This window comes from Calypte anna, chromosome 3 (genome assembly GCF_003957555.1).
Source record: "Calypte anna isolate BGI_N300 chromosome 3, bCalAnn1_v1.p, whole genome shotgun sequence".
Taxonomy (NCBI): Eukaryota; Metazoa; Chordata; class Aves; order Apodiformes; family Trochilidae; genus Calypte; species Calypte anna.
In genome coordinates, this window is record NC_044246.1 from 76,498,097 (window position 1) to 76,570,185 (window position 72,089).

General features: G+C 37.3%; 1 protein-coding gene across 1 annotated transcript; it reads right to left on the reverse strand.

The window, feature by feature from the left end:
• Positions 1-15,994: 15,994 nt before the first annotated feature.
• On the reverse strand, positions 15,995-17,080 carry FUT9 (fucosyltransferase 9). The gene has a single exon (XM_008499696.2). It carries the CDS (start codon positions 17,072-17,074, stop codon positions 15,995-15,997), a length of 1,080 nt encoding a protein of 359 aa, XP_008497918.1. The 5' UTR covers positions 17,075-17,080.
• Positions 17,081-72,089: the final 55,009 nt, after the last annotated feature.

Genomic DNA, 72,089 nt, shown 5'->3' on the forward strand with positions numbered 1-72,089 from the left:
CTTACCTTTAACTGAATTTTACTAGTGAAATATGTCCATGACCATTCATTTGGGCCAGCAAGTGTCCATATTACTCAGGTCTATCCTCCAGAACAGAATAGTCTCATATTAAGCAGCTTTTGTCATGAGGTGAAATGTGCCAGGGAGGTACTGGGACTTCAGAATCTGTCCAAGTGTATAAATGCTACCAGGATTCATTCTAACAGTGTAATTATATAGGTCACTCTAACAGTATAATAGTAGATATCAGATTACAAAGATATGATGGAAAGAGTGACCTTATAGATCTAATTCCCATTGCCTGTATCTACCTTAGAAGATTTGGTTCACAATTTCACTAAAGGCAGTATTTTAGAGAGATTTGGGCATTCCCCAGTCACTTTAAAGGCAGACAAGGAAAGAATTTCAGTGTGGCTGAAAGCTGTGGAAATAAATGCATGCACCCAAGCAAGGACAAGTATTCTGATATTCATGAGAGAGGGCTGAGGGATCTCTATCTTCCACTCATCTGTGGCTTTAATAGGCTAATGCTGGCTCTGGAATTAGTTAACAGCAAACAATGTCTGTATTTTACAGAGCAATATAGTATCAAAAAAATCTACTTGTGATTCCACATACAATGTCATGATGCTGGCAATTAGTAGCTGTGAGATTGCTCTGTGCACACACTGCTGCCTCCAAGGTGTGTTGCTGGTTTGTGCATCCCTGGCAGCATGTTCTTTAGCACTTCCATGAGTTCCTGTAGGTACAGCCTGATAAGCTTTCAATTAACTCACACAACAGGCTTGCTTTGAGACAAACGATGCAGTCAGACAGTCTGCCACCTGCTGCCATATCTGAGGCTGATTGAAAGAGCTGTGTGCCACGGGGTTTGCCTGAAGAGTGCACACAGACTGTTCAGTATCTAAAGAAAAGGATTTTAGAAGCCAGCCAGTGAATGTTGTGCTGCCATTTGTCACCAGGAATGAAAAGCTCTGGCACATGTGGGTCAGTTTTCAGATGCTGTCACGCAAAGCTCAACATGGCACTCTTGTATGAGGACATAAAAAGGATCAAACTGGGCTGGACTAGGAGTCTGTCCAGCCCAGTCCTATGTCTCAAAGAGCAGACACAAGCAGTTGCCCAAATGTGCAGTTCTGTGGGCTGCCCAACCATTGATTTTTAATGGCTATTTGGCTGCATGCTTATTTTTGAGCAGTTTGTGTTTGAGTAAACTGTTGGGGAATGGTTTCTTCTTTAACAAAACCTCTTATCTACCATGGTCATGTTTAAAACATTTTACCTGGAGAACTGGAGAATAAAGTATTTGTAGGTGAGAGAAGAGGAAAAATACTGTGTTGAAGGAAACTAATGAGATTCTTATAAAATCAAGACAGTCATAAGAAGAGGGAAGCAGACTAAAATTAGGTTAAAAGTGAACCAGCAGTTGCTTCAGCACAGAGACTGGCTTTTTCTTTCATGTTTCTCCATGAACAGTGGAAGACTTAGCTCTTGTTTCTCTATGGGCTTGCTAGTGACTGGTATTTATACTGCTGAATGGTGGAGGTAGATATGTATCAAAATTAAATATTTAAAAAATTTCCTAAGGATATGAGGCTTCAGTGATTACTCTCTTTCCTTCTCTTCCTCACTCTACTTGTGTTTCCCATTATGGGTCTCTGCTTCACACTTTATAACTTACCAGCATATCAACCACAGAGTATTACTAGATGCAAAGATAATATTTTCACATAATGTTCATCAAAACAGGAAAATAGATAATTCAAATAGACCTTTAAGGTCTCTCTTCTGAAAGAAAAGCTAACATGAATGCAACCCTCCAGAGACATCAAAGAATTCAAAAGAGAGAGTCATTATGAGTGTCCTGATTGTGAGAAAATCTTTAATCAGACATCATACCTAATTATATGCTAGAGAATCCAACTGCAAGACCTGAATTCATAAAACTAAGCTTCATTGCTTCCTCAGATAGGAGAAAGGACAAAAAAAAGCTAAATGTCTTTTTAGAGGGTGGGGCTGGTGATGAAATCACCAAAAGATGGAGAGGCAAGTGGAAAATGAAGTGAGAAAGAGCACCATGTTGTCAGGGTAAAAATGATGGTAGAGAGGGATGTTTTGAGAAACTTTTAAAAAACAGAAAGCAGCGTGAAGCAAAACCCACAGAAGTAATTAGCTTCAGAGGAGATAACAAAGCTTACTAAGCACATATTCTTCTTGGGTGGTGCAGTGTCACACAATGGAGATATTACTGCAAGTATTAGAATAATGCAATCAACAATGACATGAAATGAATGTTTCTGGACTTCACAAGCAATTTCATATATATTATGCTAATATGTTTAATTAGAAAAACAAAGTAAGGCTTTTAGATAACATTAGGGTGCTGAGCTGGTAAATGAATAAAGGGAATTCTCTAGTAGTGGGAACAGGGGACTGAGCAACAGCTAAAGGGAGGTAATTAGGAAATTCTCTCAAACTGAAGGAGTCATCCATTGATCAAAAAATGAGAAATCACTGTAAGTCCAGAGACACCACCAAGAAAGGCATCTTTGGGGAGGAATATAGAAAAAGGATAAATCATTTAGAGAAGAATTATTGAATCTGCTGTTACCAAGCATCTCAAATACTATGGTACTGAGTCTAATCACTTGGACTCAGGAACGTTAAATTCCTCTTGACAGCTAAGAATATCAGGGCATGACAATCTCATGATGTGAGATTCCACTCTTCTACCCGTGGAAGAGTAAATAAAAGCGGACAAGGGATGGAACGTTATGAATACGCATCATGAGGCTAAGCAAAAGGTTTTCTTCCTTTGCAAGTTGAAGAGCAGTGCTGTTACAGGTTGAGCTGGACTTCTGTAGGAAGAAATAGTGTAACTCCTGCCACACTGAACTTCCAGAGCAGCAAAACAGCTTTGCAAGTAATTTTAAGCTTAACTGTGAAAAGTGTGCTCAGATTTGCTGAGAATTGCTAATTCTGTGTGTTCTGGAAAAGAAGGTGTCCTTTCCAGTCTAGTTTTAAATCCTAGATTCCAGGTTGGCAGTAAATGCAGAAAAAAGACAGATGCTACAGAATAGTAAAACTGTTGGTGCGGAGAAGGCAGCTACCTCTTCAGAAAGGATACTGGCATTAAGTGTTTTTCAAACCATCTAAATATTCAACTGAAAATATCTGACAAGTTGTATTTACCTTAAAACTATTGTGTTTAATAGTTTAAGAGATGAATCTCTGAAACATCTTCATTAATGATGTTGTCATCTGTAAAGTCAACTGTTTTATAAAGATGTGCATTAATATCCCCCACAGGCAGATGCTCCCAATGAACTTAGTCACAGGTTTCATTAAGGAATTAAGAAATTTAGAAACCCACCTAAGGCCTGCTTTCTGACTTATTTTAGGGAGGACTCTAGAGATTTTCTGAGTGGAAAGACTTAGCAGATACCTTGCAGAGGAGCAGTGTCTTGAAGAGCATGCTCAGATGCTGGGACAGTGCAAGCTGCTCTTTATACTGCTATCAGCTGAGCTGATTCTTTCTGGTCATGACTGTAGTGGCCTGTGCAGACAGCCCAGCTAGCTAAAATGTAGTAAGTCATTCACAAACTGCCTCAGTTCTTTTATGTGAAAGATGAAAACATGCACTCATGCAAGGCATCAGTTTGGAAAGTAAAGACCCTAATTCTGCAAACACTTGTTCAGATAGGTTACTTAAGTGCCGACGGAATCCCCAAACCATTTATGTCTACAGTTTGCAACATCAAAGAAAGACATTTTGATAGATGCTGAAGGGTCAGTTCTATTTTCCTAAATCTTTGATCTCCTTGGTTGAATGGGATTGGTAGCAGTGAGAATTGTTATGTTGCAAATCCCTGCTTATTTTTCTTGATATGATGCAGCTTATGAACTCTGCTTTCATTTGTAACTATATACTCGAGCCTTATAAAGAGGTAAATGAGCTTTATCTTGCTGTACAATATGTTTATTTGTGAAAAGCATTCATCTTGAACACAAACTAAAAGGTAATGCAACAGAAACATGTAAATTCACTACAAAGATAAAGGTTTTGGTTCTGTAATTTTTGTAAGAGGTTTTGAGTGTTAATATTAAGTACCATTGCTCTCAGAGCTAGTGTGAAAGAGGATGCTTTTTAGTATCAAAGAAATGGCAGATAAAAGGATTTTTCAGACATCCAACATGAAAGACATGAAAAAGAATGGAGACAAAGAAAGCTGCACTTCTGAACGCTCTCTCTTGTTGACCTAGATCTCGTGTGGCCTCTGGATGGCCTGCAGGCTCAATCCTCTTTGCCGGGCAGTGCTATCCAGCTCTCAGGAAGGCTTGGAGATATATTTGCACTTTATTATTGCTGGGCAGCTTGTCCTGGAGAGCTGGAGAGCTCTGCAGGTCCGCCTGGTGCTCTGCGCCAGCCAGAAGCCCGGAGGCTCGGTGCAGAGTCAAGGACTGTGCTGAGCCAGAGTTGATGGAGCCTGCGGGCTATGGGCTGAGCCTGTGCAGGCAGATATCACTGTAGCAAATTATATGGTCTCTCTGTATCTGTTTGGTTTTGGGGGGGTTCGTTTGTTTTTTCTGGGAACCAGGGAAATCTTGGATAATGACTGACTAAATGGTTATCCTGGTCTGTCCCCTCAGTACCACGTTCTGCCTTGGAGCTCAGGACTCAGTCTGGTGTAGTGGGACCACATGAGAGCTTGGAGCTCTATTAGGATAAAAAGTAAAATTGCCTTATATTCTGGATGTAATTGACACATCTGGTCAATTGCACTACAATAGATTTGGTTGACAAGAAGAATTAATTAAAAAGCACCTGATTGCTTATGTACCTTGTTACATTTCATTTCAGTGCACTTATCAGTGATTTAAATATAATTTAGTGACAATAAAGGGGCAGTAGTTTCAGGGTGTAGGGCTCACCAGTTCAAGATTACAGAGACTTGAGTAATTCTGGCTGGAAAAAGAATAATTTTTTTTCTTATGTCAAAATGTTGACAGAGATTGTAAAGAAACCAGCATTGGGTGTAGGAGAGAGCATGATATCACTTAGGAAACCAAGTGTACATAAGGTGGGGATAATGTCAGCAAGTGCCAGAAACTGCAGTGGTGCTAATAACAAGATTGAGCAGCTTAAAAACCTTCAGATTTCAGAATTTGAGATTATATGTCCAAAAACTGGCAATCAGCTGATTAGAACATTGTTTCAATTGCAGGAATAACACGATAGTGGCAAAGCAGCAAGTCTGAGACTATATAGAAATTATTTTGAAAACTTTCACAATGACTCAACATTTTGGTTAACAACATCCCATTGAGTATGTGTTCTTCACACATAAAAAAATATGTGTTCTTCACACAAGTGACAGAAGTCAAGAGAAGAGGGAAAATTTAGCTGATGACATTTTCCTCATTCAAGAATCCTGTCATTGAAAAATAGCCTCATTTGGGAAAAAGAAAATATACAAAAAATTTATTTAAATTAATATGCAATTTCCCAAATCAGTCCTAATATTATGTTACTTATTATTGAAATCTTAAGTTTTTGGTTAAAGACAAAAATATGGGGATATTGATCTAACATAAAAGGATCAATTAGAACATATCAAACACCTAATTTTGACTGCAAAAATGAAACATAATTTTTCACCTTTCAACACAAGCAACTTTGTTTTCTTGAATTTTTCTGATTTGTTGTACATCAAAATGAATTATAATAATTGTCATTGAACTGCTAGTTATGTTCTTTCAGATTGTGATCTTAGGCAGGATTGAAAAAGTCTGTACCAACCTCCTTATAGTTCAGCCTATTAACCTGGAGGTGAAAGGCTCTGTGCTCAAATAGATGAGCTGGGTTGCCCTCAGACTCTGTTTACTTTTTTAAACTCTTTTACATGTAGTGTGAGGCTAGAAGTTCATTGCATGTTTATACACCTATATGTAGACATATGCTCTGAGATACTTTAAACTACAGCTAGGTCTACTGCCTGAAGACTTGTTATCCCATCCAAAGACTTTATTGGAATTAGAAAGTACATTCAGACAATGTATTTCTTAAAAGGGAACTGTTGTTTTAATTAGTGTGAGAACTCACATGGGGCATTTTGTGATGTGGTGAGCCAGGATGCAACCAGCTGGGGGACCCAGAAGTAGCACAGCTGTTGGGCTGTCTTACCTTCTCTGTTAGCCTTGCTGAGACATGCTAACCTGCAGGTATACTTCTTCATTCAATGAAACTGTTTGGTGCTGAAGGACCAGCCTGTGTAAAATTTATGTGGGGCTTATTGGTCATTTCACTGCTTGAGAAAGTTGAGCCCATAGCAACCTTGTCACCTACAGATGTATTTTCAGCACCTCTAGTAGAGCCCTGTTGCTGGACCCTCACACCTTCTATGCATGATTGGCTTTTTTAAAGTTTCAATTCACTGCTGTGCTTTTAAGAACAGATCACTAGGTCAGATGCTTCTGAAACTTAAAGGCAGAGCCCTGGCTTTCAAAACACACAGAACTTTTTGTCAACTAAGTTGGTGTATCCAGAGGGAGTTTGTAAGTGAGAAGAAGAAATGGATCATTTAAGAAAAAAAACCATAAAAATTTTAAGACAGGAAGATGTATGTTCTGTGGCAGAATGACTTTCTGATGTGGTTTTTGAACGCAAGAAATATAAGTGAGAGGGAGAAAAATGAATGAAATGTGGCAGGGACTTTTTTCATATGCACTATGGAATCAGTCAATTTCTGTACTCTTCAAGGATGAGTTCAAGACGATGATGAGTTTGGTTTGAGTAAATGGCATAAATTAAACTTTTCACAGAGTCACAGAATCATCAGAGTTGGAAGGGACCTCTAGAGATCTTCTAGTCCAACTCTCCCACCTAAGCAGGATCACCCATAGCACATAATACAGGACAACATCCAGGTGGGTTTTGAGTATCTCTAGAGAAGGGGACTCTACAGCCTCCCTGGGCAGCCTGTTATACTGTCTTGTCACCTTCATAATAAAAAAAAAAATTCTTATGTTTAGATGGAACTGCCTTTTTTTCAGATTAAGCCTGTTGCCCCTTGTCCTGTAACTGGGAACTACTGAGAAGAGTCTGGCTCCATCTTCCATGCACCCACCATTTAGATACTTGTAGATATTAACAAGGTCTCTCATCAGCCTTGTCTTCTCCAGGCTAAAGAGTCACAGCTCTCTCAGCCTTTCCTCATGAAAATGATGCTCCAGGCCCCCGATCACCTTTGTTGCCTTCTCCTGGTCTCTCTCCATTAGTTCCCTGTTTCTCTTGAACTGGGGAGCCCAGAACTGAATGCAGTATTCCAGATGTAGCCTCACCAGGGCAGAGTAGAAGGGGAGAATGACCTCCCTCGACCTACTATCCACAATATTTTTAAGAAACCCAGGATTTCATTTGTCTTCCTGGCAGGAAGGGCACAGTGCCAGCTCACGGATAATTATCTATCTATCTATCTATCTATCTATCAGGACCCCAAATCCTTCTCCTCTGAACTGCAGCAGCATCTCCTCCTTTCCAGCAGGTGTACCCCAAACCTATGCTGGTGCTTGGGTTCTTCTTCCCCAAGCGCACGACTCTATGCTTGCTCTGACTTTTGAAGAACCTATCCGGATTAGCAAAGTTTTATTAGCTCAGGAGCAAATTTTCCTGTCTGATAAAAAAGGAAAAGGATTTTAGAAAATCTCAATCCATTCTTCAAGCTCCACAGCAGACAGAAATAATTATCTGCCTAAGCTAAACTTTACGATCACTGAGACCAAATGCTCTGTGCTACTGTGAACAGGGCATTATTTATGACATTTATTCCTGTGGCAGCTATTTCAATTTTTTGCATATATATTTAAAAATAAAACTGATAACATTGCATTAACATTTGTGATACAGTTAAGCTCTGCAAATATAGGCTCTTTGTACACTAGATAAAGCAATGAAATATGAGTATGTAAATTACTACTCTATTCCACTGAGAACTTTTAAAGATAGTTGTTTGGCTTTTTTGGTAAGATTTCCTAGACTTAATAAAGCCCATTTTCCAGTAGCAAATATATTCTAAAATCAGAAAAATAAAATGATTGCTCAGAGAGTGCTGCATAACAGCCTTGCTCAAAGCAAGGCAAAGTAACTTTAGCTGTAGCACCATTCTGATTCAGCTGTCTTGCTTACTGTACCCAGAAAACCCATGCAACAGTCCATGTGCACTCAGTCTGATCTGGAACATTTAAAAGATTTTGTTGCATAACAGCTTAAAAAAACCTAAAATTCTGCTGGTGAAACCTCAGCCAGAAGCCATAGCAATGGCTAGCAACAGTCTTTAGACCAGACTCACTGTAGGAGCTGCCACAATAAGAACAAGAATTACATTAGACCTCCGAAATAATGATCCAAGACTATAGTACACTTAGAATGATCTCTTTTTATTTTAAATATACCTATTACAATAATTTGTTAGGCGTATATAGAGCACTATTATTTACATAATTCAGTGTTTATCCTTTGGGGAGAATTCCAGTGCTCAATAAATACAAGTCAGTGAACTGCTTCTTAACCATCTTGGAATGAGATTTCTGAAATATTAATTTCACATAAATTATGAAAGTCCTCGAAATGGTTACAGTTACCTGTAGTTGCATAAAGTATGTGTCCTCTGACTGCAGTCAAATTGTGTTGAAAATTCTGAACATAGCTGCAGGTAATCAGAAGAAAGTTTAGCAACATCAAATTAAAAAAAAATACTGAAAATCATTAGTGTTTCAACCTCTACATTTTCCAGATGCATCTCAGAGTGATGATATTGTTCAAAGGGAACAAAGGAACAGTTTGGTAGAATACCTGTTATAAAATATCTAAATTATGGGGCAAAATATACAATCACAAATAAATAAAAATACAGCTTTTTACAAGATCTCCTTTTACCATGGCATCTTAAAATGTGCCTGCAGGTAAGAATGCTCTTCATTATTTTCATTAAAATTCAGTTTTTCATGGTTACTATTTCTTACACATGAATTAATGCATTGTAGATATACTCTGTCAAACAAAAGTTTAAGTTGTCAGTACAAGGAATGTCATTTGTTGGGAACATGAAGCAAGGGTTCGTATCAGATCCCACTAAATACTATGTGTGTGAGCTCAAATACACATGAAAGTGACTTTGGTCCTTATCTTGCACTAAGAGAGTAAATGTGGTCCCATGTTTCCACACGTACAGAAGTCACTATCTTTACTGAGATTGTACCAGTCCTACATATGTCAACCATTCCACTTTCATGTGATATACCACAGGAAGTGGGTTTAACAAGCAGCTTAAAGGTTTTGCTCCTAATTCTCATCAATACATGTCAGAGATCAAGTCCATGCATGGCACATTATGTCAGTGGCTGAACATCAATGACATTCAGCTATGGCACCCAGTTTTTATTCCCCAACATAGAAGGAGACAGCAGGGAAATGCAGCTCATAATTACCTGGCATTTATCCTAGTAAATGTAACATTATCATCATTCTCATGGAAGAGAAACTATTGTTTATTGACAGTGTGCCTGCTTGTTCAACAAAACATATTTGATTTAAATAGCATTACAGTTTGGCAAAGAATAGAGTCTGAATTATCTTTGTTACAGCTTTGAATCTCTGGCACATGTAAGACACCCACCCACGTAGTCAAACAATATTTTAAAGCAAAATTAATATTTGATATAAAATAACAGTTGTGTTGTAAATGTGGAAAAATATTGTACAAAAAATAAGTAGAAAAGTGATCTCAGATTTATGAATATGTTTCATATAAACAAATACAGGTGACTAATCAATGTGTGAGAAATGGCCCTTGATAGGGTATGTCACAAGAGTACCTCACATTTTTCACAGTTTACAATAACACAGTTAGATTCACAATGTGATGATACCTTACATAAGAAAAATAGTATTTTACAAACTATACATTTGGCATCTATTTTTAGATTTTTTTTCTGTTTCTTTATCAGATCCTTTTATCTTTTTCCTTTTTTCTTTTCATACAAAATAGTGCAAAATTACAGTGCGTTAATAGAAGATTTTGCAAATCTTAATAAAAAGTCAGCATATTTAACTGTTTTGTTCATTCACTGGAAAGGGTTTGGCACATTAGGACTTTGTGTAGATGGAAAAGCTTCTCACTTGCTTCTCTTCAGTATGTCCACTGAATCTTCAAAACTCTAAATTGCACCAAGGAATGAGCTTTCCAGACCTCTTATAACATATGTTAGAAAACAAAACAGCAAACAAAAATGTAGATTTTGCAGTTATTTCATTTGCCAAACAACATACAGCAGACTGATTTGGTTTACCATTTATCTTTAAAATTTTGCTACCATGCATGTCCTTGTGGTGGGATCCAAACAGGCTGTTATCTACACAGTAGGACGTGGTTTTATCAAAGCCTGTTTTCCACTGGTCTAATTAATTAATGTAAAGAATAGAAAACACTTATGCTGGCAATTTGCAATGATTAGATTATTTTCCTACTAACTTTTTACTTAGGAATGCTAATGTAGAGCTCATCCCACATAGCAATACTTCATTTGTACAGACTGGCACCATATTTAAAAAAAAAAAAGCCAAGACTCATTTGGAACAAAAAAATCTTCTGTGTAATCTTAAACAGGGATGATGCAGAATTTAGGACTGAGGGCATTCAAAGCCATCTCATGAGCATGCCAAGATGAGTCTTGGTTCAGTTCTTTGCCTCCTTGGGTGAAAGCAGGGATGAGAAAAATCTGATTGTGATCACTGAGTTATCTCCTGGAGCTTGCCAAAGAGCAGTCTGCACCAACCTCCTCATAGTTCAGCCTATTAACCTGGAGGTGAAAGGCTCTGTGCCACATGAGCAAATCACTGCACGGAGACTGTTGGTTTCAGTTAATTGCTTAGAGAATATGGTGACATAAAATATTCACAATTAATTACCTTTTCAATAGAGTTCTGAAGTGACTTTTTCCAATATGAAAACTGCAGGGTGATGTCTCTCATGAGTGATTACAGGGTGATTACTTCTCATGAGTTTATGGTTTTATCTACTGTATCACTCTGTGGCATTTGTGTCTTTAATTAAAAGTACTCCTGCATGGTGTATTTAGTCAATTTATTTGCATTTCTATACCATTTTGAATATACTAGTATGAATTTCACAGTGATCCTATGAAGGTAGAATTGGCTATAGCATTAGAACCAGTTATTCAAATATTAGAAGGAAAATATCCATAAATAAGAATGTTGTTTCTTACTCCAACCATTCCACCTTAGCCCTATTCCTATACTACTTGTATGGAAATCTTCCAAAAACAACTGCTGACTCCAATGGAAGATTTCCCTAAGCATGGAGTCAAAGATGAAGCTCAAAGAACTATTTCATATTAATCATATTGATTGGGTTCTAATATTTAAAATCACCTATATTGAAAACAAAGGAAACAGAACTCAGTCAATAATAATGAAATAGCCCACCAACAGATAGATAAAAATCTTGAGACTTCCTTCTTAATAATGTACTAGTTTTGACCAAGGAAATACTTCAGTATTTGATTAACTTTTGCTTTTAGGCCTAAATAGGTAAGAAGCTTCCTTGTCAGCCTGCACCAAGACACCTCTTCACCCCAATTTGCAAGCACAATTGATCACTCACAGAGTCCCATTTATACTGAACCAAATATTTTCCTCCAAGAGGAAAATCAGGTGTGGCTGAAACTGTCCCTCTCTAGGACACTCTCAGTGCAGATTAAAAGGATGTACACATGACCAGGTTTTATGCTTTCTCCCTAACGCAGTCTCCCTAAGACAGAACTATTAGCAAACCTCATCTCTTTTCACCTCTTTCTATGATATGTGGATTCATTCACCCTACAGAACACAGGGAAGCTATAAGGTGGAGTGCCAAGCTGAACAGGTAACATGAGGAGATGGTGGCACACTGAAGCAGAAGACTAGGGCCAAGGTATATTGGATAGACACTAGGCCAGAATTAGTCTAAACAGTTTTCAGTGTAGAGTAGCCATCTACTCACAGGATGGGCACACCTGGTGCAAAAAAAGTCACACAAATTTGCCTCTTTTGGCTACAGGCTACAGGCACAATTCCCATAGGCAGAAAAACATACTCTTTGAAGCCCCAGTGCCTTGAAGCATTCAATATGCTCTCAAATTTAAGCATGTGCTTGAGTCTCATGGTCATGTGCTATGGTCTGTCTTAGATCAAGTTCAAAATGTGTTGTTGCATGAAGACATGAAGATTCCTCCAGAATCTTATTTTTTATGTAGTAAAGGAGAGAAATCAAGACCAAAAGGGGTACCATTCTTGATTAATCAGCAACAGTTATTGATATTTAACTGAAGCTTGCTTGATTAGAGATGGGAGAAAATGATGCATTTTGTTTTTTGATTATTTTTCAAAAAAAACTGTTTGAGGAACAAACATGGGTCGCTAGAAACACTGAGCAGGTGTTTAGTGTGCCCAGTTAGTGCCAGGCTCCCATATTATGCACAGCTTGCATGAACTCTACAAATCCCCATATTTGTGCTTTTTCAGTCCACCTTTCATTTTATTTGATCTGTTTTTTAAAAGACAAATATTTTGCTGGATGTGTCTTGCTCATTCTGCAGGCCTTCCTCAGGCTGCTTGCTCACTGTGAGTACAGCCATCTCGGATAGCAAGAGGTATTCAAATAAACTGGAAATCAGGATTCACTAAGGAATGTAGATCTCACACAGAGCAAGAGCTGCTGTAGTCATCTAGTGTCTGCAAAATGAAAGGGAAATTGCTTTAGAAGGATCCGCTGTGAGTTTTTTCAGATGCCTGATCATATTCAGTGGGGTAGCAAAGCACCTGCAGTTAGTATTTTATTTGTTTTGGATCTCATTTTCCACATTGAGACAGGCAGTAATGTTGATAGCTCAGTGCATGACAAACAGCCTAAAAACATCCAGAAAAAACCATTGAAAAAGAAAGAATAATGATTACTCTCTGTCTTCGGCGACCGCTGCGTTAACTTGTGACAAGTGCATATGCAAGATTATTGTACGCTGGCAAATAAAATAAAACAAATACCTGAAACAAAATTGCTGAGAACATACTAAGAGCTGGTGTGACTTCTTATCTTCCATTTCTCTTTCCTTGTACAACTACCTACTTTTGCCAGTGGTAGGAAGGTATACCTTGATCTCTCTTTTAACTAATTCTGTGATTTAATCTTCCATCATTAATTGGTGTTGCCCATTCTCTTTCACAGTGATTTACTGTTTCTGTTTATTTTTGAAAGCTGTTCATGTAGAGTAGGTCACTGAAGGTGCACAGTTGTCACAATGCTTAATGTTACATACAGGCTAGAATCATTCTTCTCTGAGTTAGGTGTGTAGGTTTATTCAGACTGCATTTATGCATGCAGGGACTCCAGATGTTTTACATCTATTGCTTCACATCTTGTACCACCTAGGCTGGACATACCTGAAGATGCTTTGTTTTCTGTCAGATCCAGAACTTCTTAAGGTTTGATACTTGTTGATCACCTTAAAATCTTTATAAAATGCTTGTCTCACATTCCAGCCCACACTCTTCGGGAATATCAGCAAGGCATTAGGTTCATTCCTCTAATTTAGGATTTGGCAATGATTCTTGGTTAGTTCAGTCTGAATTAGATTGCTCTCCTGTTTTATTAATCTGGGACAATTTTAGCAATGCGTCCTGAATGCAAAGTATATAACCCTTATGCAGTTTCTGTGAAGTGAACAACTCTTTGCAGTTCCACCAGAAGACTGGCTTAAAATTCAGCCCAAGATTAGCCATGATGGCTGCATCCAGAGAGGCAATGACAATACTTAGAAGCTTAGAATTTCTCATAAATTTCAAATTTTTCCTGTGTATATGCTGATTGATGTTTATAGTGACAAATCATGTATCTTATTGTTGTACTTAGTTGTGTAAGTATTTATTGGCTGACTCTTGATGCCAAGAAACCACTCTGGTTTGACGTAAGCCCTATAACACAGGACAGTTCCCACTATCTCAAATGAGGAATGAAATAAGAGGCTCACCAAGACGTGAATGTACCTTCCACTGAGATCAGTGTAAAGGACTTCCAGATTCCAACATTGAGAGAGTCAGATGATCCAGCCAAAGCAGTGGCATAATGTTTCTATAACCTTTCTGTGGAGTTTCCTGTTTTAGGAACTGAAGTGCATTACTGTTATAACCTTCTGTGTTTCTATTCCAGCCTGGAGTAAAAAAAAATAAATCTGACATATCACTTTATATTTTCCTAAATGTTTATCATTGTTTACACCTTATTCTTTTAATTCAGCCACACTGTTTTCTGCAAGCTTAATCTTCAATACTTGATGAATTACTTTGCTTGATAAAGGCCTTATACTTTATCACATAAGCTGAAATGTTTTCCTATTTTTTTTCCAGTAGAAGGGGTGTTTTGTAACATTTTGACCTGAAAAAACAAGCTGATTTTCTTACACTTGAATGCCTAAATATACTCATACATTTATGTCATTAAACCAACCATGTACGTATGAATTTATATTACAATCAGATATTTAAGTCTTGGCTGAAAAAAAAGAAAATAATAAAATGAAATGAAACATGTTAAATGCAAACATCTTAAGCAATCATGACAATCACCACTTTTTCATGTTTGTTATCAGAGCAAATATAATACTTAAGAGCCTATTTATATATTCAAATTTTAATAGCAACTGCTGCTCTTAAGAGTGCATTTGTTGGTACCTGTCAGATAAAGTATTTTCAAAAATCAAAATTCCTCAGCTTAATGAGTTGAATGGTTTAATATGCCAGCCTTATGACTTAATGACTTTCCATGATTCTTTCAGAAAATAAACTGTTTTGTCATTTTCCACCACATTTTGAATCATAACAGAAAGTTGTCCATCTGCAGTTAAAGTTCAACAGATTTTTACAGAACTGAGGATGTGTTCACAGTTATTCAAGAAATTATATGAGAGAAATTACTAAAATTTCTCCAGAAGTTATTTCTAAAAATCCATTATTACCAGCTGAATTCAGTGTGTAAGGCTGATGTAATCAAATGCCTATGTTAAAATCTGTTTATATCTGTATCAGTATAACACTAATTACAGCCCTGGTTTGGGTAAACAATACTTGAGACATAATGAGACTTAGGGGCTTGCTGCATTTAAATACAGTCAAAAACTGGATGATTCTGAGCTTTGGTCAGTAAGGTTGTTTATCTTCTTTATATGTGACTTCTTTATTCTTCAGAGGGGAAGAACAGACATATTCCTAAAGTTAATTAATGGTGCTATTTGTTAGGAAACATCATCCTTTTAGAAAAAAAGACTGTCAACTACTGTAACACCTTTTAAAAACTACATTCCTAGCATCATCACCCTTAAAATGGGTGCAATTGTTCACACTGTATTAATGGTAGGTATTGAACTTTACTGTGTTCTTAAAATGTAAGATGAACCATAAAAACTTTACTGTCTTTTGAAATATTACACACATTTCAGACTGGAACAGCAAAGTGTGTTCTTAAAGTTCTCTCTGGCGTTAAAAGTTGTGTCCTCAGTTTTCAATCAGGTCAAACATCAAATGTAATGTTAAAAATAGTTAAAAAATGCATTAAAAACAACTATTTTGAGTGTAAGGCTGCAACATATCTAACAAAAAAATATGGAAAATTTTGATTAGAAATTATAGTAAACAATCAAATATTCTTCAGTGCACATAATTACTATATACGTTACAATTTAAAACTCAGTATTGATGACTGCTGATGATGATCTTTTAAAATCTTTTACAAAATATAAATAGGGTAGCCAAGAGAGGACAGCTGATAAACCATGACATACGGTTCTCTTTTCCTTCTATTTTTTGCCTTTTCCTTTCCTCTCCACTTGGACTGAAGTTTCTTCTGGCTTCTTTAAAAAAGTGCACACACACAAAAACATACACAAATTAGTTCCAAAACCATCTTTCTAAATTTCCAATGGACTTGTATTCCTGATGTCTTTTCACATGATCACAAGCAAGACATGCATGTGATTCCCAGAACCTAGGAAGATGCACTGAGAAATCCTTCTTCCAGTTGAAATAACTAAGGTACATCTTGTTATTTTTGTCGAGCATCAGAAGGTACTCTGCCAGCTCTCGGGGTGAGAGAAAATCTTCCACATGTATGAAAGAGTCTGCTGGAATATAATTCTCATAGTTTTCTCTGGAAGGGCCCAGAACAACTGGTACTGATCCAGCCAGAAGAGCATTGTAAAGTTTCTCAGTAATGTAATCTTTGTGGATGGAATTTTCAAAGGAAAGGTAGAATTTGCAAGAGGAGATAGTAGGAATCAAGTTCTTATCATTGACATAGTCTCCAAAGGCTTGTCCATACGTATGGATTTCAATGTATTTGCTAAGCTCATTGTAATACTTGACTCGAGCGTGCTCAGGGTTCCAGTTACTAACCACCCAACAGACCAAATTTTCCTTGCTTGGCATTTCAAATGTAAAGGAACTTGTCCCAACCATCATGAAGCCATAAGGCACCTGAATATCTGAATCACGCCGATAAGTCAGGGTCAGGTTAAAGAGGTGTTCAATGCCACTCTTCTGTGGAGTATGAGTTGGAGACTCCAAATTCATCCAAATCCACTTCTGGAATGGTGGCCTGGCTTGCTGAGGTAAATTTGTCAGATCCCAGCTGATGTCCCTGTGATGAATGAGAACAGCGTGGGATTTGTTGTATAGGGAGCGGTCAATAGTCAGATGGCACCCGTGGATATTGAACATTGTTTGGCAGGATGTTAGATCGAATGTCTGACCAAATGGCCAAACCCAGATCAAAATGGTAGTTTCATTAAGACTATCAGTTTTGGAAGAAAAAAAGCTCTTCATTTTCAGAACTGAACTGGCTGATTCTATAGGACCAGAGATCCAGCTATTTGTTGGTTTGATATAAATTAATATAAGTGCCATGAAACAACCAAGGATGATGAAGATAATAAAAAATGGCCGGAAAATTCCTTTAGATGTCGATGTCATAATTTGTTCTGAGAAAAGAGAGGAAGGAAGAAAGAGAAAAAAACATTAGGTGTTAAATTACATGTGTATGTCCTCTTAAAACAATCAGGAATCAGACATCAAAATGGATAGAACTGCAATACCACTGAGTTATAAACTCAGAAATTTCCTTTGGGTGGACAGGGTTTGGGTTCTTGCATGCTATTCATGACAAGGGGACAGTATTTCTCTTCTTCACATTAAATGCTAACTGGCAGAAATTAAAAGCAGGTTTTTAATACATCTCATACTTGACATAAATCAGTATATATCTTGAGAAAATTTTTGCTTAGAACCTAGGACAAGAGTTTAAGCGACACACAAGACAAAATTACCCTATGGTTCTGTTCTTATGTCTGTGTAAGGGATAACATAATACAGATTTGGTCAATTAATATTTATTTATATATTCATATATATATAATATATTTGTATATATATATTTTTATATATATATAGGTATGAAGGATATAGGATTCAAGCAGGAAAAAAAAAAAGGGGGAAAGGACTAGAATGATAATTCTGTAATCAATAAGACTGTTAGAAAAGTAGTTCATGCCTGATGGCTACAATGGGATGAAAATTCATGTCTTCTCCAGAGGATAACAAAAATAGCTAAGGAAGTAAAGCAGTAATAGAAGTTCTCAGCTCCTCTGTTCCCAAATGTAGCCTCACATAGTTCCCACATACAGAAAAATGAATAAAAAGGTGTCCTTAAATATTTAATATGTATTTTTGCTACAACCCTGAGTTAAAATTTAGGAAAAGTAAAGATATGCTGAATCTTTGTGAGGTACAATTTTTCTCATGGGGAAAAAGGGATGAGGAGTTCACATAGTGCTTCTTTTGTCCTCTTTGTGGTTGTCTCTTCCTGAGAGAAGTGATAAGTCTCTTTTGTGAACTTCTCTTCCATACGATTCTTGTGAAACCCAGCAAAGATAGGGGTTACATATTGCTAGTCTTTGGTCCTGAATATAGTCCTAGAACTCAGAGGTGTTCTAAAAATAAAAGGAGTTAACCATGTAAAGAGCACTATGACATACAAGGAAAAAGTAGTGGTAGTTAACGAAAAAGTTTTCTGAATATACTGTCCTGATGAAGAAAGATAATTCTACAGTACTTTTCAATGCCTACAAAAATTGTCTGACTTTCTTTTTCAATTATTGTGTTTTTGTTATCCTTACTATCAAGCTCCACAATCTAATTTTTTTTTAATCTCATCCCTAAATGCATACTGAAAAAAAATAAATTCAAAGTCTCAGAAAACAGAATTTCAGGTCTTACAAGCCAGTTTCATAGCTCATCTCCTCTAGCCTGTGAAATAAGTAGTTAAATTCAGAATGAAGACATGGTAGAATGTGATTTTTATGGTCCATTAATGCCACATAACTTTGCTGCATCTTGAATGTAAAAGTTCATGTGTGAGTGTAACATTACAGTTACAGCAAAAATGTTTTGACTTCCATTGTTGAAGAAAGGAAAAAGTGTCATTTTTAGCTTTACTCAATATCTTGAGGAAAAAGCAATTTGCCACAATGTCTCCCTTGTTTTGGGAAGGCCTTAATTCTTAATTTGGGAAGGTCTTAATTCTGGCTTTAGTTATTGTGATGGGTCAACTGAAACTGGCTGTCAGACACCCATCCAGCTGCTCGCTCCCTTTCTCTCAACAGGACAGGGAGACAAAACTAGAGGAAAATCTCATGGGTCCTTGGGTAAGGACAGGGAGATTACACACCAAGTCTGTCACAGGTAAAACAGACTCATTTTGGGGAAAATTAATGCAAATTATTGACAAGATTTAGGTGGTGAGAAACAAAGACAAAACCTAAAATAATACTTTCCCCTCTTAACTTTTTCCCAGGTTCAGCCCCCTCCTTCCTTCCCAAGTCCTCCTTGCCCCTAAGCAGTGTAGAGGGTTGGGGAATGAAGGTTTGCAGTCTAAAATTATTCCTCTTGGCTGCTCCTTCCTCCTCACACTTTTTCCCTGCTCCAAAATGAGTCCTTCCATGAAATACAATCCCTGCAGGAAAAAAAACTCAAAACAAAAACAACTCTCATGGGGTCCATGGGTTGCAGCTTCTTTGGGTCATATTTCCTTCCTCTGGCATGGTGTCCCCCCCTCCCAGGCTGCAGTGGGGATGCTGCTTCACTTTGATCCTTGGACTGCAGGGCAGTCTCTGCTTTAGTGCCTGGAGCACCTCCAGCATCCTCTTTCTCTGCCCTTGGTGGTCACAGAATTGTTTATCACATTTTTTTTCCCCCCTCATTCCTCACTGCTTGTCCATTTCTTAAACCTGCTTCCCCAGAGGTGCCACCTTCTTGGCTGCAGGGCTCAGCCATGCCCTGATGGGGGTTTGGTTGGAGCCAGCTGGAACCAGCTGTGACAGGTATGGGGCAGCTCTGGTGGCTTCTCACAGAGGCCACCTTGAAGCTCCCACCCCTTCTCCCACTGCCAATAGTTCCCACACCCAATACAGTTAAATAAAACATAGTGGCATGTTGAGTCAGACTCTTTTGTTTCACCCCCTTTCTTTAAAACATTGTTTAGCTGGTCCTCTCTGCTTTCAGCAAAATAATCCTGAATGAGTAAAGAAGAAGAACTGTTGTGCCCATGGCTTTTCCACTTATCCTCATCAGTTTAAATGCCTCTGAAAGAGATCTGTGGTTTTGCAGCATCATCACATTAGCTTTTTTTAGCCTATGTTGATTTTTGCTGGACAATATGACTAGAGGGGAGATTATGACCCACAAGAGCAGAAGGCTGCTTTCCTGTCTTACTATAGTGAAAGTCAGAATGGTGTCCCTGTGGAAGAAGGGATTTAGGTCGAGTAGCTTTAGGAGAGAAAGCTCAAGGAAAAAAACAAGAGTCTGAGATGATCTTCATGTAACTGTTCTCCATTTCTGCTACTGAAACCAAGACACAGACTATGTGTAGCTTTTCACTGAACAGATAACATGAGCTGCATTTCAACAATAGTTTGGGAATGCTGTCTATTCACAGAGACTGTTCATTTTCTAAGGATAGGAATGGATGAGAAATCAGAAAAAGACATTAACATCATGCATTGTAACTTATCCCCCCTCCAGTTAAAAGCTCTTTGACACAAGCCTCTTGGATAGGGATTATTTTCTACTAAGCTTTTCTGCTAGCTAATAAAAACCCCTGCATCATCACATGGAAATTCTTGCTGCATAGGAAATGATCAGTTACTATGTATTCTGTTCTCTGCTTGAAATTCCAGTGTGTCCACAACCTTGCAGTTTTGTAGGAAAATTTTGAATTGTAGTGCTAATGTGAGTATAAACACTTGCTGTTTGTGCTAGCCAGAGTAACTATATTAACATCTTGCAACAATAAATAGGTGAGTTTACCTATTTTATTCCTCCCAGATCTGTTTCCTTGCATTGCTTCACTGCTCTGTGAACTCATGTGCTCTCTTTGCTTCTGGTATCATGGTTCTTAGATTTTTGGCTTTTGCAGGAAAAATCAGGATACTCCTTTTTATTTTTCCATTCTTTGGATTCAAAGTACTAACTGTTCATTACTCTGACTCATGCATCCATTAGATGTATAGGCATCACTGGCATGCTTCTCTTGGGATCTGCTGCTAATGGGGTGGTTGAAAATGGTCATAAAAGCAAGACCCATTACAGTCTGAAATGAGTGGCTTGAAAGGAAGCAGAAGACCTTAGGAGGCTCTAAAAGTACCACTTACCAAGGAGTTGGACAGGATTTTGTCATGGCATTCTATTTTTCTATTTCATTTTATGTTAACTCCAGTAATAACTATTAACACGTGTGCTGGGAATAGCAGTAATTTTTCAGTATGAAGTGCTAACCTCAGATGGATGCAATAACTCCCATGCTTCATAAAGGGGACTGAGGAACTAATGGAATGGAGCAGTAAACTCTGCCTTCATGGCTTTGGGGGCTGAGCCCTGCACACTGTCAGCCAGCAGTACAGTGAAGGCACATAGTAAGTAATTATTGACAAATACTATTTGCTTGAGAAGTAGGTTGTCCATACTGTCAAGAAGTGTAAGTTGCAGGTTTTTGCTTGTCGACTAGAATTCAAGGAGTATTTTTTCCACAGTATTCTTCAAAATGTGGAGTCTTTTCAATATTTATTTATTTCCTCCTTTTGAGCCCAAGAAACCATTGAACTCCTGATCTAATTCTCACTATAAAGGTGATGCTAAGGAGACATTTCTTATAAGACAGCCAAGTAACCTTAGCTCACCCTTCCTCTTTAATAGTTTTCCTTCTACCACAGAATCACAAATTTCCTCTTTGCAGATCCCCTCCCCCATCAATCTCTGGCATGCCAGACTCAGAAGAGAAAATTTTGTTAAAGAATTGTGTTTACTGAGATTTTTGCCAGCTGGAAGAGTTGAATACTTTTGATAGTTTTGTTTTAAAGTGCATTTCAGAATGCTGTAGCATAGCAAGTATTTTCTAGGTGAGTGCTGCGGCATAGCAAGTATTTTCTAAGTGTTTTTCATCCTAGTTGCTAGTATAGTATTTCATCAGTACAAAACTTTTTCTCACAGGACTTAGCAAGCCTCCCTTTAAAGTGCACAACTTGGCACTCCATCACCAAGCAACTCCTTTAGTAGAAAGACAAACAGCGAGATCATAAGAGGGTACCAGCAACATTAACCCAAAGTATACCAGGCAAGGATTGCAAAAATATCTCTATTTTGTGAATGCACCATGTTCACTAAGGAATAAAATGTTTAATTATGGCTTTGCTGCAATAATGACTTCTAAATCATTTGTGAAGGGTTGTGTTTTGTGAAATGGTTGTGGCTTTTTTCTGGTTATGCAACACTGTAGGAGGGAGAAAATGCAGCCTTTTTGGTCAATAATATCAATGACCCTTCCTCTGGTTTTGCCAGTAGGCCAAACAAAAGGCATAACTTTAATTACCAATCTAGTACTGGGATATTTCAAAGGAAAAGTACTCCATTTCAAAATTAAGGTGGAGAAAAGATTTTCAAAATGAGGGACACTGAATAATGAATAAAAAAAATCACTTCTTACTTTTCTCATCTCAAACTTCAGGGCTAACTCTTACCTTCAACAGCACTTTTTCTTCGGAAAACTCAAGAAGAAATACATAACCACAGCATAGTCTCTGACAATCACTCCTGGGATGAGATTGGGCACTTCTGGCACACAGGACTTATTGAGATTGAAGAGCAGAAGGACAGGGAAGCAAAGAGAGGGGTCAGAGTTAGGCCCGTTTAGACACTGACAGCTAGCTAGGGAGATACTCTGGGACTATTAAGTGAACAATGGAATTCAGTGGGAAATTATAGGAACCACAAGCAAGAAATTGTTATTGTTAGAAAGAAGGTTCATTTGAAATAGCTTTTCTTGGTCTCCAACATGTTTCACTAGCTTTGGCCATGGCATATCTACATTTACACTCAGAGCTGTGTTTTCTTATACCCCACTTACAATTAGCTCGAGCTTTTTCACCTGCAGTATTAAAAGAAAAATGATTGCCTCAATATTGCCTAAGTATGACTTTTTATCTCCAAGTCACTGCTGTGAGGATGTGCCCCTAAGTGCTTTTACTTTAACTCTCAGAGACTGAAAAATGCTTCTTTATATTGGCACCAACTCTCACCTCTCCTACCTATGCCGTCTCTGTTACAGGAGGATTTTTTACCACCCTCTATGCAAACAACCACACCTTTCCACTCCTGTCCCACAGATTTCTGAAAGCAGACCAGTATGAAATGTTGCAACAGGGCTGGACAAAAGTAAAGGCTGAAAGATGAATAAGCTGATAATCCCAGACTGCTTTTTTTAATTCTTTGTTTGCAGCATTTCTTTTCTTCCTCTCTCTACCTCCTTTGTTTTCAGCTTACTTGTTCAATTTCTCGGATCGAGCTTTGTGTATTTGCACTTTGAGAAGAGTATAGAATCATTTTATTCAACGGTGTCGAAGTCTCTTTTGAACTGTTTTAGAAAATGATCTAAGAGCACCTATCATTAAGATAGATTGCTTAGGGATGGTGCTGAACCTATCACTGGAGATTGTTAAGAACAGGTTAGACAAGCACCACCAAGCAAGGAGAGATCAGATTCTGCCCCCAGGTCCTAGGACTGGGCTAGATGACCTCACTTGATTCCTTCCAGCCTTGTGCCCAGTGATAATATTAAAGACAGATTCTTGTAAAATGCACCTCCTAAGAACACAAGCTGGCAGTTTAAAACTATGAAGAATTGCTGAATAAATAAATAAATCCCCGATCTTGAAACTTGTCTTGCAAATTATGAAATATCCATACTGCACACAGTGAAAATATGAAGTAAACTGAAAAACTGCATGGACAACAGGAAAATCCCTATTTTCAAAGGCAAAACACAAAGCTTCCTGCCAATTGCTAGCTGGGGTACTGCTGTGTTTTTGAGAATCTCTAAATTGTGTCCCCTCAGGCCTTGCTGAGGAAAACCCCATTCTCATCTCTCTCCCTTCAATTGCTGTGCATCACACAGCATGCTCCTATGGCTCAGCAGCCCCCAGCCTTCACCTGTGACTGCCATCTCTCCTCTCCTTCTCCCTACAGCAGTCACACACTGTCACTCTCCAGCTGCTTAGGCAACAGCTCAGTGGCTGCTTTCTGTGATCTGACTGCACAGCAAAAGGCACTAGCCAGGGACAGAGTCTCTCAGAATAACTGAGGGCAATGGCTACAGCACTGCTGTCCATACTGGAATGACCCTATCTCCACCCCCACTGCCACATACAGGGGAAAAAACCCAAACCAAAACAAAAACACAACACCCCACAAACAATGAAAAACCAAACCAACAAAAAAATACCCCCAACAATCCGTGGAATTATCCAAAATCCTACCAGCAAGGAACTTTTCCAGACTATCTGGCATTAGTGTCAGGACACCTCACTTCACACTGCATCTGTGCCGCTTTTCTAATAACAAGCTGTTAGGTTTGTCTCCGATGGAAAATGAGTAATCTCCTTTCCCTCCCTGGCACAAGTGGATAATATATGCATGCAAAACTATCAGGAACCTCAGCAACATTGCCAGCCTTGGTAACATGCAGAGGCAGGACCTTTTTTACCTTTACTTCCACGTTGGCTTGTCCAAATCACAGCTACTTTAGGATCGATAACACTCTGTGAAAGGGTTGGTGGCTTTCCATGATGTACTAGCTAGAGAAAAGGGAGTTCTTCAGCACTGTAGCTTAGTAGCAAACTTTATCTGCCTTGCCAGGAAAGTGCTTTTTATCTTCCTGAAGATAAAGCTCATCTTAGCTTTGCAGCACAAGCCAGTCCATGCTTCTTTCAAAGCCCTGAAAAGACTCTGCACCAAAAGAAACTGATCAAAGAAAAGCTGTTCCAGAAGCAAGTGGTCTCTCTCTCCCTTCTTTCCATGTGGTTCAGGGATAGCAAACTGCTGTTCTCTCTGATTCTGCCAGAACTGCAGAAAGAGCTCTTCAGTAGCTTTGTGGCTGGCTTTTAAAACTGCAGCCTGCCAGCTGAAATGTGAATGACATACCTGCACAAGCTATGTATTTGTGATGGCAACCAGCCTACCAGAAAGCCCTAGTTAACTCACAGTAGCTGTGAAAATGGTGTGAACTAAGCCTAACAGAGAGAGCACAGAGTGGCAGAAGAATCATCACAACCTTTGATGTGCATGTGTTCTAAACTCCACATCCCAGAATCACAGTTGCTTCTGGCTGATAACCCAGCATTTAATTCCCTAACACAATGGAATAATACCTTCCCATGCAAAGACAAATCAGAATCAGGAAAGAGCAGAAGATGCTTAGAACAGAGAACACTTGCTGTAGAGGACATTGCTGCTGTGGCAAAGCAAGACTTCTGAAGCTCTAAGCACCAGCTCTTTGTGTAGCTATGATTGGAGGCTGTATACAGTAGTTACACTGCTGAATCTTCCTGCATAGGCAAGCTTGAAAATTTTAATTGGGATTTAATGTTGCTTTTTTTGCAGATACAACTGCACAGATCTAGAGGATTCTGCCAGTGGCACCATAACTCCTGAGACAGCTCTGTAGCATAGAAAGAAAACCCAAGAGGCCTCTATAAAGTACTATAAGATTCTCATAATCTGCTCTTTGCCTATCATTTCTCTGCCTTTCTAGCACCTTTTCCTTAAGGAACTCATTATACCTCTGGGTTCGGGATCTGTACTCACATAACTGGGTTTTTTTAGGATGCAGGACAATGTTTTTGCTTTTATTTGCAAAGTATTAAGCACTATGGATGCTAGTTGCCAGAGAGACAACAACTGCCCTAGGAAAAAAGAAAACAACTGATGTGCTCAAATCAGTTGCAACCTGCTATATGACTGAAAGGAACAATGGCATTTACTAATAGAAAAAAAAATGGAGAAAAGACATGATTATTTATAGATCTATTTTTAAAAGCTAGGTCCATATTCTTTGCAAATAGGACTTTTTTGGGGGGTTTTTTTGGTTGTTTTTTGTTTGTTTGTTAGTTTGTTTGTTTGTTTTTCCACACTGGGTGGAAGGATGGACATACGTTTTAGAAATGCAGCCAATCAAATAGATTCCCTGATCATTAAAGTGACTGTTGCACAACAGGACTCATAGTGGCCAAGAGTCCTTATTCAGATTCTACCAGTTGTTGTCTAAATGACTTGATCAGGGCTCCTCACTGCTCTGCCTTTCATAAAAGAGTATCAGTGACACAAAGCTTCAGGTTAGAATCTGTGGTTAGAGAACACAAATCCTTCATATCATATGATAGTGAGTGCCAAAAATGATGGTTACTTCTTTTCCATCTGGGAAAAGTACAATGTAAAGTGACTTAATATGGAAAGTGATGTATCATAATTGTGAGTGCAAGGACATCAAGAAATAAAATCGTGGACAACTGGAAAAATAGAAGAATAGCACTGATCATTTTCCTGTTGCACACCAGCAACTATGTATTCAAGGTGACTTGTGTTAGTAGTAGTAGACATTTTAAAGAAAGAGGCTGCTAGCTATAAGATAGAAAGTGATTAAAGAACAAGACTCTTAAATGAAGTGCTTTGTCTTACTGGAGCAAACAAATTGTAAATCACTATAAGCATTAGACAAGTTTGGACACTGAAAACAAGAACAGAAGATATTTAAGAGTCCAGTTTAATTGTCTTCTTACACACGTATAGAGAGAAGTGAGATTCCTATGAAGCAAATCCTGAATTATTGCTAATAATATTGTAAGAAGTTTAAAGATATGCACACAGAAACAAAAACATAATCCCCCAAACCCTAAAATATTAAATAGCAAGAATGAAAAATTATTTTAAACAGAATGTATCTTTTAGGTAGTATATATTGTAAAACCAGCAAAAAAACCGATTCTTAAAACTTTCAGACTGCACATGGTTCTAAGAAAACAGAATTGCACTTGAGAGAAACCAGTGGCTAATTTCTTGGAGGGTCCCTTTGTGAGCATAAAAAAAGGAAGAGCAGAGAGCTGGAACTATTAGTTTAACAAGCTGGGAAATACAAAGATTAAGAAAAAGTCACTGGAAAGATTTTCTTCTGTAGAAAAGGAAAAAAAAACATCCTCCAGTCAAGGAAATATGCAAAGGCATAACAGGAACAGTCTAAACAAATCTTCCAGCAGGTACAAACACCTACATGATCTAAGATGATGTTTCCTTGCTACTGCTTACTGTCCAGGTTAACATATGCACTGAAGTCTCTGAGAGGAACTCTCAAGGTTAGAATGGAAATGAAGAATATTTTGCATAGGCTGTTGACAGTACATTGTACAAAGCAGATCAGTAAATGCAGAGATCATACTTCATTTGAAAAGGCACACATTATTTTATCTTTCTTAGCTTATTGTCTTCATTTCATGCTTGTTAAAACATTAAATATTTACAGTGTAAGTTAAGGGAGTTGATTCTGCTGTTCAATTACTGGGTTTTACTGTACTATGTTATTCTCTACTTAGTAGATAAAAAATTCTATAATGAGTTAATAAATTTGTTACCGCTCCAGTAACAATTTGATGTAAAATTATTTACTATATATTGGAAATACAACTTGCCAACCAGTCTTTTTCCCATCTGAAGGTTTGAAGCACATTGTTTTACCCTGGTACAATGCTACTGTACATATTAAACCCAGATATTTAAGCAGAGGAAAGAAAGAGTTTCCATTTGTGCATTCCACATGAGGAAGACTTTAGATAACCATCTTAGCCAAAAAGTAACTTTCTAAAGAAATTCAGGAGACAGAGCTAGGAGGATATACGAGGAGAAAGAGAGAGATTAAGGGGATTAAATTTGAAAATGGTAAGAAAAAGAGCTAGAGATGAGGTCAGCAGCACTCTTATTTAATTCTGAATTCATCTCCTTTAGAAAATGGTACGAAGAAAATGGCTTAAGGGACATCACTGTAAATACAAAAGGCAGGGAATTGCCTTTGCAAAAAGCCTTTGAATGCCTTAGCAAATATGGGTAGGACTAATTTGATTACAAAAATAATATACAGAACCTAAACCCATAGCTGATGAGGCTACACCAAGTCATAAGGATCCCTGAACCAGAAACTGGAATTACTAGTTGGGATCAGGAAGAATGCTGGTGAAATGCTGGCTCTAGAAATGCAACCCTGAAAAAACTCTGTTCATTTGTCTCTGAATGTTGGACCTCTGTCTCTGAGACTCCTGTGCATTTAGCAGCCTGGTGCCAGCACATCTCCAGAAGGGGCTCATTCTTCACAGGCAAGGGCCATTCAGAATAGACAAACTAGCTATTCCTACAGCTCTCAGCCCTGAGGATGTAGATGTGCCTACAAGAACAGAGTCCATCTCAAATGCAGTGGCAGTAGCTGGTTTTAGTTTGATTTTAAAGAAACAGGAGTACAAGTAAGTCCCTTTATACAGCAATTGATCTCCTGGACATGAGTCCCACTTCAGCCTGAAGTGATTCTGACCTAGATATTTCACTTTCCTTAAAGATTTCCAAGCTCCTGGGTGACAATGGCTGTCGATTTTAAAATGTGTGAAGAGCTTTAGGATTAGAGGCAAATAATCCTTTCATCCTTATTGGTGCCCTAGCTGCTTATCGAAACACTACTCTTTTCCCTTGACCTCTTTCTGTCTCTTGCCTGTTTACTCCCTAATGATTTATGCCCAGTGACACATATGCAGAAGCAGAGGCTACAGTCTACTGTCCTTCCTTGTAAAGTTTACGACCTTATAAAGGGGAAGGTGGCAGAGGTGGTTTGAATCTCCCTTTCTGAAACGATGACAAAATCAATCTGTATTCTGGGTGAATCCTGCTCAGGCTGTGATTCAGAAGTTGCAATCCTCTCGCTTTGTCATAAAAACAAACAAAACAAAGAGGTTAGCTCCTGGATATCAAAGGACGAGTCCCACCTCTGAATCCCAAGAATGACCTCCTCCTTCAGAGCACTGTATGTGCCTTGGTGAGGGATGGAGGAAAACATATTCCAGTTCTCTTCTGGGCAGCCTCTTCCACTACTTAAGTTTCCATCTAGGTGTGTGCCTAACTAACTCGTGCATCAGGTAGGTGGTTTAGGCACCCCAAGAAGGTTGTTGGGCTAACAGCAAGCCATGCTAATGCTCAATGCACAAGTTGGTTTTTGAGTGCAGCCTTTGGTCTGAATGATCAGACCATCAGGTATCACACAAAACAAAAATGAAAATACCACAAAGTCTCCCCCGCAATGAAATTAAATGGGATTTCTACTAGAATATATGTATATATATATATATATATGATAAGAAGTGGTAAATCCTATCATGGCTGTCCTATCAGTTTAACTTCAGTTTAGTTGAATTTAATTGAATTTAATTTGTGATAATTTAGCTGTTAAGCACTTTTTAACTAATTCTCAAGACATGTAGCATGAGACTAATGACACTTTCTTTTCTTTAATAAAATATTATAAAATTTACAAATTAAAAGGATTAAAAAAAATGCTGCTATAGTAATAACAATGCTTCCACTTCTGAAATGCCTTCCTTTAAAGAGCCTTTGGACTTTTAAAAGCATTAATTAAGATTTCATCACAGCATAGTCAGAAAATTATTGCTGAAATTACTTTATGGAGAGTAAAGGATGACTAGAAATGAAATCCCAGAACAATAAAGTGATTTCCAGAATATCAAAAAGATTTTTACAGATATGTGATAATGATGACTTTAATTTACATCAAAACAGTGTGTGGGACAGGATATTTTCCTTCAAAAAATGTCAGCAGAAAGTGATCACATATAGTGTATTTAGATCAAATATCTCTAGAATGTATTTTTGTTTCAAATCTCTGAAAACACAACCTAATCTCCTTAAGTGTATTAAATTAGTAAAGGGAAATAGAAGATTTAATCAGATTTCAGTCATTGACCCTTTGGTCTGTACAATATGACGGACCACAACATTTTTCAGAACCATTGTTGAAATTGTGTCAGAAAAACTGGATTTGCTGAAGGACAAGAAATATCAGAAATGAAATCTTGTTCACAATTTCAGTATGGAAAGAGTACTGTTCTTTCAGTTGATTGCAGTAACATGCAAGAAGTGAGAAAAAGAACTCAAAAGCTATTCTTTGTGATTAAGGTTAATCTATAAATAAAAAACCTAAGGCAACTTAGGTGACAGCAAGACAAATTTGAATCAGAGCTCAGGCAATCTAACCACTGGAATAAGTTACAAATGATAAACACTCACCCATATGCATATATGCACACAGACACAAGAAATCTGCAACCTTAGGAAAGATGTGATCACCCACTGAAAGTGTATCAGTTTTCACACCTGCAACATTTTATAGGTATAAATATATATTTATATACACGCACATAACTGAAACATCATTTTTGTGGTATCTGTAGCACAATTTCTTAGATTCTCTGAAAAGTGTCTTACCAGTTCTGCTTTATATTTCATCTTATCTGTATGTGTGCAAGTATGCATGCATCTTCTTAAATCTTCGTTCACGAAGCCCAAACATGATGATGATATAAGCATATACACGTACGCTTAGGGATGTATAGGAAACTAGTGTCCAATCTGCTGGATGTGGGCAGAAGCAGTGATCCTAATGAGATGTGCTGCTGCTTCCCAATCTGACAGCCAGCAGGTGCAGAAGGATGGAGGGAAACAGAGCATTGAATTCACTGAGGCGCTGAACCAGAGAGGGGTGGATGGGAGGAGGAGGCAGAAAGTGGAGAAGGGAATTAATACTAGGTGAGAAATAAAAGCTTTGTCTTTCTTACATACCTTAATCCTTTTCTCAGAGGGGATATGAAAGAAAGCATTGCTCTCCGTCAGTTCCTTCAGCAAGAAGCACAGCAGCAGGCTGAATCCTGCAATCTTGAAGATGTTTACAGTGTGAGATGCAGGAGACCTCTGTATGTTTGTCTGGAGGTGGGAAAACTGCCTTTAGACTTTTGGAAAAACTCTTCCAAGGAAGAGAAGACAGTCACTCAGACCAGGATGATGATGAAATATGTCAGTGGGGAATGTGGAAGATTTACTCAGGAACTTTTCCTAATAAGTAAACAAACATGTTTGTTGACATTGTTGGTATGAATAAACAGCTTTAAAGATAAAGGATTCTTAAAATCCATTTTAGTTTTCATTCATATTCTGTCCATTTTTTGCATTTTTTTCTGTCAACAATGATTATCATCTTTATATTTATTACCAGGCAGTTTCTTTCAAGTTTTCTATTCTTTTAGGTTTTGAGTCATGATTATGACAAATACAATTGTTTTAAATCTGCTATTTCTAATGGATTACTTTTAACTCCCAAAGTTCTTAGATTTATGTGTGTGCTTTAAAAAATGAATAATTTTTCTAACTATATTTAAAAACAAATTCTTCCAAGGATTTTTTTTTCATATATGTTCTCTTTATTTCCTGAATTATTCTATTCAAGTTCCTATGTCATGCCTGACACCTTAGCATCTGTTTTTTATTTATTGTTCTGAAATTATGATTGAAATGTAAGTAGAATACATGGGATTTTTTTCCATTTAAACTATTCTGTACTCATAAAGTGTTTTTTTTTTTTTGCTCTGTTCTGTACATGAGCATGAGAGGAGGATGACCAGACTGCACACATCCCATTTGCTTCCTTAACACTGCTGGGACTGGCTGCCTGGCTGGGAAAACGTATCTTCAGCAGAACTCAGCTTTTGTGTAGGATCAGCCTCTTACTGATCTGGGGTTTATTTTTTCAGAGCTTTATTCATCCTGCAGTCTGATTTACTACTAGAGGAAGTTTGGCCAAGTGAGAACAAGGGAGGCATTGTATGAATTTATATGAAGACGGGAGGAGGTTTTGTAACTCAGTCTTTGGTGTTCAGTATGGGATAATCAGCAGGTGGCAGCTAATGTGTGCTTAAATAATAGATAAATACACTGTGTGTAATATATATTAACTGGATGCATTTTTTTCTCTTTAAGCATATATATAAAAACAAATTCTTGCTTCAAATTGTCAAAAGCTAGAAATATTCATTAGAAACCAGGGGTTGAAAACCTAGCTGTGAGTCATTTCTACATTATGTTAATCTGTTCAAGCACACATTTGAAGTGAATTCATGATTTTATTTCTCAGATGGTAAAGGAGTGGCAAAGAGAAAATTCAATTGCTGGTGGCAGCTGGAAGTGGAGAGGAAAACACACATAGTGTGTTATAAAGTGGAAGGCCCTTTATAAAGTGTGAGAACAATTTCAAGCTGTTGCAGGAGCTCTGGTTCTTTGGGGAGCCCTCTTGCTGAATGCATGTAAGGTTCCTGCACTAGAACTCCAGGGTGGTCCAGCCATCACCCTGGTTTGGTGCTGAATATCCCTATGAAGTTCTGGAGCAGTTTTGAAACAAAGCCTCTGATTACTTACTGGAAAGGATAATAGTTTGTGCACACCTAAATCTTCTTAACAAACAGTGAAGGGAAACAGTAAGGGAATCTCTTTCAGAGTTCTGATATGGATCCAAAGCAAGCCACTAACACAGGCAATGGCAATGGCAACAAGGTCAGAAGAAGAATTAGCCACGCTTCACGTGGCTATGTTTCATATGGGGGCTTTTTTGGTTTCTTTTTTTTTTCAGTCTCGGCAGTAAAATATGCCAAGACCTAGCATGTTTGCCAAAGGAATGGAAAGAACCTGATATAATAGCTGTATGCCTAATGGCATATTAGAAAAATTAGTGTACCTCTGAGCAATTTCTGTGCTTGTCTGTTGTCCTTACTGCACTCCAAATGATACCTGTTTTTAGCAATTGATACAGTCAATGAGAAGAAGGACTATGTTTAAAGATGGGAGAAGGAATATTCTTAAATTGAGTTACTTTGGATTTTAGAGGTGCAACTACATGTAGAATACTTTCTCTAGATTCCGAATAATGTAATATTAACTGGAAACCATATTTTTTTTGGGTGCTCATGAAATATTTAGAAAATTCCTTACAGTGTAGAAGAAGTCTTCTTGCTCTTTGTTTGAGTATCAAGCAAGTCTTTATTCAATGTTCATGTCATAAGCATTTAAACAGAAAGTAAAAGGTTACTTAGCAGAGCTTGTGTGCGATTGACAGATATTGGAATTTGACTGCACTTCTATGCTATTTAACATGATAACAAATGAAATTTGTGCATCCAGAAAAGCTGGTTTTGCATGGATGACTTTTACTTGCTGATGAAATTAAAAAGAAATAAATTACATTCCAGCCTCTGTGAAACTGGCTTATAATGCTGAACTGAACTGTAAGCGTTTCACTAGGAAACTTCTAATAGGTTCTCAAAGATTTTTACTTCATTTTTTCTAAATGGAGAATAAAGTATGATAATCTCCCAGGAGACTTCTGGAAAGATACTTTAAATTGTCAATTTGTGCAAGGAAGCAAGACAGAATTTTGCAGAGCTGATGTGTTGATAGTATGATTGCTCTAGCTAGATATATTTTTCCATTGGGATTTTACATCATTGTTTTATTTAACTGCTACTTGTAAGAGAAATTACATAAAAGGGATAGTGTGCAGACGGAATGGCATGGAATTTAGCTTTGGAATACCTTGATTTACAAAACCTAAGAACAATAGAAATGCTTCCACTGCTATTATTTGTTTGAAAAGCAGAGGAAAGATTTTTTAAATTTCTTTGGCAAATTCCAAAAGTGTGTAAGATGTTGTTCTCTGCTAGAGGAGGACAAACTCAGATTTACTGGATGGTAACTGTCAATTATGGTGGAAATTATTTTCCTATTTTCACTGGACAAGGTGAATTAAATGACCTTTTTTTCCTATTTTCTCTCTGTGCATTGATCCTCAAGTGATATTGGATTCTGATGCATTTGGTGTAAAGTATATATTTTGATCTATGAACATTCAAAAAGGCTTGATCACAAAATATTTAGATTCTTTTTATTTATTTTTTTTTCATTATCAGTTTGATGAAACAAAAAAATTATCTCAGGAATGTCAGTTTTTTTAACATTTTGTCATAGATAATTTTTGTCAGATTTTGAACCAGGGAATTTCATACAATTTTCAGGGAAGTTCATAGCTGCTTTAATGACAGTGGACCTTATTAAGGAGGAAAGAATTCTGCCCTGATAAAAATGAAAACATCATAAATATTTGCAGAGGACAAGATGTCATTCCAGCTATCAGTTTATGATGCTCTTGATGTCTGGAAGATTTTTCAACCTGTGTTCAATCTGATTGTTACTCCTTGTTACATGCTCTCAGGACGGGATATAATAGCAACATTACATCTTTTCCTGAGATTTATAACTGGGTTACTTTCTGAAGAAAAGCAAGAGTAGAAGAAATGTATCTCACTTTGATGCAAACAAAACCTGAGTAATAAGTAGTTTCCAGTTTTCTAGCACCAAGCACCCATAGGAGCTGCACGTTTCCCACTGTCCCTTAAGCTTTCAGGTAATGATATCTTGAAGGATCTGTGTCCTGGTTTGGGCCAGGATAACACTAACTTTCTGTCTTATAATTATGCTTTCAGCATAGTATCTTCTAAGTAGCTACACCTGCTGAAATTAAAAGCAAGTTTCTCAGTGTCTTCTTCTAGATAATGCTCAATATTTATAGTCACAGCTAGAGAATGGCATGCAGAACCAAGACCACTGCTTGGTTCTGAGGAACATCTTATGCTCTAGAAAGAGAAAGGGAGTAAAGGGGTCACATCTGCGACCCTCCTTTAGGGAAGAGAGGACAAGAGAGGTTACCAAATGCGTCATGCTCAATATATATATATGAGAGATCATAGAATCATCAAGGCTGGAAAATGCCTTTAAGATCATCAGATCTACCCATCCAACCTACAGCCCCTTACCACTAAACCATCCCCTGTAGCTCTCCATATACACATCTTTTGAACACCTCCAGGGATGGTGCCACCACCACTCCCTGGGCAGCCTGTTCCAATGCCTCACCACTCTTTCTGTGAAGAAGTTTCTCTTAATATCTATCCTGAACCTACTCTGTGGAACTTTACCCCATTTCCTCTTGTCCTTCTCTTGTCACCAGAGAGAAGAGGTCAGTGTTTGCCTCACTACCACCTCCTTTAAGGTAGTTGAACAGCCCCAGTTCCTTCAGTCTGTCCTCATAAGCCCTGTTCTCCAGACCCCTAATCAGCTTGGTTACCCTTCCCTGCACCCTCTCCAGCACCCTGAGGTCCTTCTTATACTGCGGTGCCCAAAACTGCACAGTACGTGAAGTGCAGCCTCACTAAGGCAGGATATAGGGGCAGAACCACCCTTCTGGTCCTGCTGGACACACTGTTTCTTATGGAGGCCAGGATGGAGTTGGCTCTCTTGGCTGCCTGGGTACACTGCTGGCTCATGTTCAGCTGGCTGTTGATCATCACCCCCAGTTCCCTCTCTGCTGGGCAGCTCTCCAGCCGCTGCTCTCCAAGCCTGTAGTGCTGCTGGGGGTTGTTGTGGCCAAAGTGCAAGACCCGATATTTGGCCTTATTGAAACTCATGCAGTTGGCCTCAGCCCAGGGACTGAGCCTGTCTAGATCCTTCTGCAGAGCCTCCCTACCCTCAGGCAGATGGACACTTCCACCCAACTTAGTGTTATCTGCAAATTTACTGAGGATGTAGTCTATCCCCTCACCCAAATCATCAATAAAGATGTTAAACAGGAGTGGCCCCAGCACTGAGCCCCTGGGCAACACTACTGGCGACCAGCCACCAGGTGGATTTAATGCCATGGATCATGAGGGACAAGTCCCTTCTTCCTGCTCCTTCACCCAAGGCTGGCATCCTGGGAGGTTTCTGTCCATTCATCTGCCTGTGGTCCCCATCTGTACTCTCCTGAATCCATGTGTTCCTGCCTTCAACTCCCAGCTGCTGCCAACTCCAGGAGCTCAGCCTGGAACTTTTCCAGGGCCTACCCTGTAGCCTTGGTGGTGATGTGAGCGTTACTGGGGGAAGGGATGTGATATCGCTTGTGTGTACATTTGTATACATTTAATAATTTTTGTTTTTCATCATTACTGTTTCATTAAAGCTGTGCAGTTTAGTTTCCAACCCATAATTGTCTCTCCCTTTTTCTTCCTCCTTTCTTTGTCAGGGAGGGGAGGGAGATTAATAGAGAGCATCTGTCATTTGGTTAATTGCCAGCCCAGTGTTAGACTGTGACAATCTGTCTCAAAGAGATTGTACCAGTAATATGCACATGTTAGATACCTTATGAAAATTTCAGTCTTTTCACTGGTCCTATACCAGCCGTCCCTATTAACAACATGACCAGGGTGAATTTCATGGTGTCAGGCTCAGACATCAGGATTCCTGCCAAGAACAGCCTCAACCCACTCTTTCAGTCACTTGGCTGCCTATCCTTTTTTTTTTTTCCTTCCACAGTTCATTTCTCTTCATCCTCTGACCTTGTTTCCACCTTTACTTTGTTCCTTTTTTGGGGCAATCACACCCCTTATTTTCTCAATATTAACAACCATTAGGGAAATTTGTCAACTTCAGCACCGTCCTAATGATTTACTGGACTAACCAAATAATATTGCCAGTGTTGCTTTTTCTGTCCTTTGTTCTCATTTAGAGTTTATTTTCTATGCATGTGTCTATTTTAAGGTAAGATCAATAGAGTTTCAAGTGTTCTTGATAGGGCCCAGCATGTTAACCCAACAATTATTACATAAATGGAAATTGCTGAATAAAAGCCCATGAGAAGATTGGGAGAAAAGCATCTGGAAGCAGTGCATTTTTTCTTCTTTTACTCAACTCCTCTGAGAGCAGAGAATGATTATCAATGCTCAGACAACTAACACTAGATAAAGAACTGGAACGCTTAGGACTTCGAGTGTGTTCCAGAAAGACAGCATTTCCAAACTTACCCAGAGTAAAGAGGTGGTTTTGTGATAGTGTTTATTTGTTAAAGACATTTTATATCATAAATATGTCCTGTAGTGCTATTTAAAATAGGTTCAGACTTGAAGAACCATGGCTTTACTGTGTTATTTGCTATGCAGAAATAATTTCCATGCCTAAAAGTGTATGTTTGACTGAAGATGCTAGTTACATTCATAGAGACATGGTAGAACACATATTACATATCTGACTTTTCTTGAAGACTTCTTTCTTAATCTTACATGCATTTCATACCAGCCTCTCACTGCTCATTATTCATTACGACTTCCCCCTCTTTACCCAACAGTAGACACTCCAAATTAAAAATGTTTGCAGGATCCAGATCACTGATGCTCTCTGGTGAAACCTTTGTCCAATTAATGAGCATGAATTAAAATCCCATGAATTTGATTATTGCACTGGTGTTTTGCATTCATTTTTTGGGCCTATGATTTCAGTCTTTGTGTAGCCTGCTATGTAAACACCCCTGTTGAAATAAGAGGTACTATGTTTTTCCAGCTGTGTTCAGCTCTCTCTACTTCCCATCATAGTTTCCTCCCTGTCTTTATTCTTAGGTCTAATGGAAAACACTGGATGCAGGAGACAGCACGGCCACCAAATGATGCTGTTTGGAGCTACCAAGTTTGGACTCAGTATGTCCATTGCACAGCCATGCTCTGGCCTGACATCCAGCTGACACACGTCCTGCTCCAATGTTTAGTGGGGCTCCATGCCAGGCCCCAGTTTAAACATATTTTTTATCTTACCAATGGAGAATCACTGTTCTTGTTGTTTCCCTAATGGTTGGACCTAGTATAAATATGATCACTCAGCTATCAAGATATCTATGCTCCAAACTGGTCATGCTATAACACCATAAAAAGCAGGATAATAAAGAAAATCATAGAATGATATATAGAATAACTAAGACCAAACTGAGTACAGTACACTAAAGTCATTCCTGACTGTCATTAGCTGCTGAGGAGGAAATTCACTTAGATAAGGCAAAACAAGGGAGGTTTGATAAATAGAGCAACAAAAGGACTTTCTTCTGAGGACGAAAGGCCATGGGCACACACCCCACACATGTGGGCTTTCTTCATCCTCAGTCAGCAACACTTTTTGCTTAGCAGCTTTGAAGGTTGTTGCTACTCCCTGAGCAATAAGCCCCACTTTCTGTGTAACAAGGGTGGCAGATGTTCACTACCATGCATTGTAAGTCTGAAGGTATGTTTCCATTGTAAATAGAGAGTATGAAACCTACTATTTGAATGTCATTCCCAAAGCTCAACTAACACTCTGTCACTGTCATTTTAGCATCCTAATTACATCAACATTGTCCTTTGTGACTCATACTGCAGATTTCCAATCAAAATGTCTCTGATGAGGAAAGTAACATTATGGCAATCAAGCAGCAGAGCAAGCTCTTTAAATAATCCTAGCTTGTTCAGCATCCCAACTGCACTGTAGAACACAGACCTGAACAGTTAAACATGGCAGGTAAGCACACATCACTGTGAACTGCTCTGGCTTAGTTAGCTATAAAGAAGCATTTAAACATGGATGAGACTTGGCAGTCATAGGTTACCAGTTGGCTTTGATGATCTTAAAGGTCATTTCCAACTAAAATGATTTTATGAATCTATGAGAATTAGCAGACTTCAATACACCTCACCCCTGGAGCCCGATGACACTAAATGATGATAAAGAAAAAGCAAAACAATGGAATTTATGCTCACTAGTATCTTCCATGTATGTTTCCATATGTGCATATGAATTTCATACAAAAAAAAATTTTTCATACTACAGACTCATTAGAAATGTTTTCACATGTTTTTATTCAAGTGTGTGGGAACCATATATCCAGGAGATTTTAGGTTCCTGGGTTCTAGAGCACTGTGAATGCACAGAGCTTCCTTTTTCCCAAGGAATCAGAGCTGTAAAATAAAGCATGAAAAAGTAAACTAGTGTATCCCAAGAACTACAAAATCCTATTATGAGACTGTGGGAAAGCAGGTCCTGAGTTTCACTGGCTGCTGCTTCTTATAGAGTTTACAGAACTCCTTCTCAAGGTAGAAGACTTTCAATCTGGAAGTTTAAAAAAAAAATGCTCTCTTTTTTGTGAGTGTGTGTGTGATACTCCATGAATAGAAAGTATGACTGCAGACTACTTGTTTGGAGAAAAATGATGCTAAATACACTTGGTTGAAATGCTTCATTAGGAACTGGTTTAGCAATTAAGTAGGCCCAGAGAAAAGATGTTTGGGTGATGTTCTCTGTATTTTGGAACTCATCAGAGATGTGGAATGGATATGATCTGAAATTCTCTAGCTCAACTACTGTCATGGGATGATTGCTGTAATTTAGAGAAATTTGCTGTTGATTAGATGCTCCTGTGTTGTAATACTGCATGTTAGGGCTCTGCTAGTTAGTTTGTGCTATGAGGTATTTTCTGCACAGCTGTAATTTTTGTTCTTTTTGTCCTAAAGTGATACATGAATATCCATAGTGGAGAGTCACATCCTCTCTTGACTACTCCAGGACTATGACACTGGTAAAACAGACTCCTGTCTAGGCTTGTCTCTTCCCTGAGACTGGTATGGCACTGCTGTCTCTACAGGATTGCCATGTGGTGAAGAAAGAGAGAAAGAGAGAAAGGGAGAAAGGGAAAAAGAAAGAGAGAAAAAGAGAGAAAGAGGGAAATAAATAAATAAAGAAAGAGAGAAAGATAGGGAGAAAGAAAGAGACAAAGAAGGAGAGAAAGAAAGAAAGGGAGAAATAAAGAGACAAAGAAGGAGAGAAAGAAAGAAAGGGAGAAATAAAGAGACAAAGAAGGAGAGAAAGAAAGAAAGAAAGAGAGAAAGAGAAAGAGAGGAGATAGAAAGAGAAAGAGCAAAAGAGTGAAAGAAAGAAAGAGAGAAAGAGAGAAAGAAAGAGAAAGATAGATGATGGTTATACTAGCAAGCCATAGCTTATGCCTGATTTAGTTTTCTTGAACTTAAAATTGACTTAAAAAGACTCACCTTCTTTGTATAGTATTCTGAAAGTACATACAGAAATTGTGTAACTAAGACTGGTTCCCCTGTACTGCATGAATCCTCTGTTTAATGACTAGTTGCAATCTATGAAGGCTTTGTGCCTTTAGAGAAATGTGTTCCATCAAATGGCTTCCAAATATCAGTGGCGGTGGTGGATTCTCCAGTATATCACGTGTATGAAGTACAGGTTGTACAGGTTGCAGAAGAAACTCTCATTTGCACCAGAGACAGGTCCATATCATCATATTTGTTTCTTGGAGTGTTTGTCTTCCAAATAAACCCTTTTTACCATGTAAACAGAAGCCATAATCTGTTTTCAGTGTATGTGTGCAGCCTTTTATCATGACTTCAGGAGGGCTGGCTGAACTGATGCTTTTAAACACAGGCCAGAACAGAGTTGGTTTGCTGCTTCAGAATGGCCAGACAAGTTATGCAGAATAGATCTTAAACACCATAGGCATTGTGATAGTCTTTCCAAACAGTACTTTGTTAGCATGTCTATCAACTTGTACAAAAGGACAATGAGGTCAGAACTTTGCTTGCAGAAGGCATGTGCAGGTAAATAATACACTGTATAGCACTTGTGTGTAAGGCTGTGCCATCTAAAAGATTTCCATGTATTTATTTTGATGTAAACGAAGATTTTTAGTTTGGTAAAAACTAATGTCTATTCTGGTACAATTTGGATGTGAGGAAGAATTAGTTTTTGGTCCCAAGATTATATAAAGAAGGGATGGATGGAACTGATGCATAGAGGGGAAGAGCTGGTATGGAGTAGAGCTATTATTTACACATTTCCTCTCATTTTGCATATTGCAAGTGAAAAACCAATCAATCTGCTACAGAAAATCAAATGTTAAATAAAGATGTATTCATCACTGGAAAGTGACCCAATCTTTCCATTTTCTGAAATACAGGAGTAGTATCAACACTCTCTGTTCAGCTGTTCGTTCTATTCAGAGATGTTTCAAGTGTTTCTTAGCTGACATGGATCTAACAAAAAAGACACCAAAAAAAAGATTATAACAATTATGCAGTAGTTAAAAAATATGTATTTATGGAGCTCAGTCCCATGTTAACTCCTTAATGCATGTTACTGTTGTATTATGCTATTGTGGCATGTTGCTATTAAAACACAAAAACAAATAAAAGGATTTTCTTTTGGGAAAGGATTATAAAGTGTCTGCTTGTAATGGACTTTGCTGTCCTCCAGGTAAAATTTTCCCTTCCTTCCTCCCTTAGTTCTCTCAGATACTGAAGATTATTTCCCCAAACCATAATTTTCAACTTAGAGCTTTTTTTCTAACGACATAAAAATTACAGCAGATACCACAGGGAAACACTTTTTCTGCTTACTAACTTTGAAATTATCCAATGCAAATCTCTAAGAACATGATCTTTGTAAAATTATAATATTGTGTTACAGACTTAGTCATAATGACAATGAGTGAAGCCCCTTATTCCTATTTTCTCCCAGAATCCCTTCTATGTTGGAGCTAAAAAAAAAAAAGAGCTAAGAAAAAAACCCAATGTTATGACAAACAGAAGATTAAGAGTTTAGTGTGTGTTTCTGTTCCTCTTTGCAGACTTAAAGATAAAATTAGCTTTAAAATCTTCTTATATAGTATTTTATAACTATGTTTTGCATAGTATTTTATAGATGTTTTACAGAGTCTATGCAAATCACTGAACTTCAGACAAGAAATTAAATAAATTATTAATTATAATGTAACTTTTTTCCGTAGGAAAAAAACCCAAAAACAACTTACAATATGCAACTCATAATGACGGCTACATTAAAATTCCTTGTTTAATACATTCTAATGGTTTTGAAAAAAAGTGTAATTCAAGCTATAAGAATGTATCTTAGTTTTCTCATATAATCTTTACTTGAAAAACAGAAAAGTCAAAAAAAAACAGCTCTGTGGAATGCGTTAAGGTCCTATTGTAGAAGTGCTAAGGACAAAATTTTCAAAAGTACTTGTCATCTATATGTTTTAAAATCCAGCACTGTTTTCAAAAACAAAGTAGGCATTTTAATTGGGACTTTAATTTAAAAGTTAGGTGTCTGTTCTAAGATGGTTGCATAATCTACTTCTCATATTAAAGAAGAGAGAGGTACCTGAGTAAATAGTTCCTCTCACCATAAGACAAATGTTTGAGAAGGAGAGTAGATGCTTATTTCTTACTTTCTCTTTTGATATAGTCATAAATCCTCTTTTGGACCCATAGAATCATAGAATGGTTTGGGTTGAAAGGGACCTGTGAAGATCAACAGCCCTGCAGTAAGCAGGGACACCTTCACCCAGATCAGGTTACTCAGAGCCCCATCCAACCTGGCCTTGAAAGTTTCCAGGGATGTAGCATCTACCACCTCTCTAGGCAATCTATCCCAGTGTCTAACCGCCATAATTGTAAAAATATTCTTACTTATATCTAGTCTAAATCTACTTCTTTTATTTTAAACCATTACCCCCCATTCTAACACTAAAGGCCCTGCCAAAATCTTTGTCCTCATCTTTCTTACAGGCTCCCTTTAAGTACTGAAAGGCAGCAGGAAGGTTTCCTGAGAGACTTCTCTACTCAGGCTGAACAACCCCAATTCTCCAGCCTATCCTTAGCCCCAGACCTACAATGATCTTCATGGCCCTCCTCTGGACTCACTCCAAGACTTCATGTCCTTCCTGTGTTGGGTGCTCCAGAATTGGACACAGTACTCAGGTGGAGTTCTCACCAGAACATCTCCTAACCTGTATTGGCTGAGCCAAGTGGATAAAGCAAGGTCAGTCCTTTCTGGGTTGACAGCTGGGGGACGTAAGGAGCAGCTGTCTGTAACTCTGTTCTGGAAAACAGGAGAGTGAAATCCACATCCCTTCTGTGATTCATCTGGTTTCCTATCTTCTAGGAAAGAGATGTAACAACTAAGCTGTCAGGAGACATTCATAAATAAAGATCTTTGTGTATCCAGGGTGAAATTTAAATTTAAACACTTGACAATTGGAGCAGAATATGAACCCGACCAAAATCACTGTGGCTGTGAAGACAAGTATCCTCTGTTGTGAGGCACCCTAAAAATATATCAGATTCACATGAAACCCTGCAGAATGTATAAATCCCTGTTTCTAAACATCAGAGAGAATCTATTGCAATGACATTGTGACAATGTAGGTGAGCATTTTCAGCTACATATGGAAAATACATCTCTGACCCCTTTCTCCATGCTGACTCATGTGAGGTTCAGGGATGCTCCAAATACAGCAATGGGGTCTAAGTGTGCAGTTAGCACAGGGACAAACTGCTTTGATTTGAGCAGGGATACCCTTGGGCTTTGGACATCTGAGTCATGGTAGAAAGCCTCTTGGTTTCCTCAGAGCTCATGAGACAATAAACTTTTATTCTCACTGACAAAAACTTGGATGCAAAGGTCTCCAGGCATGGAAAGCTTAAGTAGCAGCTGAGACGCTGCAGCATCTCACGAGTGACTAAATGGTTGCATTTAAGAACATGAAGTAGATGCCTAAGTCCTCATGTTGTTTTAGATTTGGAATTACTAGTTTTCAAGGAGACTTTGACATTTGAGGCTTTATATGAGAAAATTAATAAATGCCTAAAGGTCAAATGGTTTCATTTTGTGTCAGAGCCTAAAAATTCAGCTAATGTGCCAGGGGAATTTTCTAAAATTTCTGGGTATTGTTCAGTGATTAATATTCAAATTCTGCCCTCTCCATACCTCTACTTGCTCTTGGAAATGAGATTTTAGAAACTGTTGCATAAGACGCTTCCAAAAGCTACCCTCCCAATTTTCTAGAAAAAATGCAGAGGTTTCTTTTTTTCATTCAAATAGTACATTAATTTTCATAATAGAAGGTTTTCTTAAAATGTCATGGGGAAGAAATAAAGAGCAATAGTCTTTTAGGGCTCTGGTATGTTTGAAAATGGAATCTAATTAAACCCCCATATTTGCTAATCTTTGTCTTTAAAAAGTAGCTGTGGGTGTTATCAGCTGTTTATATCACAAAAAAATTGACAAACAGTGATTCTTCTCAGATTTTTTGTTTAGATTTTTTGTTATCAACATAATCACATGAGAAAATTGTTTGAATACATTCAATATTAAAATCAGCAAATAGTCTTTAAAGGAGAGAAGGCAATTAACTTGACTTCTTAATGGTGCTTCTAATTTAGACTATGCATGAGTTGTAACATGAGTGAGAGAGATATTGCAGAAAAAGACTGTTCTGTGGCTAAAGAATCAAACTGGGAATCAGCAGAGTTTGATTCCATTTTCACATCTTCAGCAGACTTACTGTGTGACCTTAACTAAAGTATTTAATTATGCTTCTCTGCAGTTTATCTATAAAATGGAAATAATGACAGTCAGCTTGATGAGAGGTTGTGGGGATTAATTATTTAATATTTATGTATTCAGATAGAACACAGCTAGAATTGCGGAGTATGATGAATGAGTAACATTATTTTGCTATTACCAATCTGAGATTATAGCCTGGCTATTTTACCATACAAAAATCTTCACTGCATAGTCCTGCATCTGACAACTACCTTGCCTGAAAGGTATTAGGCAACAAATCTTAAGTCTTTTTCTTAGTTCTTACATCTAATTAATGACCATATTGCTCTCAGAAGTAGCAGATAACCATAATGTGCAAGTCTACCTGTGTTACTTGTCCCTGCCAGTCTCACAGAAGAGTAAAGGGCATTTTCCAGATTATGTATACTTATTACAATCTAATGGTTTAAAAAAACCAAACAGAATAAACACAGAGCACATAGGTTTTAGGGTTACCATGCAAGTCCCAAAGGCTGAAAAAATATAAATACATTCTACTTCTGGTTGGAGTTGAAGAATAGACTCTTGGGCAACAGACAAGATCTGTTTTGAAGTAGATGGGGTCCTCGACCACACAGCTGCTGAATCTGGATACCTCAGGTAGCCTATTAAAAAAATCCTCACAAGCACTACTTAAAAGAAAAAGGCTGCATGGATGTCCCAGAGGTCTGCTAAATACACTCTTAATTGATGCTGATTAATTGTTCAGAGAAATTACAGAGTAATATTCATGATGTACAAGTACTGACATTTTGAATCAACAAGTAATTACCAACAAATGTCTTTAAAAATTTCCCATGTAAGTATATTCTATATACAGAGGCAAAGGATCGTTTTAATTCAAACACTTTCTTGCTCTTATTGGCTGTACCTCATGAATTATTACTTTGAATTGGGGTCTGGTGACAAAGATCCTTAATTTCTTTAAAAATCTGATTAGCAAATCGTACTTTCCACCTGATTTATTTGTCAACACAAACTCAAAAAAGGTGGTATGTATCCTTTTTTATATTAAAGGAGTGAGGAATTGTGTAGATGATTGTTGTCCCTGTGACCATATCCTAAGATGACTTCAGCATATCAACATCTGCTCTGGGACACAAAGCAAAACCCGAGTTAGGTGATGGCTCAGATGTGATCTCTTTCTACACATGTACAAGAAAAAGTGATATTTAACCATAAAGCTAAGACACAGTTTGAAGAGCAAAGAGATTATGCAGATACCTCTTGAAAAAAAGAGAGTAAAACTGCATACTTGCTAGCAAGGCACCCAAAAGATTTAGAATTGATAAGAGAGAAATGCAATGATTTTATCCATGTGTCTTGGGTTAGTGCAGTGGTGTTTTGGAAGGGAGACGGGGCACAGGTGTGGCTCCTGTGAGAAGCTGCTGGAAGCTTCCCTGGTTCCAATCCCTGTCCTGCCTGTGCCCAAGGTGGAGAAGGGACGAGAAGCTTGGTGCACCTCTGAGAGTAACATATTCAAGAAAGGGAAAATGCAAAAATGTAAGAAATGAACCCTCAGAGCAGAGTAGAGGATGACGTGAGAGATAAGTGCCAGAGAAAAGACACCAAGGTCAGCAAAGAAGAAGGGGGAAAGGTGCCCAAGCAGAGATTTCCCCGCAGCTCATGGTGAGATGGCAGCTGTGCCCCTGCAGCCCAGGGATGAGAAGAGTGGAGCAGTCTCTGAAGGACCAAGGTGGGGTAAATGTGGATTTGTAGCCCCTGAGGTGTCACAGCTGGGTAGAAGTGGAGCTGCAGCCTGTGCAGGATCATGGAGAGGGGCAGATGTGGATCTGCAGCCCTGAAGGACCCTGTGGCAGGGAAGGTGACTGCTCCCGCAGCAGCCGTGACTCTGTGTGCAGCCCGGGCTGGAGCAGTCTGTGCCTGAGGGACTGCACCTGTGGGAGGGACTCATGTCCCAGGGGTTCCTGAAGGACTCTCTGCCATGAGAGAGAGGGACCCCCCGTTGCAGTGGGGAAAAAAATGTGAAGAGTCCTTCCCCTGAGGAGGAAAGCAGCAGAAACACCATGTGGGGAACTGACCCTAAGCCCCCCACTCCTCAACTCCTGTGTCCTGAGGGGGAGCCAGCAGTGAAGCAATCCAGGCCCGGGAAGAAGGTAGGGGTGTGGAGAGAAATTTTTATGATCTGGACATGATTTCTATTTCTCCTTGTAGATCAAATTAGACTTTTTCCTTCCCAAGTTGAAACTGTCTGGTTTTTGCCGATTACCATAACTGAGGAATTAAAACCTTCCTATCCTTCTCTCAATCCTTAAGGTGGATTTTCTCCTACCTGTCCCACAGTGGAGGTGAGGGGTGAGTGAATGGAGGCCTGGTTGATACTGGCTGAACCTAAACCATGACACTGTGCTATTCTTATGTCTGAGAGTGATGTCACTGAAAGGGGAATATATCAACTTCATAGCTCAATCTGAAATTTTTACAAATGTATTTGATTCATGTCCTCATGAACAAAGAACTCCCCTGTGAAAGGAAAATAATTACATGAGCCTTGGGAGACCATCCACTGTGGTTTTTAACCCAGGGGTAATAGTCATGAATTAGCCTATGATCTTATAATGATTCCAGAAGCAAAGATTACACCATGTGAAAGCAGCAGTCTGTAAGGGTTCTTTAAGCTTGAATGAACTCTCTAAATTACTTTTCTTATTTCCTCACTTTCTGCAAACTCCATTTCTGAGTGTGGCAGTAGCAACACGCAGAATTTTAAATATCATAGCCCATACAAAGGTCATACAGGAAAGATCTTCCACCGATGCCTTGAATTTCTCTTGATACTTTATGTATCTGTATCACCTTTGGACTCGGAAACTTTGTTTCAAAGTAAGCCCAGATCTTGTCTTGCTAGAAACACGCATTCACACCCTCAGCAGCCTGGAGAAACTTGAGTTTCTAGGTCTTGGAGAGCAAATAAAGTTCTGCTAGTTCTACAACATGAAAAGAAGTGAAAGCAAGAGTAGCTCTAAAGCAGCTCAGTTCTCGTGCTGCTCGGAGACAGAATCATACATTAAGCATCCAGAAGAATTAATAAAAAGTTTCACATTTTCCTCACAACGAATGAAAATAAATGTTTTGAGGGCAGCTAACACCCCTACAGAGCCTTATGCTAACTCGTAACACTTGCATAATAATAATAAATAACCTCACTAGTTCTGATTTGCAGGTCAAAAAAAAAAAGAAAAAAAAAATAAATTATCAGAATGCCCTTAGGAGGACAAGATACAGATACTTCTGACCAATATGATTATAATTTATCACGTCAATTACATTTACAGCCCTGGATACACATTTGCAATCTATCAGATTAATTCAGGTAAGTAGGTGTCAGATGTGATTTGAAGCAACAGAAGGAAGTAATGCTATTAGAATACAAAAAAGACACAAAATGTTTAGCCCCTTTTTGCATGCCATTCCATCCTACTTTTCCACATGGAGAAAAAAAAAAAGAAAAAAAACTTTTATGTGCTTTGTGCACATACTAAAAGATTTCTCTTAGTTCACTGTCACTGACTATCTTGTTAAATGCCTTGATTAGCCTCTGGTTTTCCCTGGATTATGCCAGATTCTGCTCAACGCTGAGGTCACAGCCTTTTCAAATTCCCAGCTTGCTGTTGTGAAGGGCAAGGATTTCAGCTGAGTGTTGTAGTTTGTATTAAAATTGCCTGCTTGTTCTGCTAAGGCTACAAGGAGGCCTGAGCTGAGTGCACAGCAGGTTTTGGACCACAGCTCCAGGAGATTAGGATCATCCTGCACAACCTTATCTTCAAGCAGCTGAAGAACTTTTGGGTTAGAGCATTCATTGGATTTGTGTTTAAAAGGCCAAAACTGTGCTGCAGGAAAACATACTAACTAAAAATTGAATTAACAGCTACTTTCTACAATGAAGATACCCAGTCTCTTATAGCAAATACTGAAAAATAGAAAGCAGCACGAAGTATCTCAACTCTACACTTTCCAATGGCTTTTTTTCTTTTTTCCCCACTCTCTGTCTCCCAACAGGCTTTTCTCGTAGTGTCTCTGTTTACTCCCTCAGGGAAATAACAAGTGAGTGGGTTTTTGTTCTCTTATTCTACCCCTTGTATCACATTTGTTCTCAGTCACCTGCACTCTCACGAGCACTCAGTCTGATCTTGTCTAGGAACTGTACACATTAGTTCCACTGAAACAACAGTTTACAAAGACATCACTGGTATATTGTATATAGTACAGAGTCAAGGTCAGGTTGCTTAATATATGCCTTTGTTAACTTTCTTCCTGCAAATGTGAACTTGGAGACTGGGTTAGCCAGCTTGATAGTCTCAGAGATCATAAATGGAATAATTAAAGGTAAGTTTCTTCAGCTGTTTCTGAAAAAAGGGGGTTTCAGATTGGGCTTTCAAGATTTTTTTGTTGATTTTTTAAAGATTTGATTTTTTTTTTTCAAATATGTTAGCTAATATGTATAGAAAAGACATAATGGTAGAGAGCATTACATTATCTGAGAAATACTGAAATATATGGAAATTGTGGCTGTGCTATAAAGCACATGTGGAAAAGAATAAGGTTAAGACTGCAAATGGAAGTAGTAATTTCCTGCTGGCTCTAATTTATGCTGTTATGTATCACCAGAATTATTATTTTTTTCCCCTAATACCACACTGAGACCATTTAGATGATTTGGATCACCTGGAAATCTGAGATAGGGTTTGGCATACAATATATCTTATTCATATATCATATGAATGTCATTAGTTCAGTGGAATTTGCCTTGCACTTCTCTGTTAAGAGTGATGTCTTGCTTATATATTTGATGGTGGACAGAACAATTCCATAAATAAGTTGATTTGGGTCATGAGAGTGTCTTGAACTTTAATCTTTTGCAAAAACCCTATGAACATAAGACCTGTTCCTTTTTAAATGTGTATGGGTTTGGCTGCTTGATGTATAACTATAGCTTACTTACAGGTTCTAAAATAGTAGAGAAATAACATATCTTTTGGCAGGCTCCTGAAGAATCCCAACAGAACAAAAATTTGTTGCATCTCCATCATGAACATTCACTTGCAGGTGGAAAATTTGCCACAAGGAGTATTTTGAGCCAAGATACAGCAAAAGACGTGAAGAAAAACAAGGAGAAGACGAAGCAGAAGTAAGATCATGTGTTTATGTATTCATGTTTAAATTGCTTTAGAAAACTTAGAGTAGATCTATATCTTGTTTGCTGGTGAATTCATATCAGAATACTCTGTCTTTTTTTCATTTAAATTTTTGCATACCTTTATCTTGTTTGCTTGGGTTTTTTTTTCAGTTTTCTTTCCAAAAAATGTGCCCTTGAGTGTAAACAGGAGGATCAGCTTCAGGAACATGTTGTAGCTTTAAGGGGCTAGCTACAAGGGATTTGAAAGATATTTGCCACCATAGCAGCAAAGCAAATAAAGATGGGCATGTTTCAAAGTGATGTGCAATGGCACAAAAGCTGACTGACATGGTAGAAAACAGGGCAAGAAGTTAGAGCTTCAGAACAGAGGCAAGTCTGCTATGATAGCTAACATGACTTTTTTGGCAGCTCTATTTTCCATGAGGAGAAGAGTGCAATGAGAAAACTGGTTAAAAACCCAAGAGAGTGAATGTGGGTTTCAACAGCAGTAGCAGGAAAACAAAAAATAAACTCTTAAGGAGGAACAAATGGCCATAGATTTCCTTATCATGGCAAAAAAGGCAATGGAAAAGAAGGAACTGAAATTTTTCTCTAGCAAGTTAGGGGGTCACTGGTTTTGAAACAATTTGGATTGCCTGAAGATGCTGCAAGTACCACCTCAATGCAATCCAGTCTAATGGTGAGAAGTGATGGGCCATCTGCATGAGAGAAATGCAGAGAATCCCTAAGCCCATGCACTAAGCCAACGTTTTCACCACTGCTCCTCAGTTTATTTCCTTTATTTCCTGTGTACCTTATAGTTGTTCTATTTAGCATATATATCTACAGGCTGAATTTTATTTTCTCAGTGCTTTCTGTATCCCCCAAAGATCAAAATTCTTTAAATATAATTAGATATTTTTATTTATTAACTGAATGCTTTTTGTGTAGGCAACCAACTTTTCTTGTAGAACCTGAGGTGCTAGGACTTGTGAGGATACTGAATTGGCTGCTGCAGTGGTGTACATCTCCTCTTTTACCTTCTGCATTGTGGACACATCAATGAAAATGCTCTCACCTTGACCTTATTAGTGCAGAGACTTTATCTACAGAATATGTCCTCTAGGAGCACAGGTGAGAAGGAAGCTTTAAAAAATTCACTTATATTCAACAAGTAAAAGTTACACAGCACGTATTGCCAGTCCCAAGGATGCTGCTTGTATGAATTATGTGTCAATAATTCCATTGCTTCTAAGTTAAATCATTTCCTTAGCCATTTTTTCTATCAGTTTTCTCCATCAAATCACAGGTGCATTATCTAAATGCAAAATAGCTCTAAAATTACCATAGCACACCACAATCTTTTCCCAAACTGAAAGTTTCCATCCCAGATTACATTTCATAAATCAGTCTTCCGTCCTGCAACTACTCACTTCCCTTCACTTTAAACATAATCTTTGAGGTGAAATAATCTTCAACACTTTTGAAATAAATCCTGCACAGAACTTAAGTGTAATTTCCTCTGCTCTGAACTCATATACATCATCTATGTATTTCTGCAGGCAGTAGAGTGGCCACTTTTTTCTGGCAATTTTTGTCATTTTTTTTCTAGCAAAAGAGAAAACTGGAGAATAAAAGAATGCAGTGCTCAGTGTGACTTGTCTTAAGAACTAGAAAAGGCTTCAGGCAACTACAGTTTAATGCCACAGTGCCTAAAACTGACACACCTGGAGCTGAGTGTAATGCTGGCAGTGAAAAATGGACTCTGCTACTGAGAACTGGAGCAGCTGCAGTAGGGTTTGCAATACATAAAGTCAGCTATCCCTCTTCCCTTGAATGAATGGGATGTCTAAAATCCTACAAGAGGGATTTGCACCTTTCAGCAGGTGAAAAACTTTGATGTTTAAGCCAGTCTAGAGCAGAGAGAATCTACAACTCTATTTCTGCTGCAGGTAGGCATTTTAAGGTGGTAGATAGTCATGGCTTAAAAACGAGAATATAGACCCTGTAGCCCAGATTTTGAACTTGGCTACCAAACTGGGTGTTGACTGACCTTTGCTTGAGATGTTGTGAAGGACACATGAGTACAGCACTTAGCTGGAGTGAGTAGTCTCAGAAGAGTGTCCAAACCAACAAGCAGGAGATAATTGTGAAAAGTTGTTGGTGAGATAACAGTTCTTTCTCTCTGTTGCCACTGGTCAGCCAAAAACATGAAAGACACAGATTCAGTTTGAAACCAAAGCCAGAAAGGCTCGTATCTTGCATATCTTGTGAGCACAGAGCTTTGTGTTTACAACATTCACCTGAGAAAGAGTATACTAGAGGTTTCCTGCCAATGTCCTTGATTGTAGGTACTCAATATGTTGTTTGACCTGGAGATAATTGAAAAGATAAAAAGTAAATTCGCCCTGTGCTGAGAAGGCATATAGGTAACATAACTTGAAGAATTAATCTTCAAAATAAGAAGCAGCTGCCTATGAAGCTTGGATGCTACCTTGAATTTAAGTTTGGAAACATTTGGTTTTTTCAATTTGAACTCTCTCGATTTTCACACTTAAACTCAGCAGAACTAATCTTGAACTTAGCACCAGGTGGATACAATGTATTTGGATAGTCATGGACCACTAAGTCAGATGTTATATGATACATGATGTTTGGTAATGAGGATGATATTTTCAAGAACAACTGTCCAGGCTAGTATTAATATGCATCCCTTATTTTCTAACCCATAAATACAATTAGCATGGCTATTTTTGGCTCCAAATTATAAATTTTATAAATTATAAAGACTGCAAGATACTTTCTAGAACTGCACTAGTTTCTTGAGATCTACATAAGTGTTGGTTGTTTATAATATATTCTTCATTCACATAGGTACAAAAATAACAATAAACATCTCTGTAAAGTCCTGTAAGGATCTCAACATCATTAAAAAATTAAGACTAACTAGTGTTCTATCACAAAAAGGTACACTGTACTGCATACCTGTTTTTATTGGGAACTAAAATACTTCACAAGACTTTAACTCCTTTTTCTGACTACAAGTTCAGCTGGAATGTAAAATTAAGTAATTTAAAAGAAAAAAAAAAAGTTTATGGCTAAATTGAATTCCCAGTGTTTATATAATACAAATCTGCTTTTTTAACCTCAGGTAGTTTCTTTCAGCATCGTTAAGCTGATTGACAGTCCACACTGTTCTTCAGGAAAGCTGAGTGCCATTTCCACTTCAAGTTCTTCATTGTAATTTCTGAAAGATCAAATAACTTCCTTTACTTTTTGAGCTGAAATGGCATTCACTATGACTAAGAAGTTGTTTTTACAGGTTTTTTTATCCTCTAGTTATCTAAATTGGACTTTTTATTTTTGTCAGCTTTATGTTTCTTTTCCATTATTCCAATTCATTCTGATCTGCTGTATTTGTTTTGCCCAGAAATGATCCTTTTGCTATTTTGCTTGGTCTCTAATCTATTTTTTCTTATGATATTTCATATGCCTTTATTTAACTAGTTATGATATGTATCTACTTGGCTCACAAAAAAGCCAGCTTAATAATATGTTCTTAATTAACTTTAAGGCGCAAAATAGATTTAAATATAGTTTGCAATGTAAGCCAAACATTTTGTATAAATTAAAAGCTGGAATCACAGTTTTTTTCCAGAAATCAAAATGCTACAAAGATGTTAGTAGTCTTTACATGTGTAGAGTTAAGAACATGCAAAAGCATTTTGCAGGAATAATGTCAAGACCATAATAATGTTGTAAATATTTAAAGAATACATTTCTGGAAAGGTTTGGATTCAAGTCCCAGATTTTTGGTTTGCATAAGACAAAGTGAAGATATATAGATATTTCTTCACACATGCATTTTTGACATTTTTGACACCTTGATCTAAAAAAAAAAAAAAAAGCATTAACTTATCATATCTGTAACATGGACAACATCATTGTAGCTTGTGTACATGATTTAAAATTCTATTTCTGCTTTAATTAAGGGTTCATGATCAATTCCTAACCCAAGGCTTATAAGGATATTGGTCTCAGCATGCATACTTGTATCCTGTGTCTTTTAAAAACACCACAGCTATGTGTAAGTAAATACGCTAGGCATCAGAACAAGCTGAAATTAAAATCTACAACAGATTTGCTTGAATAAGGATTACATGATCAAGTTATTTACTAGCAGGCTGGCAACTATCCAAGGCTACAGGACTTCAGAAAGGAAGAATACTCTATACAAAAAGCGATGAAAGGCTGAGATTTATGGAAAATATTATGTTTTAATTGAAGAGCTGTTGTCTCAGAGAGAGATAGCAACATTATATTTCTGCTATATTTCAGCCATGGTGCATGCTATGAACCTGACCTATCTTGGCCCTAAAATTTTCATCTGTATGTATTAGGGCAAACTTTATTCCTCATAGCTATTCCCTGCTAACTGTTTTCTGTTATTATTCCTTAAAACAGGGACATGAGACACACATGAGCTGCCAGTATTAGAACTGTCACAATGTAAATTACTTTTTGATGTATTTCTCTCTTGTCCACCATAGAAGTTTAGGTGGTATAGTACAGATTTAATACGTAGAAAACCTTTCTTGCAAATAATTATAAAATGCTTAAATTGACTTGTATGAAATTTTTGTCTGAAATAAAATGCTTTTAATGTTGCAAATGGGTAGTTCTAACCAGCTCAGGTTTGTACTTTCAGTAGTACATCCTCTACAGAGAAGTTATTTATGTTATCAAAAGAACTATGTAGCTAGTTCAGTTTTTAACACCTGCACCTCAACAAATAGTTGTATTGCAAAAAGGATATTTTTAGTACATATGCACAGGAATTAGAATATTTTACCACTATGAAAACTGACAAAAAGCCTGTGTCCTTCCTGTCCATATTGCATTACCAAAGAAGACACTACTGCCCTACTGGCTATCAGAAAAATCTAGATTCTCATATGTGAATGGAATGGGTCAGGCACATTATCCATAATAAATTAAAAAAAAAAAAAAAAAGTCAAAATGTTCCTTAACCTTCTCAAGAAAGAAATACATGGCTATTTGAAATACATGGCTATTTCATTCCAATCCATCTGCAGAGGAAGTGGAAAGAGAGTAGTGAGGGAGAATACATAAATCAGAAAACACTTAAAGTTTAAGTAAAAGTAGTCAATTCACTTTTAAAATTATGAAATAAGCAAGACATTAGTTAAAAGAATTAATAGTAAAGATCACTATAAAGGTCTCTATGATGCAGCTTTGCAATTCCAGCCATAAGCAGCACTTCTCTGTATATGCCAACACTTTCAGAGAGGGTGACAGAGAGAATGTTTAGTTTTTAATAAAAGAATTACCTATTTTTTTTTAATCTTGTTAGTTTATAGGTCATCTCTTGATAGATTTAAACTCACTAGTATATATTATACAATACTGAGCTGCAAATTAATAGTCTGAAGTGTTCAGTGGTTGCATGAAATGTAGGTTTGAATCTCTTTGCAGTAGTACCACTGAAGTTTATTACCTTCATAAAGAAAAATTTTCACTTTACACTTCTGCCAGAAGTTAAGGTCAGCAAAATCCAAAGACTAATTTCACTAGCACCACTGAGTATTTTCCCAGAGACCTGGGAAAAGTAAGAAAATTATTTGGCTGGGCTACTAAATTCTCCCTATTTGCTGTCTTTAAGCTACAGAGAACTGATCAGATGGAAGTAGATAACTGCAGAGACTAAGCATGGTCAGAACCAATGCTGTGACAGCCACTGCTTTATTTTCACTGAAGTTTTTTGCAATAAAAAATACTAATTTTCTTGAAAGCTTTTCATTTTACTCAGTGATCCAAAGACCACAAAGTAAATGGTTTGCCTGCCTTAAATTATCTTTGCATGAATTTCTGTGGAATGTCAGTTAGTGGTAAAAATAAATAAAAAGCCTTGTTGTGGTAGAAAATCTTTATCTGGAAATACATCATGAAGTGCAATGGTCTCCTAAATGACATATTCCTTTTTTTTTTTTTTTACTATTTGCCTTCAGACTTGGACATTTTTAACTCTTAATTCTAACAAAAAAAATATGATCTGAGAGCAATATGGAGGTCAGATTGTGATTTCTACTGCTTTCTCTAAAAACTCATAAACAGTCACACTGTAGCCTTTCATGTGAAGTTTTGGTTAAAGACACATTTTGACTACAGCACTGGAAAGGTGCATGCACCATTTTGCATTGCAAAGAGTCCACTGATTTTACTGAGTTCAGCTAAGCCTCTGAGCATGTCTTTACAGGATCAAAGCTTAGCTGATTCAGATTTCAAACAGTAATAACATAACATGCCCAGGTCAAACTTCTCCTGTCTGACCAATCTGTTACTCTAAGTGGTTTGTTGTATTTTGTTTTTTTAAAAACTATTCTTTGTCCTACCTTGCAAAGTTAAAGTTATAGCTCAAACTCAGGCGTATATAGTGATTTATTGAAATCAAACTGAAACTGGCTATGCTGGTAAGTGGTTTTGACAGGAAAACACAGAAAGAGTAAAGTAAGTTCATTTTTTTGCAGGCAAAATGAAGTCAAAGCAACATGTAAAGCAGCAATACAAAAACCATGAGATTTATTCAAAGGCAAGTGCATGAGAAGTCTTTGAGTGAAACTGGAAAGGAAGAAACAAAATTGTTTTTTCCTCAGATTAAGTGCCTATGAATTGCACAACACAAATATTTCCCAGATATTTCTACTTTGAGCATAGCACAGCTATTTTTCAAAGCCTGAAATTGATCCATAACTGGACACGAAATAAGCAATGGGGTATGCACAGTGAAATCACTTCCTTCTTTTCCTCTAAGAGAGTCTGAAAGTACAGGTAACCCAATGAGACTTATACTTTAAAGCATTTGCAGGTACCTTACCACATGACTATCTCATCTCAGACTATTTATTATCTCCCTTTCATCTAGACCTATTCATACCATATTGCTTAGGTAGGTGGAAAATCAATGTCTTTCACACTGACTTTCTGATCTGGGAGCTTTGCTTTGTAGATACAAGGAAGCATATTCTGACTTTATGTCAGACACTCATGAATCAAGGCCTTCCTATGGCAGAAGTGAAACTGCTGATTCATCACAGGTAGAAGTGACCTTTATTGGCTAGCATAGTATCTAATAGTTTAGAAATGTCCAAGAAATCTCCAGATTAAAAAATGGTTACAGCAATATAAAGTGGACTAATCTTGTCTCTTTTTTGGTCCATTCAGCCTTCAGCTTGATTAGAAGCTTGGAGAATATTACACACAAGAGAGCACAAGTTGTCTTTGTGCTCTTGGTCCCCAGTGTCAGAGGACAGAGTAAACTGTAGAACCTGGGAGAAAAATCTGTAGAAAAAGCTTTTTTGGTCTGCACAGTTCTGGCATGTTAAACCTAGGTTTAACTAGGTTAATTTTTTTTCAGAGAGATTAGTAGCTTTACTACTGAGCATGAATCAACTGAAACACCTAACAGAATTATCCAGTTCAAATAACTGTCATTTTACCAAGGGGCAAGGAACTGAAAAATGGTATCTTCCAACTGAATACATCAACTATTAGCTCTGGCTATGGTAAATAACATTATCTTAAGAGTTTGGAAGTTGACTTTTAGGCAATTACTTCACTTTTTTTTTTTTTTTTTCTTTTCTTTTTTTCCTTCATATGACATTAAAAATCCTCACTGGTGGGACTGATTGTTTTGATTTATCAAAGATTTGTTCTAGATTAAGTGAGCAAAATAGTTGATATTCTTTCCAAAATCTTCCCTTTTGTTTCCTGGTTTTGGTGATCATTGGGCTCTCCCAGATAGTGAATAATCTTCATAAGAAAATAAATCACCGTTTTTAGGGACATGGTTAAGCCCTGGACTCGGTAGAATGAGATTAATGATTGGACTCAATGATCTTAAAGTTTTTTTCCAAACAGAGAAATTTTGTGATTCTGTGATTGTCAGAGAAAAATACTACAGCTGGAGGCTGAATGGGACCAGTGTGGTTTCCTTGTCTAATGTTCTTCCAGCTATGCTTCACGTACTGGTGCTACCTGATCATTCATAATATACTTATCCTACTCTTTCCATACTCTGTCTTTCTAGCACTGAAACCATCACTTTTGTTTTTCAAGCTACTCTACTGATTAGTAATTACATACAGCTGAAAGACAATTACTTACTTTATAATTCGTCCGTGCAACTGGGCTGTTTTATCATTGTTTCAAGCTGTGCATGATAATCTCTATTATCAAACATGAGATGGAGAAAAATGTAGAGGAATTTAGTTGTGCAACTACTATTCACATTAATAGAAGTCACACAGCTTGATCCTTTTAAAGCTTGCTGGAATTGAAGTATTTAAGTATTCTAAATATGGGTTAGGAAGACAGGATTCTTCCATCCAATTTCCATGTCAAATATTTATCAGTATTTAGACACCTTGATGCCACACAAGTATTTTCTCACTTCACCTCTGTCAAGTGTAAATTAATTTCTTTTGTATCAGTTTTGTATTATTTGCCAAAACCTCTAGCTTTGTTTTAGGATAATAATGTCTTTTGAATAATTGATTCTCAATTTACCTTATTCACTGAGCACTTTCCAACTTTTAAGATGAGTGAGTCAGAAGTCTTTTGGGAAAAACAGTATGTGATAATTTAGTTAAAGATACAATATGCACATTCACACAAAGGTAGGCTAAAGACCGATAAGCAGCTTTGATTCTGGCATTTCCTAGATCACAGTGTTTTGGCTTTCCAATTTGAGTAGCACTCATTGACCTGCTTTTTTTGTGAAGAACTGATTTATGTGAGTAAACATGTGCAGCAAGTGCAATTCAGATAAAGAATTAAATACTCTGAACTAAATTCAAATGTTGCACAACTTCCCAAAGAAGGTGATTTCATTATGCATAATGTAGTCTAAGCAACTTTTCCTACTTTGCTCTCAAAAATCCTTCACTTGACATCAGCATGTTACTCTATATCCTTTTTGAGCCTCTGAGGCAACTCTGCTCTTCATCATAGCATGTAATTATTTACCTTCCTCCTAGGTATGTTTATCTGTGGCTTTTTATCTATTTAGCTCACAGGTTAAAGAGATGACTGAATTTCCAAGTTAGTTTACAGTAGATCAGTATCTGAACTTTAGTTTAAGGAAGGACAATAGCAACTTTGGAGGAATTCTTTTATGCTGTTACTCAGCTATGCCAGTTTTTGGTTGAAAAGAGCATGTTTAGTTCAATTGGTTGTATTGTAAACTAAAAGATACACTCCAGGCCTATGAAAGCTAGATCCTAAGAATCATATAACCTACCATTTCTTTCTCAGTTCTACTTTTGGATGTGTTCTGCCTTGAGGGAACTGAGATTTTTTTTTTCTGATAAGGAACCCTTGCTCAGTTATCATCACTCACCCCAGCAGTTTGACTTATACTGACTGAAGATGAGTTCATTAGCTGTGAACAGATATGAAGGTGATGGCATTTTTTGACTGCTATTCTGAGATTATGTTTGCATCTGCACTTAAAATTAAGTGGGAAAATCAAAGCACACAGGCAATTGCACATATAAACCCAAGTTATTGGGTCATAAAAAGATTACATATTTACCGTAATTTTAATAGTGTGAAACAAGCAGCAGATATTGATCTTATTGAACAGCACTGCATCCTTTTCTTTGCATTTGGACTGGCAGATTTCTAAAGGAACAATACCATAATAAAGAAAAAGGTGTCTGCCATCTGTTCTGTTTATGATGATTATTTGCTGTCTTCTAATCCTGGAAAGTCTCCAGCAAATGTTCCAGCAAATTTGAGCACAGAAATAACCAGGTATGGGGCATATGGCCATTATTGTGTCTGATGTGTTATAAAACACAAAGCAGCAAGGAAACACAAATGAGAAGATAAAAATAGAGCACTAAAGAGGACAAAAGAATTGGATATTGAGATAAAGTATATTTGACATTTGTTCCATTTTCACTGAAAATTATTAATTCTGTGTAGACAAAAAGGTAGCTTTAAGGTTGAGATTTCAAACACTTGAAAGCTAGAAAGTATGCTGTTGGAGAAATCCTGATCAAATGCAGCAGGTCCCTGGTGGTTTTTGGAAAATATGCTCTGAGAGGAGCTCAAGTGACTATGAGGTAAAATAGATGGCAGTAAACAGCTCTAAAAGTAGATGGAGGCAATACATGGATGACACTTTAAAGTAGGAAGAAATTATTATAAAATTGTTGGTTTTGGAAGAAGAATTGACATCAGGTTAACAAATAACATTTCAATATAATTTTGTGAGGCATTCCATAAATTTCAGCTTTACTGTGTTCACTTAAGTGTTTGAAGTTGTCCAGTCCTCATGAAGAACTAACGATGTGCTCTTGCTGTCATCTCTTCAAAGATTCAGCAGAAACAATTTCAGACTTTTCAATAAAAGGTGTTCTAGAAATGATAATTAAAAATACAACTGGGGTAGGCAGATTTGGAAAAACCCTGTTTTGTCGTCTGGCATTAGATGTTTAGTTAGTGCCTCTGGAATCTGGAATAGAGCTAATGGAAGATCCAGGTTCAAATGTTCATGCAAAGTAACCTGAAAATATTTAAAAATAATCTCAGATAAAATAATATGTAACAAAGGGTTACATATTACATACATATATTTTTGAAGATGCATCATAAGAAAGAAGAAAAATGAGGCAATGTGTCTTTGTACCACTCAGGGGAGGACACAGTCCTGGGCATAAAGGCCTTAGAGGATATTGATGAAAACAAAATGAGACCAGGAGATAGAAGCATAGCCATAGAGTCCTGAAGGAACTGATTTATGAGGAAGATCAAAAAGGTAAAACAAAACTATGGCTAAACAATGACTAAGGATAAAAGAGAGGAATAGAAGCTGGCATGCTTCACAGTCATGCAGTGAAATGTTACTGGAGTAATATTGAGGGGTTTGGGGAATACTAGTCCTGTGAACTCATTTCAAGATGGGCTGATAAAAGAGCTCAGTAGGCTGATTAACAGTAGACAAACAATGGGAGATTAAAAAAATTTTTAAAAAGATAGTGATTTGATACAGATGAGTGAGACAACATGACTAAATTTTTAATTTCAAATTCGGTACCATATTAGTGTTAAACTAGAACAGGAAGAATGAATTGTTGGTGCTGGCTGCTATAGTTGCTGGCTGCAGCCTGTATCTCTTGCCTTACTTTAGTGATCATCTCTATCACACTGGCAAGGAAAACTTGAGAATCATGTGTACCTATGATGCTAAGTTGCTTGTGAGACATGAAAGACCTCCATTCAGGCTAAATTCAGCACATGGGGCTGTGGAAAGAATTGAACCTCACTCACTGTAATTACTGCCTGACTCTGAATTCATCTGCCATAATCAAGCATTGTATGAGGACAGATGAATGGCTTCTCATTCTAGTAACCACAGACATGCTGCCATCAGCTTGGGAAAAAAAAAAAAAAAACCTTTTTCAAGCCTGAAATGAAATACTGAAGAAGTTTACGGTGTGTGAGTTAATGGAAAGGTCTTAATACCAGCCTCCAAAAGAGCACTCCTGAATTTATCACATGAATTACAGAGTTTGGCAGGTATATCTGTAAGGTAAAAAAGACAGGAGGGTGTTAACTTTTTTCTATTTTGAATGAGATGAAACTCCCTGAATACTCTAGTGAGTGAAAACCACAGCATGAATATGTATGGACCTGTCTGCCAATGACAAGCCTGGCTATAGGATTTCTAGCACTGACAAGCCAGTAAATGGTATTTATGAAAATTTCAGGAAGATTATTCCTAAAATAATGAAAGAAGTGTTATCTGAGTATTCAAAAAACCTCAATACTGCTTTAAATGAAGGTGGCTTATAGCCACTAGTTCTTCTGAAGCAGCCCCATTCAGAAGCAAATCAAACTCCAAAGTTGTACTAAATCATCAGGGAAGATGGTGTGAGGGCACAAGAAACAATTCTTTTAGTAAAAAATCATGCTAGTGTGGACTAAGAATGGCTCACCCTTCATGAGGTCTCCATTTCTGTTAGGTTGACTTGTGAATGACCATTACCCACCCACACCAGTTACACCAGCTACGAAGCTGCTGCCCTTCACACAGGGTGTAACTCTTTCTCCAGGAGTCTATTGCACTATTATATGCATTAATAATATATTTTAATATTAATGATATGCGTTATTATTATAACAAAGGTACCATAAAAGTTAATTTGTTTCGAATTGGATTAAATTGTTAAGGGTGAAGGCATATTTTCATTTCTGTTTGTTGTGCTGAGTTATGAATCTCTGTACCAATTTGTCCTTTCCTCCTTTTACTTCCTGGAAATTATCAAAATTATAGATACATTTGACTGCACACTTCTTTTCTACTTATTCTCTAATTCCCTCCTTAATTTCCCTTCTTTGGTACAGATTCATCTCTCTTTTATTCCAGTCCAGTGGAATCTGTGATATCTCACAAGAGATAGTATCATGGAGTAGGAGAAGCATGCAACCCATTGAAAAGAATGGAGAATAATTCATTATGGGAGAGTGTCTGAGCTGAAAATATGTAGGAAGTCCTCACTGCCCCTTACAAATCAGGAGTTTAAGACTGATAGATGGAACAGCTGTCTAATGAAAGATCAGTACTGAGCAGCTCTTGTGGTGCCCCTGTTCAGAGGGACAAAAAGAGGAAGGTAATGTCATAATAAAATAAATTACATATATGTGCAACAGCATTACTATTGTATTCCCTTTCTTTGTGCTTCTGTTTTCAGAGCTAGAAAATCTCAAATATTCTTTTCTGCATATTTTGACACTAGAATTTATCTCTTTTTTAAACACTGTGTTTTGGTTATCGATTGCGTGTGTTCATCACAAGCAGCCTAATTAAGAGACTATTGTAATTATCCTAAAATAATGAGTAACATGAAAATTAAATTGCCTGTATAAGATGTATCAAAATGTAAAAGTAAACAAGTCAGAGGATTTCTTAAATTTCATTTTAGAACAAGACTAATTATGTACAAGTACTACACAAAAACCAGAAATCAATCTGTCTATTACAGCTATGAGCGGAAGTCATATTAGAAACATGCTTCTGAAATTAAGTTCAGATACAAGGGTATATAGTTTTTATCAGAAGGGATATGACATTTAAGTTTTCTGATGAAACAGTTATTACATAAAACTGTCACCCACATTGTAAAATGACAAGAAGTGTATTTTTTTCTTAAATTGCAGTGAAGTTTGTTTCCCATTTAAGATGGTGACATCTATTATTTGAAAGCTGGGTAGTTTCCAAATTACATACTATAGGATTTTTTTAAAAATCCATCATGCACTTAAACATAACATGATTTATCCTAACAGTTAATGAGGATATTTTGACTGCAAAATAAAAGCATATAGTAAGTTTATTCAGGAAAGGAAGAATTGTTTTTTTTACTGGGAGCTAAAAAGAAAAAGATACCTTTTATAAGGACTTAAAGTTCTTATACTTTATTCGATTAGATATTAGGAAGAAATTCTTTAGTGTGAGGGTGGTAAGTCACAGAAGTCACTGTGCATGACTTCTTTCTCAAGCTGATAGTTTCTAATATAGTGACTTTATAGTTTTAAAACATGGAGTGTCTTCCAAGTCTGATATTAAGGAACAAAGAGTAGAATCCTTATTTCTGCCAGTTTAATAGAACAGTTAAACTCATAATAGTTAAACTCATTAATCTTCATTTCTGCCAGTTTAACCCTACTGCCATAAAACCCCAAGGTCTAATGGGTTATATGAGCCAGACTTCCCATGAGAATTTAGGATCATGTTTTAACAAAATTAGAATAAGATAGCAAGCACACACCTGAAAGAAGAAAGAAATAGTGCCCATTACTGGCCCACTATGTAGGCTATATAGTGCTCAAATTTCACAGGAATCTAATTTGGGTATAAAAATTAATTAAATGAGTGGGTGTGGGATAATATACCATGGACAGAAAGCTTTTTAAGCATGAAATGCTCAGAATATTGAGGAATTTGCAGGTCAGAATGGGGAAGTACACTCTAACCCCACAGAGACATTTGCAAACAACTACCCTGTACAGTTGACCTTCAATAAATATGCTGTTCAGCTCTCTTTTTAAGATCCCTACTAGCCATTTTTTTTCAGTCATTAATATTCTGTCAACATCTTTATGGAGATGGAAGATGAGACATCAGTGTGTGCCATCATACACAAATTATCCCAGACTCTCAACAGATTCTTTGCTTTCAGTGCTTGTGTTTTGATATCCTGCCAAGAGCTGTTGCTTCTGTGATGGCCAAAAATATCTCCGTTTTCCTTTCTTTCCAAGTGTTTCTTTCCTCACAGTCACTAGAGACAGCACAGACTTTTGACAATGCAGGAGAGGAAGAGATAGGTGCTGTCCTGACTACGAGAGAATCTGCAGGAGCCATCCCACTGGTAGTCCACACTAACAAAAAGCAGGCAAGGATGAAGAAAAGACACATTATTTTTGTGACCCAGTGTATACTTTACTAAAAGGAAAATTACCTCTTAACATTGTATGCCTGACACATTTTTAAGTATGTGTTAGGCACAGGCATTTTAATTAGGATTTTGTGATCCCAAAAGAGAGAGGTGTGCATGAGATGAAGCAGTGCTTCAAAAAGGGCTTTTACATTTTGAATCAGATTCTTGGAATTAGATGCTAACATTCTCACATTGTTCTCTGAAGTGCCACCAGAGGTGTCTTTATTTGTAAGATCACATGCCATTTCCCAGATAAAATGCTATTATATCTCCAGTCCTGCAAAGATGATCTTGTCATTATAGCATTTGTTTTTCTTAGTTCCTTTTTTTGTCAGTTTTTAGGCTAGTGCTACATTTCATAATTCTAAATCCATTTTATTATTAAACCACATCTTTTACAAATTATATCGATTGAACTTTTATATGACCTTGCCTTTGTTCTTATGCATGTTTTAGTAATTGTTCCTATGTACATTTATTACACCCCTAGCAGAAAATATTTCTTTTGCAGATAAAACCCTAACCTTTAATCTATTAACTTACGATTTCATATCTTCTTTGTGTAGCTCAAAGCCTGGGTATAATTGTTTTTTGTTTCTTTGTTGTCTGTTCTCTAGACTCAAAAGAAGTAGATACTACTACATCCTAGGTTTTTAATCTGTGTGATAGAAACAAACAGAAATAAACGGTGAAAGACACAACATGCTTTAATTTTAAGTTTCAGGAACAAAGCTGTACCATAGAAATAGCTCCTGGAGAAGGTACAGTTACAATTTATTTCTGAATGCATTGGCCTCAGTAGTTAAATTGTGCTGTCATATAGGCCCTTGTGGTGACTTGGAGCTGTGTTTCACTTACAGAATTATTATTGGAGTTTTTCACAGAAATGGTTTACTGGGCACAGAATAAAATACAGTTCTCCATGAAAATGCACAACTGACTTCCTACAAGATAAAAAAAAACCAAACAGTGCCTCAGATGATGTTTGATTTGTGCAAAGTTTTTGAAATGTAAAGCATTGCAACAATACACAAATCTTGTAATCCAGTCATTATGACATGTAAGAGTAGATTCAGCCTATGGAGTCTTTACAACTATAATATTTTCAGATAATTTAGGTTTATGTTCTACATTAATTTACTGCTGAACAGTAACCTAAAAAGTATCCAAAGAAGGGACTTTATCTAGTGCTGTGCTGCTTTTGGAAATGGAAAGAGACAAAGGCACACAGTCCTGTATTCATTTAGGTGCTCGGTGAAGCTCAGGTGAAAAGCCACTGCCTTGTCCCTGTCCTCCTGAACTTTGAGTATGAAAGCATGATGGGTAAGACTTATCCATGTACCTGCCTAAAAACTTAGCAAGTAAGCTCTATGAATTGAAATAACATTGTTAAAGAATTAAAGCACATCACCTCATTTGCTAAGAAGAACCAGAATCCTGTTTCTTTTTTAAATCCAGTTCTTGGCCATAATATGTCACAAGGATTGAGCAATTTACTAAGCACTTAATCATTGAGTGTGGATTTTCTCAAGTGCCTAGCTAATGAGTTTAGCAAAAACAAGCAAAGGAATAACCAGAAAGCCATTCAACACAGGATGAGTTTTATGAAATATTTTTAATGTCAGTATCACCTCAGGCAATTTGCATGTGGTGATACCTGTCTGTATTGCTTTTTTTATTCCAGCTGGAAAAGATATGCTTCCTCTTCACCTTTGAACTTCTCTATTTTGTTGCTATGTGCCATTGATCTGATGCTGAATTTCAACTCCAAGATGGTATTTTTCGAGGCTTCAGTTAACTCAGTGTGCATTAAACAAAGGGCAGATCCTTCAGCTTCAGCTCACACTCGTACTCCCTATTTGACTCACATTTATATTCTTTACTCTGGGGTACCCAGTCATAAGAGTAACAGCTTGCAAAAATGACCTTCACAGTTCTAAAACAGTTCTACTGGGAATTACTGTTCTACAGCAGAATTCTAGGCCCTATACTGCAACCTGTTGTTTCTTTTTGTGACCAGTACTATAACACTTAAATTCTAGAAGCTACCATTACTAAATATTTGCTTTCCTCAGCTATCTTCTCTCCAGATCTCACAGCTAGATACTTAAGCTTCAAATCATGAAACCTCTGGACTTCTTGTATTGTTTGTATGTTTCAATGTAGCAACAGTAATAATTATGGCAGGTCTTGTATTTTATTGCCTTTATATTGAATGACACAAGATGCAAGACAAATGTGATTATCTCAGGGTTGTTCTCACCATATTACATCTCATGTAACTCCTTATGGCTCTGCTAAAAACCTACAGCATTCCAACTCTGCTGGAATTCTGGAAATCCTGGAATTACTTTGCACTGGTAAATACGTACACTGATAAAAGTAAGGGGAGAGAGAAGACAAAGAATCAGACCTCCCCAGTTCGGACAGAGTTTAATTTTGTATGACAACTGAATTGTTTAGGTTGTGTAACTGACAACTGAATTGTGTGAGTTACAATCTAAATAAGCTAAGCACCTACTAAATTATATTTCTCGTATGAAATTTCAGAAACTTACTGCATTTTCCTTACAATATGAAATACATGTTTCTAACTTGATAGAAATAAGATTTTTTTTAAAATGTGGATTATTTGAAATTATTTTAGAAATTATTGTCATAAAATAGACTCACATAACTATTTAAAAAGCCTTGAAATTTTCATTCTACTTTGGGAGAAAAAAACCTGGAACAATGAAAGTGGCAGGCAGAGTGGGAAGCACATTAGTTGAACATGCCAAAAGGGTAACCAACAGAGAAAGAAACCACTGACCCTTAAAAATTAAATCTCACCCTCTGTGCTGTGTATTTTGTGTCCAGGCCTGTCTTTTTGCTGTTCTTGAAGTTCTTGTCCACTATAGAGCCAACAGTTATTAGTGTAACTGATCTGAATTAATTAACACAATATTTCATAGCATATATTTTGATAAATAAGGTTTTTATTCCAATAATCCATATTAACATGCAATTATCAACCACAATTTTTGTTGGGAATATTACCAGTAAATTTCAAATTAACTGTCTGCCTAAGAAATTAATATAACTTAAATTCTAAATAAATATACTATAATCTCTATTTCTATAAACCTTTAAGATCAATATTTCTGAGGCTGTGGAATATTGTAGCTGTATGAACATGATGTGAACTAAGTCACTGCCATGACTGATGTGCTGAAATGTATTATTTATTATTTCATCTCAGTCATACTGAAATTTGTGTCCTGTTATGAAATGTGACTCAAATTCTTCTCATCTCCCCTCAATAATGAACTGGCACAGCATACAGAATTCCTCTCAGAAGAGTCTAGGGCAAAACTTTATTTGCTTCAGAAGTGAAAGGTAAATTCCAGTAGTCTTAAAAGAAGAGATTTGTTTAAAAAAATCTGTTTCTGAACTGATCTCTTTTATGCTTAAGATATATTGTCTCTAAATGTGTGTGCTGACAAAAGACATGCACGTGAAACCGAGGTATATATGCTGGTTAGTTTGTTATTTAAATATGGAAATGGAAATCGAGTTTAATGTGAGCATGACTGGATCCCTCCTGTCTAACTGATCCTGAAGCCAAGATGGATGGATTAAAGTCAGATACTGAAGAACCAGATCAATTATCTGGTTCAAGAGAGACATCTGATGATAATGAATCTAAGGTCACACATACAGAACAAAACCCAAGCCAGAGGCTGGGGATGACCACATGGCTGTGCACAAAACTTTTCCTTCTGAAATGGAAGAAATTTGTCAATTTGGCCAGCTGAATTGATTCTGTGTTGAACCCTGAACCTGTTGAATCCAGACCCTGAACTATGTTTCAGTGTTTCTTAGCACCAGAGAAAAACCAGAGAACACAATAGAAACTGAGAACTGCAAGATGATGCTAGTGACTTGCTTGTTTTGCTGATACAACCTCAGTGTCCAGCATTCCAGTCTTTCCGTCATTTTCAGGGGTATTATTTTTAGAAATTAAGCAAAATGTTAAAGTTCTCAGTCAAAAGAAATGGGCATGAGAAGATCAGCTCAAGACACTTCAATACAGTCACTTCTGAATTGCTGAGTACAAAGGCACTGGCAACAAAGCATAGGAAGCAGAGAGAAGAATGGTGGTGTTCATTTTGACCAAAGTAATATCAGTACTGAGAAAAGCATTATCCTAGTTTTCTACAGCTGTTACAGAGAAATCTGTCACAAGTCATCAAACATCCACGTGACAAACCTCTCCCTTTTATTTAGCGGTGTTAGTATTATGCTTTCAATAGCAGAGAATATTCCTAGGTGGTTTTATTCTTCTAATTTACAGTGGTAGTTATTCAGACATTTGGCTAAACTGTTGCTGCTGCTCTGATGCTTCCTGATCTGCAGCTTTTGTGTTGGAGCTGGGAACTTCTATATGACACAGCAGTGATCTGCAGACCCTTCCTAGGGTGGGCTGAGGTAGCACTGTAACACAGATGGTTACCCTAAAGCACTACGTTGGTCTATTAGGATGCATATGTTGTTTTCTCCATTGAGCACCACTGCCTTCATAACCAAACATGCAGAACCAAAAGCCCTATAGTTTTAAGCTGTTTAAGATGTTGTTACAGCTTGTGTTTATATTGAGGCAGTATTCTAGTTAGTCTTTTAGGTGTTACTTTTAGACGTGTGAAGCATATTGTGGAAAGGAAAAGGTTTTAAGGTTAATGAAGGCAAAACAATTCTTCATGACTTTTCATGGAGTTCTGTGAATTATTTTGGACAGACAGATGAGCTATATGTTACTTTTTGGTAGTTTAACAGCACGTCACTCTATGTAGATCGTATAAGCATAAATTCATACAATACTTTGTAAACCATGTAAGACCTGTCATCTTGTTCAAAAGGAAAGCATATTATTAAGAACTGTTTAATCTACAGATTGCTGATACATTGCCACAGAATAATACTAGCATTTCACCAGCACTTCTATTAATCAAGTCTGAATTGTCAGCTCTTTTAAGACTGACAGGATTTTTGTGTGATTTTTATAACTGTACATTGTGATAAGAATGTAATTTAAAGTGATTCTCATGCATGTGCAAGATCCTTTGATACAGCTGTGTGAGAACTTTTTTTGTGAAGAACAAAGTATGAAAAGATAACAATTCACAGGAGCTGCTGAAACATATTTTGAATGATATCTGTCCAGACATAGTCTTCCCTATCCAGGAAGCTGCCACAAAGAGATAGGAGATACACCTTCCATATGTTTTCCTCCTTTCCCTGGAGGATCCAGGAACTATATGTATTTATAAATATACATACATATAAATTCATCTTCCATTAGCATTTTGTCACAGAGCTCTACTTTCAATAGGAGAAAATTATGTTCATTGTGAAACCAAAATTAAGGTTTCTCAAAAGAAGCACACAGAAATTACTCATATTTTTAAAACATGCACTTTCCTTAAATTCCATGTAATGCATAGTTCTGATGAGAGAAAATATTTTGGTGTAAATGTCTCAAAGGTCACTTCTCACTGCATAGTCTGCTGTATGTAGAATAACTAAAGCAGACAAGAGAATTTATTAGTATTCTAGTGACCTTTTATACAGACTTCATGGAAATCCTGAAGGCTAATTTACAGGTAAATTAATTAAGATAGCACATAATATAAAAGGTTGGCTTGTGGTGTTTGCAGAGATTTGCTGTCTGAACAAGACACTAAATCTTAATTTTACTCTTAAAAAAACCCAAGTAATTCTCTGTGTCCCATGACATGCAAAAGATTTAGGAAAGCAAATAATGTTTAATCCCAAAAGCACTTCAATTCCAACATAAAAATAAAAATAAATAAATAAAAAAAGGTTTCATGTTTTTTGGAAAAGCTGTTAGTATCATGTTAGAGATCATACTGAATACATGACTGTGAGGGGTGCTGAGTTCTGCCATTCAATCATAATTTTTTCAATATATGTTCAGCCATTTTTCCTTAAATTATAAATAAATGCAAATATGTCAACAATACATACCCCAGTTGAAAGGCTGGGGTGGGGAGTGAGGAAAAATGAGATATGTTATGTAGAAGGAAAGGGACAGAACAGAAAACTGGCAAAACAGAGCAGTGATCACAAACTACAGGAAGGAAAAACGCACACTGGTTATTAACGTCTTAACTCAACTCATTACATTCAATGCAGAAGAGTGAAAATTATAAAATACTCAATTTGAATCTACAGTCGGGAAGCACAGGGTGGGTAGATATGGTAACTTTTTGCCTTTTGAGTACTGGAAGTCTCCACAGGCTGGTGGTGACTGGCTGGGCCTGTCAGATCACACGGAGTCTCCTTTTCCTTTTGCCCATCCGTAATCAATAATTTTTTCCACGGCTGTGGTCCTGTAGCACTCATTGATCGCTTCATAGATTTTAAGGCCAGAAGGGAACTCTACAGTCATTTAGTCTGACCTGTGATGTGACAAGGGGTAAGACCTCATGTAGCATCATCTATAGGAAGTCAAATAATTTATGGTTGAATTCAGTACACCTTTTAGAGGGAAACCAATATCGATTTTAAAATGTTGTATGATTGACAGAAAATCTACCACTTTCCTCCATAAATTGACCCAGTGTCAATTTTTATCTCTCACTGATAGAAATGTCTCATATTTCCACTTTGACTGTGTCCATCTATAAACTGTAAGCAGTGATTTTTGTTGTAGTTATAAATAACATGGCATCCATTAGCCCTCTCCTATTGCATATTTGTATTTTATTATTATGTTATAGGTTGGACTCTTTACTTTCCCCTTGCAGCAGATAAGCTGCTTCCTCAAGTATTTCCTTGAGAGACTTTTGAGCCCAATGATTCATTCTCTTGAGTAACAGAACCAGAAGATGGGCTTTCAGCCTGCTCCTTGGCACTGTGAACTAAATCTTTGATGTATAGAGACAATACGAGCTTTTGAGTCTTGTTTGGTACTTTGCTTTATATACACAAATAATTTAACTCAGTATCTGTCCTAAAAATCTTATAAAGGTGATTGTGACCCTTGTAAATATTTCTCTTAAGAGGTAAACAGAACGTGCAGGCTGGCAAATGGGATATAAATCGCAGATATCTGAGTATAAAGAAAATTAACTATATAGTCTGAAGAGGTTTCCTTACCCATCTGAGCTATGGGCTGCATAAACAGAGGTTATCAGGAGGGAAGAGGATAGAGAGAACTGAAATATTTAGTATTTTCTGGACTATAAAACCTACAGCATTGGCACTGGCAGCATCATTCTGATTATAGCTTATCTTTGTCTGTCTGTAATATTGCTAGAAATGCTAAATATATATTTTTAAATTTAGTATCCACTTTAAATCTGTGCAGTTTTGGTATTATTAAGTGCTAGAAATTAGGTCTAAGCTTGAAATATTATTAGCAACCCCTAAGATAAATGCACTAGCTAATTTTCTGTCCTTACAGTTTCCTCAAATGTTTTGTAGAGGTCCTATTTCACAAGGTTCAGTGTATTATCTATTCTAGATTTGGATATTATTTTATAGATTGTGATCTTTTTTTTCTGAGTAAAACTTTCTTCTTTCAGAAGAACACGATTTCTAGTTTAAGTCACTATTTTCAAGCACCTCAAAACTATATGAGACATGCTGGATTTTTTTAATTGTTTTAATTGCATAATCTAGTTTCCAATAGAAGGCAATGGGAACTTTATCAGTTGTTCTGATGGAAGATAAAATGGTAAACTAGAAAAAAATTCTAACCACAGCTTTTGTATCTATGCCTGCTGTGCCAAGCTGAGTTGTATTGAGGAGCCAACCTAGAACTGGCAGGATACTTGAGGCTGCAGCTCCAGTCCATCAGAAGCCCTTCTTTTTTGAAACTGATACCAAAGTTTTAGCACTTGAAACTTATTTCACTTGCTGTGGGAGCTGATAATGTTCAAACACTCAGTGAGGAAAAGAGCCCTGTGTTTACAAAGGACAGTATAAATAAAAATTTCTAGAACTCTAAAAGACCAATTTTAGGATTTGTTAAATCATGTTTTAGCAGTATAAAAGCATCTAATCTAAGCAATAAACTTCTAGAGTAGATGGAGGGAGATGGTAAATCATGCATGAGTAACCTGATTGCCTTCTATAATAAACTGAATGGATCTGTGAACAAGGGAAGAGCAGTAGATGTCATTAGCATGGGTTTCAGCAAGGCTTTTGACTGCCTCCCACAGTGTTATTGTTCCTAGGTTAGGACATTATGGTCTGTTTGAGTGGAAAACTGTAAGGATAGAAACATGGCTGGAGGACTAGACTCAGAGGATTACATTTAATAGGTCGTATTGAAGGCCACTAACAAGTGAGCATCACAGGGGTCTAAATGGGGATCTCCTGTCTTCACCATTGCTATCTGCAACCTGGAGGAGGTGATGGGGTGCACTCTCAGTTGGCTTACAAATAGCACCAATTTTGGGGTACAAGTCAGTTCATTTGAAAGCAGGGTTGTCATCCAGAGGGACCTAGACAGGCTGGAGAAATGGGCCAGCAGATAGCTTTGAAATCCAATTAAAAT

Bases quoted from the DNA above. Each gene is read 5' to 3' on its own strand.
- FUT9 (XM_008499696.2), bottom strand. From the start codon at position 17,074: ATGACATCGACATCTAAAGGAATTTTCCGGCCATTTTTTATTATCTTC.